Below are 72,089 nucleotides of genomic sequence, written 5' to 3'. Positions count from 1 at the left end.
TGTGTTATTCATGGCTATTGCAATTCCATCAGTTGAGAATCTGATTCAAGGGAAGTTTAACTTAACTTTCGTTTGTTCTAGAGATGGAAGAAACGAACAAAGATTTAGGGAGAAACTTAAAAAAATAAGCGATTTAAAATTTAGAAGCATGTATACACCTACCTGATACACTATTTTGAAAATAATCATTTACTCACTGAAACAGTCACATCACAATCTCTCTTTGGAATAAATTATAGATATTTTCTTATTCAGAGGTTTTACTCATTTAGAATGGGCTTTTTCCAAATTAGAGATATTTTTACCTCTACCTAAATTGAACAAAGTTAAGGTCCATTATAATGAGGAAAAACACACAGATATACAGTGAGACCTGTGAGAGCCAGAACTTGACGGGACTGCCTTGTTTTTTCCAGGTCTCTCAAGTTTTCCACCTCTGACAGGCTGTGGTCTTACTAGTTTTCTATTTCCTCTCTATTAGTGGAAAATAACTGAGTCTTCCTTTTCTGACAGGTTTCTACTTACACAGTTTCCAGATTTGCAGGTTTTATTGTATAAACATTGGCCACACTTTGAAAATGTGTTGTTGTTGTTAGGTGCCGTCGAGTTGGTTCTAACTCATAGCGACCCTAAGTACAACACAATGAAACACTGCCCAGTACTGCGCCATCCTCACAATCTCTGCCATGCAGCCACTGTGTCAGTGCATCTTGTTGAGGGTCTTCCTTTTTTGCTGATCCTCTACTTTACCAAGCATGATGTCCTTCTCCAGGACCTGTCTCCTGATAACATGTCCAAAGTACATGAGACCAAGTTTCACCATTCTCGATTCTAAGGAGCATTCTGCCTTTACTTCCAAGACAGATTTGTTCATTTTTCTGGCAGTACATTGTATATATTCAACATTCTTCACCCACAGCATAATTCAAAGGCGTCAATTCTTCTGTCTTCCTTATTCATTGTCCAGCATTTGCATGCATATGGGGCAATTGAAAATATCATGGCTTGGGTCAGGAGCACCTGGCTCCTCAAAATGACATCTTTCTTTTTAACATTTTTAAAGGTCTTTTGCTGCAGATTTGCCCAATGCAGTGAGTGGTTTGATTTCCTGACTGCTGCTTCCGTGGGTGTTGATCGTGGATTCAAGTGAAATGAAATCCTTGACAAATTCAATTTTTTCTCCATTTATCATGATGTTGTTTATTGGCTAGTTGTGAAGATTTTTGTTTATTTTATTTTGTGGTGTAATCCATACTCAAGGCTGTGGTCTTTCATCTTCATTAGTAAGTGCTTCAAGTCCTCTTCACTTTTAGCAAGTAAGGCTGTGTCATCTGCATATCAAGGGTTCTTAATGAATCTTCTTCCAATCATGATGCTGCGTTCTTCTTCGTATAGTCCAGTTTCTTGGATTATTTGCTCAGTATACGGACTGAATAGGTATTGTGCAAGGATACAACCGTGACACACGCCTTTCCTGACTTTAAACCATGCAGTATCAACTTGTTCAGTTCAACCACTGCCTCTTGGTCTAAGCACAGGGTCCGCTTAACCACAACTAAGTGTTCTGGAATTCTCATTCTTTGCATTGTTATCCATAATATCCAGGCACATATCTTTCTGGTATTCTCTGCTTTCAGCCAGGATCTATCTGACATCAGCAATGATATCCCTTGTTTCATATCCTCTTCTGAATCCAGCTTGAATTTCTGACAGATCCCTGTTGATATACTGCTGCAGCTGATTTTGAAAGATCTTCAGCAAAGTTTTACTTGCTTGTGATATTTGATATTGTTTGATAATTCTGCATTTGGTTGGATCACCTTTCTTGGGAATAGGCAGAAATATGGGTCTCTTCTAGTCAGTTGGCCAGGTAGCTGTCTTCCAAATTTTGTGGCATACACAAGTGAGCACTTCTAGCGCTGCATCTCTTTGTTGAAACATCTCAATTGGTATTCCGGCAATTCCCAGAGTCTTGTTTTTTGCCAATGCCTTCGGTGCAGTTTGGACTTCTTGCTTCAGTACCGTTGTTTTCTGATCATATGCTACCTCCTCAATTGGTTGAACGTCGACCAATTCTGTTTTTGTTATAGTGACAATGTGTTCCTCCCACCTTCTTTTAATGTTTCCTGCATTGTTTAATATTTTCCCTATAGAATTCTTCAATATTGCAACTTGAGGCTTGAATTTTTTCTTCAGTTCTTTCAGCCTGAGAAATGCCAAGTGTGTTCTTTTCTTTTAGTTTTCTCCCTCTAGGTCTTTGCACATGTCATTGTAATACTTTATTTTGCCTTCTCGAAGCACCCTTTGAAATCTATTCAGCTCTTTCACTTCACTGTTTCTTCCATTCACTTTAGCTGCTTGATATTCAAGAGCAAGTTTCAGAGTCTCTTCTGACATCCATTTTGGTCTTTTCTTTCTTTCCTGTCTTTTTAATGACCTCCTGCTATCTTCAAGTACGATGTCCTTGATGTCATTCTACAACTCGTCTAGTCTTTCTTCATTAGTGCTCAAAGCTTCAAAATCTATGTTTCATATGGTCTTAAATTCAGGTAGGATATGCTCAAGTTCATACTTTGGCTCTTGTGGACTTGTTCCAATTTTCCTCAGTTTCAACTTGAACTTGTGCATGAGCAGTTGGTGGTCTGGCCCCTGGCTTTGTTCTGACTGATGATACTGTGCTTACCACAGATGTAGTCGATTTGATTCCTGTGTGTTCTCTCTGGCAAGGTCCATTTGTATAGTCATCGTTTACGTTTGTGAAAAAAGGTATTTGCAATGAAGAAGTTGTTGGTCTTGCAAAATTCTGTCATGCGGTCTCTAGCACTGTTTCTTTCACCAAGGCTGTGTTTTCCAGCTACCAATCAGTCTTCTTTGTCTCCGACTTTTACATCCCAATCACCACTAATTACTGTTACATCCTGATTACATGTTTGGTCAATTTCAGACTGCAGAAATTGGTAAAAATCTTCAGTTTCTTCATCTTTGGCCTTAGTGGTTGGTGCATAGAGTATTAGCCATATTAAATGATCTTCCTTGTAGGTGTAGGGATATTATCCTATCACTGACAGCATGTCCTTCAGGATAGATCTTGAAATGTTCTTTCTGACAATCAATGCAACATCATTCCTCTTCAAGTTGTCATTCCTGGCACAGTAGACCATATGACTGTCTGTCATGGATTGAATTGTGTCCCCTCCCAAATATGTGTCAACTTGGTAAGGCCATAATTCTTAGTATTGTGTGTTTGTCCTCCATTTCATGATTGTAATTTTATGTTGAGAGGATTAGGCTGGGATTGTAACACCAGCCTTACTCAGGTCACCTCCCTGATCCAGGGTAAAGGGAGTTTCCCTGGGTTGTGGCCGGCACCACCTTTTATCTTTCAAGAGATAAAAGGAAAGGGAAGCAAGTAGAGATTTGGGGACCTCATACTACCAAGAAAGCAGCACCAGGAGCAGAGCACATCCTTTGGACATGGGGTCCCTGTGCCTGAGAAGCTCCTTGACCAGGGGAAGATTGAGGACAAAGACCTTCCTCCAGAGTCGACAGAGAGAGAAAGCCTTCCCCTGGAGCCGATGCCCTGAATTTGGACTTGTAACCTACCAGACTGTGAGAAAATAAATTTCTCTTTGTTAAAGCCATCCACTTGTGGTATTTCTGTTATGGCAGCACTAGATAACTATCTAATTCAAAATGGCCAATACCAGTCCATTTCAGCTCATAATGCCTAGGATATTGATGCTTATACATGCCATTTTATTTTTGATGGTTACCAATTTTCCTAGGTTCATACTTTGTACATTCCACTTTCTGATTAGTAATGGATGTTTGCAATTGTTGCTTGTCTTTTGAGACATGCCAAATCAGCAAATGAAGGTCCCAAACAGCTGACTCCAGCAATGTCATTAAGGTTGACTCTACTTTGAGGAGGCAGCTTTTCCCCAGTTGTATCTTGAGTTCCTTCCAACCTGAGGGACTCATTTCCCAGCACATATTAGACAGTGTTCTGCTGCTATTCCTAAGGTTTTTACTGGCTAATTCTTTTCAAAATTGACCGCCAGGGCCTCCTTCCTAGCCTGTCTTAGCCTGGAAGTTTAGCTGAAACCTCTCTGCCATGGCTGGCCCTGCTGGTATGTGAATACCGGTGGTATGGTTTCCAGCATCACAGCAACACGCAAGCCCCCAAGCTGATGTGTCGTTAAAGAGCCCTGGTGGTACAGTGGTTAAACACTCGGCAGCTAACTGAACGTTTGGTGGTTCGAACCAACCTCCCGCTCTGTGGGTGAAAGATGTGCCAGTGTACTTTTGTAAAGATTTCCTGCCCTGGAAACCCTATGGGGCAGTTCTACGCTGTGCTGTAGGTTTGCTATAAGTCAGAATCAACTCGACAGTAATGGGTTTGGTGTTGGGTTTTTTATACGTGTGGATAAAATCCCATTTGGGAATGGGTTTTCTTTGTTAATGAGGCAGTATTAGTGTAGGGTGTGTTTTATATCAATTCTTTTGGGATGTCTTATAGCAACCAACTCCAGGGCAGCGGGTTTGGTTTTTGTTTCGTTTACTTTTGAGATATAGAAGAGCAGATTAAGCAAGCAAGGAGGTGAGCACAAACGGAGGGGAAGATACATGCCATATGATTGCCAAACACCTGTTTGCAGAGTGGGCAGTGAGACAGAGCCTTCCCCTTGAGCCTGCACCCTGACTTCATCCTTCTAGCCTCTGAAATTGTGAAAATGAATTTCTGTTATTAAAGACACCCATGCAGTATTTTTGTTATAGCAGCACAAGATAACTACGACAGAGTGCCATGGGACTCAGTTCTTAGACTGCTTCTATTTTCTACCTACACTTGATCCGTGGGAGACCTCATCCAGTTTCTTCTTTTAAGTGATGTGGGGTTGCCATGAGTTGGAATCTACTCTATGACAACAGATTTGGTTTTGGGGTTTTATCATTGTAAGCGGCCATTGAGTAAGTCCCTGACTCATGGTGATCTCATGTGTTACAGAGTTGAACTGCTCCATAGGATTTTCTTGGCTGTAATATTTTTTCTCTATTTTTATTTTATTTTATCTTTTATTGTACTTTAGATGAAGGTTTACAGAACAAACTAGTTTCTCATTAAACAGTTAGTAAACACATTATTTTATGACACCGTTTAACAACCGTATGACATATTAACACTCTCCCTTCTCGACCTAGGGCTCTCTACTACCAGCTTTCCTGTTCCCTCCAGACTTCTAGGCCTTGCCCCTTTAGTCTTGAGGTTGGTGTGCCCCTTTAGTCTTGTTTGTCTTATAAGCCTGTCTAATCTTTGGCTGAAGGGTGAACCTCAGGAATGACTTCATTACTGAGCTAAAAGAGTGTCTGGTGGCATACTCTCAGGGTTTCTCCAGTCTCTGTCAGACCAGTAAGTCTGGTATTTTTTATGTGAGTTAGAATTTTGTTCTACATTTTCCTCCAGCTCTGTCTGGGACCCTGTATTGTGATCCCTGTCAGAGCAGTCGGTGGTGGTAGCCAGGCACCATCTAGTTTTACTGGACCCAGTCTGGTGGAGGCCATGGTAGATGTGGTCTATTAGTACTTTGGACTAATCTTTGCATTGTATCTTTAGTTTTCTTCATTCTCCCTTGCTCCTGAAAGGGTGAGACCAGTATTGTATCGTAGATGGCTGCTCATAGGCTTTTAAAACCCCAGATGCTATTCACCAAAGTGGAACGTAAAATGTTTTCATTATAAATTTTTATGCTAATTGAGCTAGATGTTCCCTTAGACCATGGTCCCCATAGCCCTCAGCCCAAAATTTAGTCCCTCAGGGAGTTTGGATTTCTCTATGGAGCTTCCTTGACCTTACCTTGCATAAGTTGTGCTGGCTTCCCCAGTATTGTGTACTGTCTCACCCTTCACCAGAGTTACCACTTATCTATTGTCTATTTTGTGTTTTTCCATCCCCACCCCTCACCTTCTTCACAACCATGAAAGATTGTTTCTTTTTGTGTTTAAACCTTTTCATGAGTTTTGACAGTAGTGGTCTCATACAAGATGTATCCTTTTGTGATTGACTGATTTTACTCAGAATAATAATTTTTACAAGCGCAATGACCAGGCCTTTCTTCCAAGGAGCCGCTGGATGGATTCGAACCTAAAATCTTTAGATTAGCAGCCGATTGCCAACTGCTTGTGCCATCCAGGTTCCTTGTTTTAAGTACCACCATGTAAACACAGAGGACTCCAAAATTTATATTCCAGATCAGACTTCTATTCTGAACTCCAGAATCATAGATTCAACTGAATATACATCTTCACTTATCTGTTAACACGCTTCTCACACTTAGCCCACCTGCTCTATTGTATAATCATCCCCATCTCAGTAAGTGGCAACTCAATTTTTCTGGTAATTCAGCCTGAAAAACTGAGAGTCATCTTCCACTCCTTTTATTCTTACACCCCACATCTTTCAGCAAATCTATTATCTCTAATTCTGCTTTCAAAATATATCCAGAACACAACCACTTCCTATCACATCCACTGCTGCTATCCTGGCCCAAGCTACACTGATGTCTCAGTTAGATTACTGCACTAGCTTCTCAGTTTGTTTCCCTGCTTCTGCCCTTGCTCCTTTTAGTTTATTCCATAGCCAAATCAATCCTAATAAAATTCACATCAGGTTATGTCAATCCTCTACCAAAAATATTCCAATGACTCCCATTTTAGTCAAGGAGAAAAATCTAAGCCTAAAAATGGACCTCAAGGCCTTAAAAGGTCTGAGTTCAACACCCTCACCCCTTACCTTTACGGCCTCGTATCCTACCCTCCTTACTTTGCCTTGGCCACACTGACTTCCTTGTTATTTCTCAAACATGGTAGGCACAGCCTAACCTCAGGCACTTCTTTGCAGTTACTACTTCCTTTGCCAAGAATTCTCTTTCCCCAGATGACCTTATACTTCCCCTCCCTCATGTCTTTGTTCAACAGTCACTTTTTCTGACCACTCTACCTGAAATTGTCATCTCCCTCCTATTTCAAATACTCCCTAGTCCCCTTTCTTGATTTATGCCTCTCCTTTTTAGCATTTCTACTACCACATTACACATTTTACTTAATTGTGTTGTTCATTGTCAATTCACCTCACCCTGTGCTCCCATTAGAATGTAGGCATAACGAGGACAGGGATTTTTTGGATTTTCTTGGTATGCTTTATCCAGTACTGCATCCCTAGCCCCCAGTAGGGAACAAATATTTGTTAAATAAATGAATGAATGCTAACTTCACAGTTACGAAAGAAAATATCAAACTGGAATTCTAAATGCAACAGAATACAATCAAAGCAAGAACAAAACCAAGACACATTTTTAGGCAAAAAAACAAAAAATATGGAAAGAATCACAGGTCCTCCATGAAAGAATTAATAAGAAACATATTTCTGGAAGAAAAACACTGAGCCCAAAAAGAAGAAGTACGACATGAGAAGTAAAGGTAAGCAAAGAAAAAAAAAAAAAGTGCTATGTAAATAGAAAAACAACAATAATAATACCTAATTTGAATGGTATAAAAACAAGGTGCTACTGAAGCATTAAACAAGAATGTATAAGACGGGAGGGAGTTATCACAATGCAAGCATTCTAAATGCCTTGCTTTTTAGAAGCAGGATGGAGATATTAATTTTTTCAAGTCCAGAATGCCTGTTAACAATTTAAAGATAACTTCTAAGAGAAGAGAATATATCATTTCCCTTCTAAGAAATGGGGAAAAGGGAGGATAAAAAAGCTCAATCAATCCAAACGGAAGACAGAAGGCAGGAAAAAAAAAAAAAAGAAACTAAAGAAAAGGTATTGTACGTAAAATGACAAACGAAAATAAGATAGTAGAACTAAACCTAATGCATCAGTAATCACAATAAATGTAAATGTACCAGACAATAAATATCAATGCACCAAACATGTCACTTAGATAAAGTTCTCAGGTTTGAATTTTAAAAGCTCAGTATACACCACTTATAAAACACACGCCTCAAACATAATGGCAGACGTGTTAAGCAAAACTAACCAGATTGGAAAACATATAGCATGCAAACACCAAAAAAGTGAAAGCTGACATTACTACTAATATCAGATAAAATAGATTTTAATGAGAAAAAACATTACTAGGGATAAAGTAGGTCACTTAATAATGATGAAAATGACAATTCGCTATAAAGAATCAAATTTGAACTAGAATGCAATAACATATACAGAAACTGACAAAGAGAAAGTGACAAATTTAGAATCAGAATTTTTACATACCTCTCTCACTAATGAATAGATCAAGCAGTCAAAAAGATAATAAAGATGTAGAAGACTTGGACAACACAATAAATAACATTACGGACACATAAATAACTTTGTACCAAACAATAGGGAGTACAATTTCTTTACAAGCACACAAAGATTTACCAAAATTGACCACAGACTAGGCTGCAAAGCAAGTCTCCACAATACCAAGAACTTCTCTTACAGAGAACACATTCTACGCCCACAGTCAGCATGGATTTTTCTCAGTCTAGTTATATACTACATACAGAGACACAGCTAAAACATAAAAACATATAAAGGTAGCAAAAACAGGGACAGAAAGCTAGGGTAGTCATACTGACATCAGAAAAATACAGACTTTAAGAAAAAGCCTTTTAAGGATGAAATTCGTCACTAAATACTGTAATGACAAAAAGTTCAATTAGAATCTAAGAATTCTAAACTTCAATGCATGCAATAAAATAGCTCCCAAAATAAACAAAGCAAATACTGACAAAACTACAAGATGAAATTAAACTTATCATCACAGACAGAAATGTCCATATACCTGTTTCAGGAGTCGATGAGTCATGCATATAAAAATATTAGCAAAATCACAGTAGATTTGAATAGCACAATTAATAAACTTGATTTAATGGTCATATTTAAGGGACACACCAATTAGAGAATACATATATTTCTCAAGGACAATGGAAATTTCAACAACTAAAAAAATTTAGTCTCATACTGTCCAATTTTCTCACTACATTGGAATAAAATAATAATAAAAAAATTATATATGGAAATTTAAAAACACTTTGAAATAATTAGTGGGTCAAAGAAGAACTCATAACACAAACTTTAAAACAGAAATGAATGATAATGAAAATATAACATATCAAAATTTCTGAGATGCAACTAAGATGTTACCTAAAGAGCAATTTATAGCCACAAATACTTATATTTAAAAATAAAAAAGGCTGAAAATCACTGGCTAAAGTACAACTTAAGACATTGGAAAAAGAACAGCAAAAAAAAAAAAAAAAACCTCAAAAGTAGACAATTATAAAAATAAAAAGAAATTTAAACAACAGAAAATAAGACACAAGAAAGAAATAAAAAAAGCTAAACATGGAAAAGAATAATAAAATTAGAAATTAGCAAATCTCTGGTCTCAAGTAGGCAACATAATTAATAATAAAAAAAAAAGGAGCAAGCCCCAAATACAGCAGAGATTTAAAAACTAACAAGAGAATATTATAAAAATATTTATGCCTACATATTTGCAAATTTATATAAAGTGGACATATTTCTAGAAAATTATCTTAGCAACACTGATTCAAGAGAAACAGAAGGCCTTAAGAGTCCTATAACCATAAGAAAACAGCACATCAGGCCCAGGTGGTTTTATAGACAAAGTTCTACAAAACTTTAAAGAAAAATTAATTCCATTCTTACATAAATTTCTCCAGAGGATAAAAAGTTAGGAACATTTTACAACTCATCTAATGAAGCCAGTGTAACCTCGATACCAAAACCAAAGAACAGTATGAGAAAGGAAAAGCAGAAGGCAATTTGCTACTGAATGTAAATGGTAAAATCCTAAACAATATGTGAGCCAAATCCAGCACTGTGAGAGAAATATAACACACCATAAACAAACTGGGTTTATTCCAGGAACTCCAGAATAGTTCATACCACGTAGCTGTCCACATCAACAAACATAGAAAACCTGTAAGATCATCTCAGTTGCAGAAAAGACATTTGATAAAAATCAAAAACCAATTATCATTTAAAGTAAAAATCAAAGCTTATTTTTCAAACCAGGAAGAATATAAAGATGACTACTGTATTGCTTTTATTCCTTACTGTTCTGGAGGTGCCACCAACAAAATAAAATGAGAAAAACAAAAGGTGTAAGAATTAGAAAGAAGGAATCACAATTGTTACTACTTCTAGATGATATGGTTCTCTTCATAGATAACACAAAGAATCTACAAATTATTAAACATTTTTGAGAGAGCCACAAGTTGTTAGAAAATGACTATACAAAAATCAATTGCCTTTCTATACTTTCCAACACAAGAAATTCCAATAAAAGATGCATCATTTAGAATCAAATAAATACAATGAAAGATGTGTAAGACTTTTGTGAAGAAAATTAGAAAATGTGATTGAAAAGTATTAAAGGAGACCTAAATAATAGAGACAGTATGTCACTAACAGGAAGACATCACCGTAAAGATGTAACTTCTCCCCAAGCAGATGTATAGATTCAATTCAATTCTATTCAAAATAGCAAAAGGGTACTGAGTGACCTTGTCAAAGCTAATTCTAAAACTTACGTGGAAGACAAAGAACATTAAGATATTCCGGAAGAGCAATTACATGACGCTGTGGGTTTTTATCTAGTGCAAACTGTAAAATTTCATGAATTAACATATGTCCCACACACGCTCACGTGCAAAAAGAACCACATGCGCTTGTTTCAGATTACCTGCTACTACGACTTAAAGGCACACTTAGTAACAGATCTCATTTGTAACCAGGGACTGTCTGTATTTAAAGAATTTCTATTATGTGTCAGGCACTGATTCAAATGCTGAAATTAAAGGACAAATGTCTGGCGAAAATTTTTGAAAAAAAGAAACTTCTGAGGAATAAAACTCAGGGAACTTGGCTTAGGGATAGACAAATAGACCAGTCAGCAGAACAGAGAGCTCAGAAACAGAGCTAAGCCTACCTAGAAACTTGATATACAACAGAGGTGGCACTGCAGGTCAGAGGGAAAAACGACTTGTCAACGACTGGTGCTGAGCTGGGACAGCTATTTTTCCGTACACAAATTAGATCCTTTGTAAACATTACCCAGAAAAGTCAATTACTGGTGTATCAAAGACAAATGTGAAAAGCAAAACGTTAAAAATTATAGAAAATAACCATAGTGATATAACTTTATGACCCTGGGGCCTTAAGGGAAAATATAAATTCAGAGGATGAAAGGAAAACATAAACACAAAAATATAAAACTTCTGTCCTTTATAGACAATGAAAGGATAGGTAGGGAGAAAATATATACAATATATATAATCTGACAAAAGATTGGTTTACAGAATAAATAAAGATGTCCTCCAAATCAATACTAAAAACACCAATAGAAAAATGGGCAAAGTCAACAACAGGCACTTCAAAAAAGAGACAAGATCCTGAAACTCATTAATACTTAATGCCACAATGAGATACCATTTTACACCCATCCAGATTGGAAAAAAAATTAAATAGTCAGACATTACTGAGTATTGACAAGGAACTTTCATCCCATGTTGGTGGCAGTGTAAATTTGTAGGCTACTTGGGGGAGGAGGGGGGACAGGAAAAAAGTTAAAGATGCATGGGCCCTGTAACCCAGCTGCCCTACTCCTAGACATATACCTTGAGAACCTCTTCCACACGTACAGGACACTCCTACAAGAATGTTCAAAACAGCACTGTATTCATGGCTTAAACCCACCCGCTGCCGTGGAGTCAATTCTGACTCAGCGACCCTACGGGACAGAGTAGAACTTAGAGTTTCCAAGGAGCGCCTGGCGGATTCGAACTGCTGACCTTTGGGTAGCAGCTGTAGCACTTAACCACTACGGTATTCACAGCTAAGCCCCTGAAATAAATAAATTGTTGCATGTTCATTTAAAAAAGGATGAATTAAAGCTAATACATGAATACAGATGAATCTCAAAACAAAAAATTGAGTAAACACAGCAACTCGCAGAAGAACATCTATGATAAGATTTATTTTTAAGTTCAAAACCATAAAACACTTATATTGCTTAAGGATATTTGCATTATACATGGGAGAGGAAATGAAACAAGAGAATTATAAATATATAATTTGGAAGAATGGTTACCTGTGTCCCAGAGGCTTCAAAGGTATTGAAAACTATTTCTTAAGCTGAATGGTGGTTTTTAAAAGAAAACACCACATATGTTCTTTGGTTTATATGAAATATTTTATAATAAAAATATAAACAACAACAAAAAAAGTGATCTATGACTCCCCCCCCCCCCACTAATCCATAACAAAATGATTATAAAATGCTTTTGACTCCTTCTGGATTTTACTGAAAGAATCTAGAATAGACTAAAACTGTTTTACGTTAGCCTTCCTCTATCTCAGGTATCCTTTATTTAATGTAATAAAGCTCATGATGATATTATCAACAATTACATAGTCTGAACTTATCATTCTTTCTTGTATATCCTGTTTTCTTTTGACTTTCTTTCATCTTCTACTTGTCTCAAGTATTTCCTTGGGTATTTTTTGTAGAAAGGTTACATGGGTAGTATATTTCCAGTTTTTCCGTATTTGAAAATATCTTTGTTGTGACATTATACAAACCAACTTCCCCAATAGTTTCACTGGGTATACAATTCTAATGCCACAATCATTTCCCTTCACAAGTCTGTAAATACTATTTCTTCTGTTCTAGCAGCTAGAAGTCTAGATAAGAAGACGGATGCCAGCTTGATTCTCTTTCCTTCGAATTCTTGAAATTTAGCCAGGTCTTGCCTAGATGTTAGTTTTTCATTATTTTTTCTGGGACTTGGTGAACTTATAGGATCTTTCTGCAGTTTAGCATCATTTTCTTTTAGTGTTTATTTTATATCTACTTCTGTCATTCCTGGCACTTCATGATTTTTTTTTCTTTTTGCTGGGAATTCTGGGACAATTACTTTAGCCTGACTTCTGATACATAAATATGGTTTTCAGCTATATTTAATCTGATCCTTAATGATTCAAGCTTTTTTATTTTGATTTTTTTGTTTTAATTCCCAAGAACTTTCTTGTTTGAGATTGTTTCTTTTGTAAAACATACTATTCTTGTTTAATTAATGGGTTATCTCCTTGGATTCCAGTGAGATTATGAAATAAAAATATTTAATGTTTTAATATTAACAATTTTGGCACTGACTTTCTTACTTTAAACCTGTTGTGTCTCTTCATAATGTCAGATCATGTTTCATTTTCAGCTTAAAATTACAAATGGTAGTCTGATAGAACTTCCTGTAATGATGAAAATGTTCTATTCTGCACTGTCCAGTGTGTTAGCCACCAGCCACATGTCGCTAGTAAGCACATGAAATGTGGTTAGCACAACTGAGGAACAAAATTTTTTATTTTATTTGATTAAATGACATGGCTACAGCACGGAACAGTGAAGGTCTAGATTATTCAGTATTCCTGGCTGGTATGGGCTCTGCCACAAATATATCAATCGCTATTAATTTCTTCAACAAGATATATACCCCCATGCTTCCATCTAGTGAGTTCCGTGGGAGGTATAAAGGATGGTTGAAAGGGGCGGCAGATGTAACTGCCCTATGATGCAGTGGAGAAAGAGACCAGTAGGTGGACCTGCTCCTTTAGCAGTGCTTGGTGAGAAGGTCTTTCTCCCCAGTGTGGCAGAGAAGGGTGGCCAGCGGAAAGGACAATAGCCATGTTAAGCTACCCCCCATTAAGGGCTCACTGTTGCATCTCTGCAGAAACTCTTCCCAGCTTCAGATTCATGAGCAGAGGCCCTTCAGGTTTAGCATAGAGTTTTCTCTCTAACAGTGTTTGCACTGCTCCAACAGGAAGTGAAATAGAGATTCTTAGTCCTACACTCTATCAGCCACTTTTATAATGAGAAAAAATACTTGCACTTAAAAATACAAAATCTTTGTCTTTCTTATTAATGTGAATTAAAACCAATTTCCTAAGTTCTAAAGTGTCACAGTCTACAGTATATAATAATCTTCTAAATGTTTTACTAAACTATGAAATAATTCAGCACATAAACAAATATGGTGCTAGACCTGCAGGGAAATATTCAATACGCATGCCAAATAAAACCCTGAACCTGCAAATTGGATGCAAATGCAGAGAGAAAAAAAGAATGCGTATGTGAATAATTGGGTAAGAACAAGGACACTTGTTTCTTATGTTAAAAAGCAATAAAATGTTTACAATTATTTTAACCTAAAAAAATATGTACACACACACACATATGTTCTAAGTGCTCTATACCACTGGTAAACTATAATATTGTTTACATTCTTCTTAAGTGAAAAATCACTATTATTTTGCCCATATTCTTGAATTATCAAATATACTCTAGAATAAGAGATTAAATGACAGTTTTTTGATGCCGTGGATAAGAAATCCCATGGCATTCTTTTCTGACTGAGATTTTGGATTTGGGGGAAAAAAATGCACAAGAGGGAGGCCTGTGCAGGAAGACCACGGGCTCTCAGTGAGACATAGGAAGGTTCTGCAACATATTGGTAGGACTTTGGGCAAGGTGTTTCTGTCACTGAGCTCAGAGTTCTGATTTGTAAAATAAGGATACTATTACCTGTCTCACAATTAAAACACTCCTTACTGGCACACTGAATGGTCTCTACTATTTTATCCTTTTACACTTTTAAAAAATAAAAGTTTGTTTTACCCTATATGTCAAATAGACTTTTCCTGAAATAGTTAAGTATAAACGGTACTTCCTTTTTTTTAAATTTTTTTATACTTTTTATTGTGCTTTAAGTGAAAGTTTACAAATCAGTCCCACCCACAAAAACTTATATACACCTTGCTACACCTTGCTACACACTCCCAATTACTCTCCCCCTAATGAGACAGCCTGCTCTCTCCCTCCACTCTCTTTTCCTGTTCATTTCACCAGCTTCTAACCCCCTCTACCCTCTCATGTTCCCTCGGGGCAGGAGATGCCAGCATAGTCTCAAGTGTCCACCTGATCCAAGAAGCTCACTCCTCACCAGCATCCCTCTCCAACACATTGTCCAGTCGAATCCATGTGTGAAGAGTTGGCTTTGGGAATGGTTGCCGTCCTGGGCCAACAGAAGGTCTGGGGGCCATGACCACCGGGGTCCTTCCAGTCTCAGTCAGACCATTAAGTCTGGTCTTATGAGAATTTGGGGCCTGCATCCCATTGCTCTCCTGCGCCCTCAGGGGTTCTCTCTTGTGTTCCCTGTCACGGCACTCATCAGTTGTAGCCAGACACCTTCTAGCTCTTCTGGTCTCAGGATGATGTAATCTCTGGTTCATGTGGCCCTTTCTGTCTCTTGGGCTCATAATTACCTTGTGTCCTTGGTGTTCTTCATTCTCCTTTACTCCAGGTGAGTTGAGGCCAATTGATGCATCTTAGATGGGTACGTGCTAGTGTGTAAGACCCCAGACGCCGCTCTCCAAAGTGGGATGCAGACTGTTTTCTTAATAGATTTTATTATGCCAATTGACTTAGATGTCCCCTGAAACCAGGGTCCCCAAACCTGTTCCCCTGCTACGCTGGACTTCGAAGCATTCAGTTTATTCAGGAAACTTCTTCGCTTCTGGTTTAGTCCAGTTGTGCTGACCTCCCCTGTATTGTGTGTTGTCTTCCTTTCACCTGAAGTACTTCTTATCTACTGTCTAATTACTGAATACCCCTCTCCCACCCCCGCCCTCGTAACCAGAAAGAATGTTTTCTTCTCAGTTTAAACTGTTTCTCAAGCTCTTATAATAGTGGTCTTATACAATATTTGTCCTTTTGCAACTGACTAATTTCACTCAGCATAATGCCTTCCAGGTTTCTCCATATTATGAAATGTTTCCCAGATTCCTCACTGTTCTTTATCGATGCATAGGATTCCATTGTGTGAATATACCATAATTTATTTATCCATTCTTCCGTTGATGAGCACCTTGGTTGCTTCCATCTTTTTGCTATTGTAAACGGTGCTGCAATAAACATGGCTGTGCATATATCTGTTAGTGTAAAGGCTCTTATTTCCCTAGAATATATTCTGAGGAGTGGGATTGCTGGATCGCATGGTAGTTTTATTTCTAGCTTTTTAAGGAAGCGCCAAAACGATTTCCAAAGTGTTTATATCATTTTACATTCCCACCAGCAGTGTGTAAGTGTTCCAATCTCGCCACAGCCTCTCCAACATTTATTATTTTGTGTTTTTGGATTAATGCCAACCTTGTTGGAGTGAGATGGAATCTCATTGTAGTTTTGATTTGCATTTCTCTAATGGCTAATGATTGTGAACATTTCCTCATGTATCTGTTAGCTCCTTGAATGTCTTCTTTAGTGAAGTGTCTATTCATATCTTTTGTCCATTTTTTAATAGGGTTATTTGTCTTTTTGTAGTTGAGTTTTTGCAGTATCACGTAGATTTCAATCATCAGGCACTGATTGGAAATATCATAGCTAAAAACTTTTTCCCAGTCTGTAGGTAGTCTTCTTACTCAATGGGAATGCTTTAAGGCTCTCTCCATTTAGGGTGATGTTGGCTGTTGGCTTTATATAAATGCCCTTTATTATGTTGAGGGATTTTCCTTCTATTCCTATTTTGCTGAGAGTTTTTATCACGAGTGGGTGTTGAACTTTGTCAAATGCTTTTTCTGCATCAATTCATAAAATCATGTGGCTCTTGTCTTTTGTTTTATTTATGTGGTGGATTACATTAAGTGTTTTTCTAATGTTGAACCATCGCTGCATACCTGGTATGAATCCCACTTGGTCAGGGTGAATTATTTTTTTGATATGTTGTTGAATTCTATTAGCTAGAATTTTGTATCTACGTGCATGAAGGATATAGGTCTATAATTTTCTTTTCTTGTGGTGTCTTTACCTGGTTTTGGCATCAGGGATATGGTGGCTTCATAGAATGAGTTTGGTAGTATTCTGTCCTTTTCTATGCTCTGAAATACCTTCGGTAGTAGTGGTGTTAACTCTTCTCTGAAAGTTTGGTAGAACTCTCCAGTGAAGCCATCCAGACCAGGGATTTTTTTTTTTGTTGGGAGTTTTTTCATTACCTTTTCAATCTCTTCTTTTGTTATGGGTCGATTTAGTTGTTCTACTTCTATTTGTGTTAGTTTAGGTAGGTAGTGTATTTCTAGGAATTCATCCATTTCTTCTAGGTTTTCAAATTTGTTGGAGTACAATTTTTCATAATAATCTGATATGATTCTTTTTAATTTCAGTTGGGTCTGTTGTAATATCACCCATCTCATTTCTTATTCAGGTTATTTGCTTCCTCTCCTGTTTTTCTTTTGTCAGTTTGGCCAGTGGTTTATCAATTTTGTTGATTTTTTCAAAAAACCAGCTTTTGTTCTTGTTAATTTTTTTAATTGTTTTTCTTTTTTCTATTTCATTTAGTTTTGCTCTAATTTTTATTATTTGTTTTCTTCTGGTGCCTGTGGGTTTCTTTTGTTGCTCTCTTTCTGTTTGTTCAAGTTGTAAGGATAATTCTTTGATTTTGGCCCTTTCTTCTTTTTGTATGTGTGCATTTATTGATATAAATTGGCCTCTGAGCACTGCTTTTGCTGTGTCCCAAAGGTTCTGGTAGGCAGTGTTTTCATTCTCATTGGATTCTATGAATTTCTTTATTCTATCCTGAATGTCTTCTATAATCCAGTCTTTTTTGAGCAGGGTGTTGTTCTGTTTCCAAGTGTTTGATTTCTTTTCCCTGCTTTTCCTGTTATTGATGTCCACTTTTTGGCCTTATGGTCAGAGAAGATGCTTTGTAATATTTCAATGTTTTGGATTCTGCTGAGGCTTACGTTATGACCTTATGTGGTCTATTCTAGAGAATGTTCCATGTGCACTAGAAAAGAAAGTATACTTGGTTGCTGTTGGGTGGAGTGTTCTGTATATGTCTATGAGGTCAAGTTGGTTGATTGTGCCATTTAGGTCCTCCTTGTTTTTATTGAGCTTCTTTCTGGATATCCTGTCCTTCACCAAAAGTGGTGTGTTGAAGTCTCCTACTATTCTTGTGGAGTTGTCTATCTCACTTTTCAATGCTGATAGAGTTTGTTTTATATATCTTGGAGCCCTGTCATTGGGTGCATAAATATTTAATAAGGTTATATCCTCTTGGTGTATTGTTCCTGTAATCATTATATAGTGTCCTTTCTTATCCTTTATGATGGATTTAACTTTAAAGTCTATTTTGTCAGAAATTAATATTGCCACTCCTGCTCTTTTTAACTGTTGTTTGCTTGATATATTTTTTTCCATCCTTTGAGTTTTGGTTTGTTTGTGTCTCTAAGTCTAAAGTGTGTCTCTTGTAGGCAGCATATAGACAGATCTTGTTTTTTAATCCATTCTGCCACTGCCTGTCTCTTTATTGGCGTATTTATTCCTTTTACATTCAGGGTAATTATGGAGAGGTATGAATTTAGTGCTATCATTTTGATGTCTTTTTTTGTGTGTTGTTGTCAGTTTCTTTTTCCCACTTAATTTTATGTGCTGAGTAGATTATCTTTCTATATTGTCCTTTCCTCATATTTGTTTTTGTTGATTTTGTTTCTGCTGAGTCTCTAGTTTTTTCTTGTATTTTTTTGATGAGTAGGATAGTTTATCTTCTTTGTGGTTACCTTATTATTTACCCCTATTTTTCTAAATTTAAACCTAACTTTTATTTCTTTGTATCACAGTATCTTCCTCTCCGTATGGAAGGTGTATGATTACATTTCTTAGTCCCTCATTATTATTTTAACGTTGTCTTGTTTTATATAATTACATCATTATTACCCTGTTTTGAGTTTTTTTTATATAGTCTTGCTTTTTTTTTTTTTTGGATTTCCCTGTCTGGGTTGACTTCTGGTTGCTCTGCCCAGTGTTCTAGTCTTAGGCTGATACCTGCTATTATTGATTTTCTAACGAAAGAACTCCCTTTAGTATTTCTTGTAGTTTTGGTTTGGTTTTTACAAATTCCCTAAACTTCTGTTTATCTGGAAATTTCCTAATTTCACCTTCATATTTAAGAGACATTTTGCTGGATATAAGATTCTTGGCAGGGAATTTTTTTCCTTCAATTTTTTAAATATGTCATCCCATTGCCTTCTTGCCTACATGGTTTCTGTTGAGTAGTCCAAGATTATTCTCATTGGCTCTCCTTTGTAGGTGACTTTTTGTTTATCCCTAGCTGCTCTTATAATCCTCTCTTTATATTTGGTTTTGGCAAGTTTGATTATAATATGTCTTGGTGACTTTCTTTTAAGTTCTACCTCATATGGAGTTCGATGTGCATCTTGGATAGGTATCTTCTCATCTTTCACAATATCAGGGAAGTTTTCTGCCAACAAATCTTCAACAATTCTCTCTGTATTTTCTGTTCTCCCTCCCTGTTCTGGTACTCCAATCACTTGTAGGTTATTTCTCTTGATAGAGTCCCACATGATTCTTAAGGTTTCTTCATTTTTTTAAATTATTTTATCTGATTTTTCTTCAAATATATTAGTGCCAAGGATTTATCTTCGAGTTCAGAAATTCTAGCTTCTACTTGCTCAATTCCTCTCCTCTGACTTTCTATTGTGTTGTCTACTTCTGTAATTTTCTTGTTAACGTTCTGAATTTCTGATTGCTGTCTCTCTATGGATTTTTCCAGCTTATTAAACTTTTCATTATGTTCCTGAATAACCTTTCTGATTTCATCAATTGCTTTATCTGTGTGTTCCTTGGCTTGTTCTGCATATTGCCTCATTTCCTTCCTGATGTCTGGAAGGGTTCTGTATATTAAACTCTTGTATTTTGGCTCCAGTAATTCCAGGAATGCACTTTCATCTAGAAGATCCCTGGATTCTTTGTTTTGAGGGCCTGTTGAGGGGATCATGGTCTGTTTCTTTATGTGACTTGATATTGACTGTTGTTTCTGAGACATCTATAAGTTATTGGATCAGTTTATGCTTGCTTACTGTGTCCTAGCTTCTTGCTTTGTTTTGTTTTGGTATACCGCTATGGGTTGCTTGAGTGAGCTAGCTTGATTGTTTTCACTTTTGGACTTTTGATGTCCTGTCCCCAGATGGCTAGAGCTGTTATCAGGTATATCAGTCTAGGAGTCCACTCAGTTTTTTTGTATGACTTCAGCTCAGGTTTCCATGTAGCTGATTATCAAGTGTGTGGTCCAGGCGCTGTCCTACGGTCTTAGAGGGGCAGGGGTGATTGGCGTATATACCGGTATCTGATTGCAGCAGGGGATCACAGTCTTAACAAGGCAGGGGGCTGAGAACTGACCCCTGAGTGTCTCTGAGGAAAGCGTGTCCCTGTTCCCTAGAGTGTGCAGGTGGGTGGGTTCTGCAGACGGACCATGGGCACCCAAAGTTTTTGGCTGTAAGGACTGGGAGGTTCCAGTTATCTTTGTACCCCTCTTGCAGGTGGCTCAGTGATCTGAGTGGAGCTACCAGTTCTTAGGGCCCTGACATGGGCAGGTGAGGACCTTGTTTAATAGGCAAAGCAATGTCAAACATCAAACACCGAACAGTACTTCCTAAAACAGAAAAACAGAAGCATTTTGGCTCATCATGCAAAAGAAAAAAACTGTCATATATGCTGCTATGGCTGAATTGTATCAGGGAGGTTCGTATACTGACCTTGTTTGGCAAGGATTTTCCATGCATATAATTTAATAATGTGTTAGTTAGGGATCCTATTTACAAGTGACCAAAACTCAGCTCAAGCAAGCTTTAAAAAGGTTTTTGTGTGTTGGTGGAGGTGGGGTTGGGAAGTGTGGGAATCCTCATTTCCAAGAAAGAGAAGAACCGCTAGACTAGGACCAACAGAGATGAAGACAGTCCTATGAAATCACTGAAGTCAGGGACTCACCATCTGGTTTCTCATCTGTTTCTTCCTGTGTATTAACTCTATTCTTTTCTCTATCAGAAGGTAATCTTTATCCACAGGGTTCAAACATGCCAGTAGCTCCCAAGTGTTATGTTTTACAGAGCTTGTCACTAAAGAGAGACTGATTCCACTCTCTGGATCCCCAAGTCCAAAAAGCCCAGAGAAAGACTTTGGGCTGCCTGAATTGGGTCACTATCCACTCCTGAACTACCGGAAGTCGGGATGTTATTCCACTGCAGCCCTGTGGCAAGTCCCAGAGTGCAGAGTAATGGAGACAATTTATATATGGAAAAGTTCCAGTTTCCTTCCTCAATAAAAGAGTAGTTCCACTTTTCTTATTAACCCCAAATTCAGACTAAAATGTTAAGATAAAGTGAGCAACTGACAGTAGAGAAGTAAATTTAAAGGCAGGTACAAATGTGATGTGGAGGGTAAAAACCAGTCCTAGGAGCCAAAATCATTGATTAGTGAGACGCACTTTATCATACCGTTACAGCAAGAAATGAAAAAAGAAGTGAAACAAATGTAGACAAAAACCATGGAACCCTGAACATCAAAAAGGAAAGATAAAAAATGGAATCAAACACTGATTGGTTGAACAAACAAAAACTGAAGAACACAGCAAGGGAAGAGTATCATGAAACAGATGGTCTCTACCAAACACCCTGGCTCCACATGGCCCTGATCTTGAGGGTGAGTGGTGCCCACGAAGCAGGGGAGATGTGAAGTGGCAGAGGGAGGTCTCCCAACTAAATAGACCCCGGATGTCACCACCCCACACTTGGTCAGGAGCAGGTCCCAACTGCTGGCTGAAGTGGATGATAAGGGCCTGGGCACTACATCCACTAACCAGAGGAACCTGCTGTACCTACCGCCACTCTTCTGATTGGAAGCAGCAGGGGACCCTATACTTAGGACACGTCATTTGACCAGGAAGCATAACACGAGCCCCACCACTCTCCCTCACCCAGCACTATCACCCTCCCTTGACCTACCTGATGAACTGCGGTAGGCATCCTCCCATGCATGATCCATCACTTGTACCCCCTATACCCCCCGGGCCTCACAGAGTGACAGAGAATGCATGCACCTATGTACGTGCCCATCCTACACTAGCACGAGGCCAGGCACGATGACAGGTGGAAGAAACATGATTGCTTAGGTCCACCTGCCACTCCCTCCACCACCTTCTCTCCATCCAGCAAGAGTTGCTGGCAGGATGGCCATATGTGGGTCTGTCTTTTGGGCCCCCTCACCTCCCCTCACCAGTGAGAGGCGCTGGCGTCTTGGCCATGCATGTCCCCCCCGCCACTCCCTCCCCCTCCATCCACCTGTCAAGAAGCCCTGGTGGCACGTCCATTGCCTGCCTGCCAGTCCTGCACCCCTTCCCCCTGCCCTGCAAGAGGTGTAGGTGGTGCAACTTCAGGTATATCCCCCTGCCGTTCCTTCCTCCCTCCCCTTGCCTGGTGCATAGTGCTGGTAGTACCAGAGCAAACATACCTGCTCATCATTCCAACCACCTCCCTTCACCTGGCAAGAGGCACTGGCAGCGTGACTGCACATACGTCCACCCACTGCTTCCACCTGAGATTAAGTGGAGCCAGCAAAACCATGTAAGCTTGCCCGCCCACCATCAATGCCCCTCACCACCCACTGCCCCTCAACCAGCAAGCTGCAACAATAATGACGCCACTCGCAGAACACACCCACCACAACGGCCACCCTGCCCACTTGGTGAGGACCACTCCCTGCTCCTGCACCACTGGACGATAACAGATGATGGCCAACCACTGCCCACGCCATCATCAGCTGCCCAGTAAGACCAGCAAACAGAGACCTGTGACCACACATCTAGCCACTGCTATACCCACCTGGAGACAGGGGATGAGCACTCAAGTGTGGCCAGACTACTACCAGAGTACCATGTCAGCACCCCTGCCTAGATACATCAATACCAAACAAAACAAAAAACAAGGACACAGCAAATATACCATAAATACATATAATAACAATGTGATACATTTGAGACAATAGACAATATCATTTCACCTAAAGATGCAGGACAAGATGGCTTCAGCAAATGTCCAAAACAAAGAACCAGAAAATCTCCCTGAGGAAGAAGAGGTCATCGGACTACAGGAAAAAGAATTCAGAAGACATATATACAGAACCCTACAAGAGTTCAAGGTAGAAATCAAGGAAAACACAAACAAAACCAAGGAAAACATAGATGAAATCAAGGAACATACAGACAAAACACTAGGTGAGTTCAGGAAAACAATATCAGAACAAAATGGCAAAATAAATAGACAATTAGAAACCACACAGAAAGATCAATCAGAAATCCAGAAGATTAACAATAAAATCTCAGAAATAGACAACTCAATGGAAGGACTTAAAAGCAGAACTGAAGGCAGAATCACCAAATTAAAGGACAAATCCCTTGACATAAATTTGTTTAAAGAACTATCAGAATGTTTGCTTGCATCGAATGTAAGCAAACATTCTGGCAAGGCTTGGGGGCTTTTTGCTCTGCTGGATCCTGCAGCTGGCTCCTGTTCATCCAACCTCCAGTTCTTGGGACTGGAGCTACCAGTTTACCTGCAGTCTTGCCTGCCAATCTTGGGATGCATTGATCTTTGCAGCCTGTGAGCAAGATCTCTGCACTCTGACCTGCTGATCTTAGGTTTGCCAGCTCCTGTGGCTACATGATTCAGAAGCCTCTATCCTGACCCACGGACCTGGGACATTTCAGCCTGTACAACCGGGTAAGCCATTTCCTTGATAGAAATCTCTCTCTAGATATATTTATATGCTTTACCGGTTTTGCTTCTCTAGAGAACCCAGCCTAAGACATTGTGTTGCTTAGATACTGTGTGCTTTAATCATGGACAGTCTGACCTAGTTGGATCCTCTTTTTGACCCATCCCTGCTTGTCTGATTTTCTTACCTTAGTTGATATTTTTTTAGTATTTGACTTCAACTCTCCACCTTCTGGTATCTCTCTGCCTTCAACTTGGGTTTCTCTGATGTTCTGTGTGATCCTCCTAACTTATGGTGTCTACCCAGCTACTCCTGTGGGCCCAAATTTGGATGTTGCCTTGTGCTGTGGTAGCGACAGCTACATTCTGCCATTGCAAATCCTTGATGTTACCGTAGAATTGGAGGATTTATACACTGGTTTTAATTTAATTTTTTTAAGTTTTTCATAAATGGAGAAATTCTCTTGGTCAATTTAATTTTAAGTAGCTTTCTCCACATAGGCTTAAAAAAAAAACTTTAAAAAGTACATTGAGAAGGCATGGAAAACCTCTCCCTCTTTTGTATATGTTTATTTAGTGGCATGGGGAAAAAAGAGGAGTGCTCTTTGGAGGAAATATTCTGAACAAATTTTGAACCCCCTGTTGCGAACTGTAATTTTTTAGAGACATAAGTTCTTAAAACTATTCTTGCTCAGTTAACATGTGTTGCTCAAATACATGAAAAAATATTGAGGAAGTTATGAATTTAATCATATGTCCTGTAATTTGTTACATGTTTTTTTAAGGGCTGATAAAGAAGGCCAGGGACTAAGTTGCTAGAAGGGAAGTCCTGGCTACCTGGGGCACTCCCAGCCTCCTGTCTCTGAGCCAATCCCATAAGACATTCATTGTTGTGAGGATTTGAGAGTGTTTTATAGCCTCACGTTCCTAAACATTTTCTTCAGTGGTTTTATTTTCTTTCTTTCTTTTTTTTTTTTTTTTTACAAATAGCCAGGAGTAAAGAGAATGAAATGCAAGTTCACTCTTCCCCCTTCTCTAGCTTCCTCATCCCCTAGAAGCAACCACTGTTATCAGTTTTGGGAGTATAATCCTACAGACCTTTTCTCTATAAATACCAAAATGTGCCCAAGGTTATTTATGAAAAATTTATCCTTGGGGGGTGCAAATGGCTTGTGATTGACTACAAACCTAAATGTTGGTGGCTCAAACCCACGCAGCAGCACCTCAGAAGAAAGGCCTGGAGATCTACTTCTGTAAAGATTACAGCTAGGAAAACCCTATGGGACAATTTTACTTTATGACTCATGGGGTTTTCACTGGCTAATGCTTTGCAGAAGTAGACTGTCGAGTCCTTCTTCCTAGTCTGTCTTAGTCTGGAAGCTCAGCTGAAACCTGTCTTCCATGGGTTACCCGGCTGGTATTGGAATACCGGTGGCATAGCTTCCAGCATCACAGCAACACACAAGCCCCCACAGTAAGACAAACTGACAGACACGTGGGACAGACAGGGAACTGCCAGAAATTCAGGCCGGTTTCAGAAGAGGATGTGGAACCAGGGATATCATTGCTGATGTCAGATGGATCCTGGCTGAAAGCAGAGAATACCAGAAGGATGTTTACATGTGTTTTATTGATTATGCAAAGGCATTTGACTGTGTGGATCATAACAAACTATGGATAACACTGCAAAGATTGGGAATTCCAGAACACTTAATTGTGCTCATGAGGAATCTTTGCATAGATCGAGAGGCAGTTGTTCGGACAGAACAAGGTGGTACTGATTGGTTTAAGGTCAGGAAAGGTGTGCATCAGGGTTGTATTCTTTCACCATACCTATTTAATCTGTATGCTGAACAAATAATACGAGAAGCTGGACTATATGAAGAAGAACGGGGCATCAAGATTGGTGGAAAACTCATTAACAACCTGCGTTATACAGATGACAGAACCTTGCTTGCTGAAAGTAAAGAGGACTTGAAGCAGTTACTAATGAAGATCAAAGACTACAGCCTTCAGTATGGATTACACTTCAACATAAAGAATACAAAAATCCTCACAACTGGACCAACGAGCAACATCATGATAAATGGAGAAAAGATTGAAGTTGTCAAGGATTTCATTTTACTTGGATCCACAATCAACAGCCATGGAAGCAGCAGTCAAGAAATCAAAAGACACATTGCACTGGGCAAATCTGGTGCAAAGGACCTCTTCAAAGTGTTGGAGAGCAAAGATGTCACCCTGAAGACTAAGGTGCGCCTGACCCAAGCCATGGTATTTTCAATCGCATCATATGCATGTGAAAGCTGGACAATGCATAAGGAAGACTGAAGAAGAGTTGACGCCTTTGAATTGTGGTGTTGGTGAAGAAAATTGACTATACCATGGACTGCCAAAAGAATGAACAAATCTGTCTTAGAAGAAGTACAACCAGAATGCTCCTTAGAAGCAAGGATGGCGAGGCTGCGTCTTACTACTTTGTACATGTTTTCAGAAGGGATCAGTCCCTGGAGAAGGACATCATGCTTGGCAGAGTACAGGGTCAGCGGAAAAGAGGAAAACCCTCAACGAGGTGGCTGCAACAATGAGCTCAAGCATAACAATGATTGTAAGGATGGTGCAAAACCGGGCAGTGTTTCGTTGTGTTGTGCATAGGGTCGCTATGAGTTGGAACCGACTCGACGGCACCTAACAACAACAACAACAACAACTCATGGGGTATCCATGAGTGGGAATTGAGTCCACAGCAGTGGATTTGGAAGGCATGGAAAACTTCCCTTCTTTTTAGTGTGTGATGGGCATTTTTCCGTATTACCTTATGTTTTCAGTTGCCTGTGTAGCATCTGATACTGCAGCTGTTTCCATATATTTTACCATTTTCCTCTCACTGGACCTTTAAGTTGCTTCTAATAATACATCCTTTCATGCTTGTGTGAATTTGTTTTGGGGATGAAAGATCAAATCATTGGTATACTACTCGTTTTATAATTCAGTTAACATGTTATTGTTCATAGTTGCCCTTGAGCCGATTCCAACTCATGGTGACCCTATGTGTGCAGAGTAGAACTGGTCCTTTGGGTTTTCAAGGCTGTGACCTTTCAGAAGCATATCGCCAGGCCTGTCTTCTGAGGCATCTCCAGGTGGGTAAAATAACCAAGAAACCCAACCCGTTGCAGTCTAGTCGATTCCAGTTCATAGCAAGCATGGGACAGAGTAGAAGTGCCCCATAGGGTTTCCAAGAGCAGACAGCTTTACAGGGGCAGACTGCTACATCTTTCTCCTGAGGAGTGGCTTGTGAGTTTGAACTATTGACCTCTCAGTTAACAGCCGAGCTCTTAACCACTGTGCTGCCAGGGCTCCTTCCCTTCTTGTTAGGCATTATAATAACAAATCCCAAATAAAGAAATAAAGATAAAACAGACATTTTTAAATAAGATAAACAAGTTGGCATGAAATAGAATAATTATAGTTTCTTTTTTCTTAAGTTAAAAGTTAGAACATGGAAAAGTTCTAATAAACTTAACTCGGAAAATAAGAATAAAAGTTTGTTAAAATGCCAATTAAAAAATATTCTATAGTGGGAGGGAGAACTGATCAAGTGCTGTGGGCAGCCCTGAGGAGAACGTATGTTTTAAAAGAGCAGGAATTCTCAGCGAGAGGTTAAGGAGTTGAGGCAACCCCACCTCTGCCGTGTCAGCATCAGGTAGGGACTATATCAAGAAACCTACTTTTCCCCACCGACTGTAGAAAGGGAGACTCTACAAAACCTTGTTGACTGGTAGGAACAAGCAGAATATATAGTGCAGGAGTACTCTGTGTATGTGTGTGTTGAGATATGAAAATTTGAAAAACAGAAGTTCTCTGTGTGTGTTAAGAAAATTTGAAAAACAAGTTACTTAGAAGGCATTTAATATAGGGTGTAAGAAGAGAGGACCATGATACATAAGGGAAACATGGATTAAAGATATTTGTAGCAGTATGAATTAACTGGCAATTATCTTTGTTTTGTTAGCAGTTGGGGCCATAGGCTACCCTATAGCCCTTGAGTGTGGATACGTTTTCACTGGGAGTGGCTGGCCTTCACAGAGTCTAGTTTGGAGAACAGGGTTTAAGCCCAACAGTTATGCACTTGGCAGCTAACCAAAAATTGGTGATATGAACCCATCTAGCAGCTCCATAAGAAAAGACCTGGCAATCTGCTCCTGTAAGATTATAGTTTAGAAAACCCTCTGGGGCAGTTCTGCTCTGTCACACGGGTTCACTATGAGTTGAAATCGACTTGATGGCACCTAACAAGAACAACAATCTCCTGTGAGTCTAATTATTACATTGCATAGCATAGTATTTTGGGGAAAATAAAGGCCAGTTAGAAATGTATGAATACTTAACCTTAAATATTTTATTCTTTGTTATAATAATTTTACAAATTTATAAGCCATAATTAAAAAAAAATGTTTTGGGACTGGGAGGGTTGTCAAACCCAGGGTCTGTAGCAGGCAGAACTGAATAGTTTCTCTTTAAATTGAATCCTGTTATTTGCTCTTGGAGGAGAAAGGAATGGGAAGTGGAGAATCAAAATGTGGAGAAAGGCTACCTTTACTCAGAGTTTAGTATTTTACCTGGCAGGGAGGAACCATGGAGAAATCTCTTGTACAGCCACGGGGAATTCCTCGTTCAAACTTAAGTAGCATCATAGAAAAGGAGTAAAACGTAACCAGCCTTTCCCTGGTTCAGTTTCATTTTCTTTCCATTCCGTGTCAAAGCAGTACCATGAATACTAAAGGATTTATAGTCGTTCTGACTGTTTTCAGCAGCTGGCTTCATACAGACTTTCACACTAATGCTAATGGTTGTGAACTTGGTGTTCCAAAAAGAAAGAGAAATGGAATATTTTTGTGCATAATTCCAACTTTTTTAAAAATAAGGCTCAGTGCAGAATTTAAAAAAACAAAACCTCCCAGCAGTTAGCCAAATGCTTTGCATGTATTAGATGCTTAACAGTTTTTACAGGAATGAAAAGTCAAAAGTGGGTAGTGTGATAGTTATTTTTCACCAAGGGATTTTAATATTTCTAGGTCAGTTATTGATATTTCATGAGCATTTAGACAGATAACTGCACTGTGCCACCCATATGAAACCGCAAACAAAAAACAGAACATGTGTGGGCTATGTATGTCTGTTTTCGATTGGGCCTTTTTTGTTTGGCTAGTTGTTGGGTAAATAACTCATTTCTAACAGGCATGTTTTCATTTACAAATGACTTAGTTTTCAAGTGGAAACTTTTTAATCCTAGAATGTTAGGGCTACTGATGATGGTAGATAAAGCAGTAACTATGTACTTCTGGATTTGAAAAGACTAGGAAAATATGGTACAGATGATCGTTATATGCACTCATGAAACTTTTTAGCACACTGTGTATTGTAAGAAATTTGGAATAGAGAGATGAAATATCATACCCAATATTGTTGTTAGTTGCCATGGAATCAATTTCGACTCATGGTAACCCCATGTGTTACAGAGTAGAGCTGCCTATAGGGTGTTCTGGGCTGTAATATTAACAGAAGCAGATTGCTAGGCCTTTACTTCCATGGTACCACTGGGTAGATGTGAACCACCAAGATTTAGGGTAGTAGTAGAGCACCAACCCTTTGCCCCACCCCAGGACCTATACCCGATATTAGTTCATTTATAATATTGGTACTCTTTGGACGTATTTGGAGGTGGGAGTCCTTTTGAAGTTAATTATTGTATTTACATGCTGTAATAGTGGGATTGACAGTTTAGAAAATCTTTTCCCAGTACTACAGATTACGCTGGTAAAATGAGGCACCTGTTGCAGGTGAGATATTAGCAGAATGGAAAGTGCATACAAGAGTATGAATGTGCATTAATTTGTTGTTGGTTGTTATTTTATTTAACAGACATTTATTCAGGACCTACTGTATGGTAGGAACTGGGATCAATGGTGAGGGGAAAGCAGGCAATGGTTCCCCCCTGTATGGGGCTCACATTCCACTGGGAGAAGGGATTAAAAAAAAAAAAAAAAAATATATATATATATATATATATATATATAATATATATAAATTGCACGTATAATGGAGAGTCACAAGTTACCATGAGGTCATATAATGGCAAGAAAGGATTGACCTGTTGAAGGAGCTCAGAGAAGGCTTCCCTGAGGAAGTGAGGATTGATCACTGAGCTGAAGGATGCATGGGAGTTAACATGGGAGTGGAGAGGCAGGGCAAGAGTGAGATTTATGTGTGTATATATGCAGAGACCTTGTGGAGAGGGAACACAACACAGCTAAGGAACAGAAAGAAGGTCACATTAGCTGGAGTGCAGCAAGCGAAGGCAAGTACCAGTTAAGGCTGGAGAAGGTGGGGTCCTCTCCTATGAGCACTGGGAAACCATGAAGGGTTTTTAAGTTGGGGACAAGTAAGGAGGTGACATGACTGGGGACAGCTTTTAGAAAAGATCCTGCTTGGAGCCCTCCAGTCTGATTTTACACTGAAAAGTCCAGTTTGGAGGCTACATTACAGCAATCCAGAAAAGTGATGATAATAGCTTGAGAAAAGGGGATCCTTTAGTGAGCTATATAGGAGGTGTTAGAGATTGAATTGTGTTCTCGAAAAATAAGTGTTGGGATCCTAACTCCTATACCTGTAATCCCACTTGGCAATAGAGTTTTCTTTGTTATGTTAATGAGGCCATAGCAGTATAGGGTATATATTAAGTCAATCACTTTTGAGATATAAAAAAGCAGATTAGGCAGTGGAAGGAGCATAGATGGGAGAAGATATATGCCACACCACATGAAGATCACCAAGGAACCTAGGAACAGAAGTTGAAAGAGACAAGGTTCTTCCCCCAGAGTCTACACAGAGAAAGATTGAGAGGGAGAGAGAGAGAAAGAGAGAGCCAGAGAGCCTTCCCCTGTAGCTGTTGCAATGAATTTGGACTTATACCCTCTTAAACGATGAGAAAATAGGCATTCTGTTCTTTAAAGCCACCTGCTTGTGGTATTTTTGTTACAGCAGCACCAGGAAACAAAGAAGTAGAATCCATAGAACTTGGTGGTGGACTGCATATGGCATCGGAGTAGGAAGCTGGAGAAAGTAAGTTATCGAGGGTGACCCCCTAGGGTTCTGGCTGTCCAACTTGGATGCACAGTCACCATCCACTGAAATGAAGAACCTAGAACAGGACCAAGTTTAGCAGGCAGGTCATGAGTTTGGTTTGGGTTTGTTGAGTTTGACGTGTCTTTGAGATGTCCTGTGGTAATGACAAGTAGTCAGAAGCTCAGAGGAGAGATCTGGGATGGATATTTAAACTGGAGATTTTCCTGCACGTAAGTGGTAATTGAAGCTGCAAGTGGAGATGGAATCACATAAGAAGTGAGTAGAGAGGAGAAGGTTTAGGATTGAACCTCAAGGAATTGTGTTATTTAATGGCGGGTAGATGAAGAAGAGCCTGCAGAGGTGTCAAAGGAGTGGCCAGGGAGGTGGGAGGAAAATAGAAGTGTGGTGTTATAGGAGCACAGGGAAGAACGTGTTTCAAGGAGAAAATGATCGGTAGTGTCTGCTGTTGCTGAGAGGTCAGATGACATGAAGGCTGCACATAGAAGTCACTGGTGTTGACCTTAGCATTGGCAATGGCTGTTTCAGTAGTGTGATAAGGGTGGGAACAAGAATGGAATGTGTGAAGTGTGAAGACTGAAAGGGACAAACCTTTTTAGAAATTTGGTTGCAAAGGGATAGAGAGAATGGGAGAGGAGGGAGAAATATTTATATGTGTGTGTATATATATATATATATATATATATGAAAAGAGAAATAGGATTGGAGAAGAGGCTGTAGACCTGCTGAATTTTGTTTTTGTCAGGAACTTGAGAATGTTTAAAACTCAGTAGAAGGAGACAATTGAAGAGGAGAAAATAAGGGATGATGAGGAGTGAAAGTTTCCTTAAGAACGCCGGAAAGGATGGATCTAAAGTGCACGCGTGGAGAGGCTGGCCTTAGATAGGAGGGTAACACCTCTATTGTATAGGTGGGAAGGAGGGCAGATGGGTGAAGATGTAGGTAGTTTTTATGGTTGGTAGCAGGATATTGAGAGTTTTCATATGTTGGCTTCTATTTATGTATGTGTGAAGTAGGGTGAGGATTATCTGCTGAGTATGAGGGTGGAGGGTTGGAGATTGGTGGCATAGCTTGAGGACATCAGTTAACCAGGGTCTTTGAGTCTTTGGATGGGAGAAAGTGATTGGAAGGCTGAAATATGATACCACTGAGGATGGGGAGAGGGTGGTATAACTGGATGGAGGGACCAAAAAGCATATGGGTGTTCACAAAGGGTTGGGGCAAAGACTTGAAGGGGGCCAGGAGAAGCAAACATGCTAGGACTGCTACCTGACCCCAAAGTGTGAGAGCCTAGAAAGCCACTACCTGAGAGGGCTGCAGAAGAATCTTCAGGGCACTGAGAGGAGAGGCCCAGGATGTAGCTGTTTTCTAGGTGACCTGCACTTTAGCAAGCAGGATATCCTTCTCCAGGGACAGATCCCTCCTGATAACATGTCCAAAGTACGTAAGACATAGTCTTGCCATCCTTGCTTCTAAGGAGCATTGTGATTGTACTTCTTCCAGGACAGACTTGGTCCTTTTGGTAGTCCATGGTATATTCAGCATTCTTTGCCAACACCGCAATTTGAAGGCATCAGTTCTTCTTCAGTGTTCCTTATTCATTGTCCTGCTTTCACAAGCATATGATGCAATTGAAAATACCATGGCTTGGGTCAGGTACACCTTAGTCTTCAAGGTGACATCTTTGCTTTTTAACACTTCAAAGCGGTCTTTTGCAGCAGATTTGCCCAATGCAAAGCATGTTTTGATTTCTTGACTGCTGCTTCCATGGGTGTTGAATGTGGATTCAAGTAAAATGAAATCCTTGACAACTTCAATCTTTTCTCCATTTATCATGATGTTGTTTTTTGGTCCAGGTGTGAGGATTTTTTTCTTTATGTTGAGGTGTAATCCGTACTCAAGGCTGTGGTCTTTAAAGCACTTCATCATTAAGTGCTTCAAGTCCTCTTCACTTTCAGCAAGTAAGGTTGTGTCATCTACATAGCGCAGGTTGTTAATGAGTCTTCCTCCAATCCTGATGCCATGTTCTTCTTCATACAGTCCAGCTTCTTCGATTATTTGTTCATTATACAGATTGAATAGGTATGGTGTAAGAATACCACCCTGATGCACACCTTTCCTTACTTTAAACCATGCAATATCCCCTTGTTCTTTTCAAACAACTGCCTCTTGATCTATGTACAGGTTCCTCATTAGCACAATTAAGTGTTCTGGAATTCCCGTTCTTTGCAATGTTATCCATAATTTGTTATGATCCACACAGTCAAATGCCTTATCATAGTCAATAAAACACTGGTAAACATCTTTCTGGTATTCTCTGCTTTAAGCCAGGATCTGTCTGACATCAGCACTGATATCCCTGGTTCCACATTCTCTTCTGAATCTGGCCTGAATGTCTGGCAGTTCCCAGTAGATACACTGCTGCAGTCGCTTTTGAATGATCTTCAGCAAATTTTACTTGTGTGTGATATTAATGACATTGGTAATTTCCACATTCGGTTTGATCACCTTTCTTGGAACTAGGCATAAGTATAGATCTCTTCCAGTCAGCTGGCTAGGTAGTTGTCTTCCAAATTCCTTGGCATATACAAGTGAGCACTTCCAGCAATGTATTCATTTATTGAAGCATCACAATTGACATTCGGTCAATTCCTGGAGCCGTGTTTTTCTGCCAATTCCTTCAGTGCAGCTTGGACTTCTTCCTCCAATACCGTCGGTTCCTGATCATATGCTACCTTGAACTGGTTTAACGTCGACCAATTCTTTTTGGTATAATGACTCTGTGTATTCCTTTCAACTTCTTTTGATGCTTTCTGTGTCAATTACTATTTCCACATGGAATCCTTCACTATTGCAATTCGAGTCTTGAATTTTTTCTTCAGTTCTTTTAGCTTGAGAAATGCTGATCTTGTTCTTCCCTGTTGGTTTTCTATCTCCGGCTCTTTGCACATGCCATTACAATACTTTACTTTGTCTTCTCGAGAGGCCCTTTGAAATCTTCTGTTCAGTTCTTTTACTTCATCGTTTCTTCCTTTCGCTTTAGCTTCTCGATGTTCAAGAGCAAGTTTCAGAGTCTCTTCTGACATCCATTTTTGTCTTTTTTTTCCCTTTTGTCTTTTTAATGACCTCTTGCTGTCTTCATGGATGATGTCCTTGATGTCATTCTGCAACTCATCTGGTCTTCAATCATCAGTGTTCAATACGCCAAATCTATTCTTGCGATGGTCTCTAAATTCAGGTGGGATATACTTAAGGTCATACTTTGGCTCTCATCGACTTGTTCTAATTTTCTTCAGTTTCAACTTGAACTTCCATATGAGCAATTGATGGTATGTTCCACAGTGGGCCCTGGCCTTGTTCTGGCTGATGATATTGGGCTTTTCCATCGTCTCTTTCTACAGACGTAGTCGATTTGATTCCTATGTATTCCATCTCGTGAGATCCACGTGTATAGTCGCCATTTGTGTTAGTACAAAAGGGTATTTGCAATGAAGAAGTCTTCGGTCCTACAAAATTCTGTTATGTGATCTCCAACATCATTTCTATTACCAAGGCCATATTTTCCAGCTACTGATCCTTCTTTGTTTCCAACTCTTGTATTTCAATCACCGGTAATTATCAATGCATCCTGGTTGCGTGTTCGATCAATTTCAGACTGCAGAACCTGATAAAAGTCTTCTATTTCATCTGTGGTCTTAGTGGTTGGTGGGTAAATACGGATAGTAGTCATATTAACTGGCCTTCTTTGTAAAAAAAAAAAATAGGTGTATGGATATTATCCTATCACTGGCAGCATTGTTCTTCAGGGGAGATCTTGAAATGTTCTTTTTGATGATGAATGCAATGCTATTTCTCTTCAAGTTTTCATTCCTGGCATGTTAGACCATATGATTGTCTGATTCAAAATGGCCAATACCAGTCCATTTCAGCTCACCTGTGCCTAGGATATCAATGTTTATGAATTCCATTTCATTTTCGACCCTTCCCAATTTTCCTAAATTCATACTTCATACATTCCATGTTCAGATTATTAATGAATGTTTGCAGCTGTTTCTTCTAATTTTGAATCACGTCACATCAGCAGATGAACGCCCAGAAAGCTTGACTCCATCCGTGTCATTACAGTTGACTCTACTTTGAGGAGGCAGCTCTTGCCCAGTCGTCTTTTGTGTGCCTTCCAACCTGAGGGACTCATCTTCCCACACCATATCAGACAATGTTTCATTGCTATTCATAAGGTTTTCATTGGCTAATTCTTTTCAGAATTAGACTGTTGCTGGGTCCTCCTTCCTAGTCTGTCTTAGTCTGGAAGTTCAGCTGAAATCTATCTGCCATGGGTGACTCTGTTAGTATCTGAATACCAATGGCATAGCTTCCAGCATCATGGCGACACCCAAGCCCCCACAGTACGACAAACTGACAGACATGTGGAGGATGGCAAGGATAGATTTCTGCAGTGGCAGTACCGGCTAACTTCATTTTGAGCACTGAGTGAAGAAAACAGGGATGAGTTTAGTGTCTAGAGGACAGTGTTGTTTACCTTGGCTGGAGTGACAGCAGACCACTAATTTCCATAGCCTGCATGCTGCTTGAGATGGATGATAGTGGAAGCAGAAGCAGAGACTTACCAATAGCAAAAATGCCATATACTGTTTTAGGTGCTTGATGAATATCATATCATGTATACAAAGTGACTGCTGTGTAAAAGGTGTTGCCTTTTATTCCTGTTGCATTACATCTTTCTGATTGGGATTCATTATTTCAGTTTATGTAGATAATTTTGAAACCTGATTCTGTTACCCATGATATTAGCTGTCTTTCCCAGCTCTGTGTCATATGCAGAGTAAGTAAACATGTCTTTGTAAAAATAGTCACTGAAAGGGCACCCAGAAGAGAAAACCCGATAGAATAAAGCTGGAGATATTTCTCAAGTCTACTTCAGACCATGATCTACACTCTGCTTCTAGTTATTCAGTTGGCTCTGGATTTACCTACTTTTGCTATCCAGCCCATACTTCTTTTTATTAATCACAAAATTATCACGAGAAACTTTCAGAACCACTCCAGAATCAAGTTATGCTTCATTCGGCATTCTTCTATATACCAGGATGTAGCACTCAATTAATTGTGTAAGTGAGGAATAGGAAGGAGTCAGGGCTGACTGGTTGTGTTAGATTGGAAGATGGGGAAGTGTTTGGATCAGAGCGTCATTCACTAATATACGGAATGGGAGGAAGGGCTGGTTTGGGGTAAAGTTTAGTTTGGGCCATATAGCACCTGACTCAAGCCATGGCCTTTTCGATCGCCTCGTATGCATGTGAAAGCTGGACAATGAAAAAGAAAGATAGGATAAGAATTGATGCATTCAAATTGTGGTGTTAGAGAAGAATATTGGATTTACGTGGATTGCCAGAGGAATGAATAAATCAGTCTTGGAAGAAATAGAATCAGAACGCTCCTTAAAAGTGAGGATGGCAAAACTTCGACTCACTTTACTTTGGGAACATCATTAGGAAAGACCAAACTCTAGAAAAACACATCATGTTTGGTAAAGCAAAGGGTCAGTGAAAATGAGGGAAACCCTTAAAAGGTGGATTGGCACACTATCCACAACAATGGGCCCAAACATACCAAAGATCATGATGATGTCATAGGACAGGGCATCACTTTGTTCTAGTATACATAACGTGGCCATGAGTCAGAGCCCACTCAACAACAGCAGAAGCCTGCAGGGCCTTCAGGACACCCAGATGGAGTCATCTAGTGGGCAGGTGACCTTCCAGGACTGGTGCACTGGGGGATGGCAGGGTCTGGGAGCACACAATAAGCAGTGTAGAAATTGTGCTGAGAAGAAGTCCTGGAGGGAGGGAGGTAAGCATTGACAAGTGGAGGGAGTTCATGCCAGATAGCCTCTATTTTCTTGGCGAAATGGGAAGAAACCTCATCTGTTACAGAGAAGGAGAGCTGGAGATATGAGGGCGGTGGACGTTTGGAATCAATGTACAAATAGGAAAGGGAAGTTACTGGGGATGGGAAAAAGAATGCTAAGTATGATCGAGGCATTCTTCCCAGCTTCGCCTTACTTGCTGCCCCTAAAGACTAACGTGCAAGACCTTTCTCCCTCTTTTTAAGAGTATTTATTGCTAAACCCTACAGCAGTGGTTCTCTCCTGGAAGTAGCATCACACAGTGAAGGAGTGTGGTTGTTTACATTAGGGTATTTGCACCAGTGATTCTGACCTTCTCCCTAAGGAACGCCTATACTATTAGGGAACAAGAAACATGGGGAAATGCAAGTAATTGTTACTGTGTTCCCAGGTTGGTGGTTCTGGACTTACCTGCTGGTCATCTCTGCTGGGTATTTATCCAGTGGAAAGCAGGGCATGCTCCCTCAGTATCCTGAACTACAGCTTTCTGTGGTGATGGTCGGTATGCCTGCTTCCTTGTTGGGCGGTTCGCAGGTTCCTGGTCTGTGTTGGGCACCAGCACAGTGTCTGGCACACGGTAGGCACATGACAAGTGTTGGATGAACTGAAGCTGAAGTGAAGACTGAGTCAGCCCTGTCCCTGGCAGTCCTCCTGCCAGGAAGAGACTGGCTTTCAAAAGCTCATGGCTGAGAGGTGTACAGCAAGCCTTTTCATGTTCTTCCCTACTGAGAAACCAGCTCACATTCAAGTTTATATAAATTGGATGGGCGGTGGGGGGTGGGGGGGGGTGGTAAAAGCACAAACATCATGGCTTTCAGCACGTCCCTAGAAGGGTTTCTTTGGTGTTCATGATTCCTGTGACTCAGGATGGGCTAATGTTGTGAAGTTCGTGTTTAGAAACTCCCCGTGTAAAAGTGCCACGGAAATATTTCCCATATTTGTTTCAGCTGTCCTTTCTATGGCACTTCGTATCCCAGCCTTCTGCCAGCTACTAGCCACGTGTAGAGGTGTGTGAACTAGGTCCCGTGCTCTTCCACTTTTACTGGGTATTCCTGTGTTCAGCAATTGCCCAGCTTTCAAAGGCCCTTCATCTACTTTAGTAGTGAGCATCTTTTTTTTTTTCTTTGTATTTTACCATTTTCCTTGCCTGACACAGTGTCCTAAAGTGAATGAACAGGGGCAATTTCTTTGTGCCAGAAACACTGGTTTCCTGGGGAGATGTGTAAAAAATCCCCAGATTAGTCTCAGATTTGGCATGCCTGATTAAGCAAGCAGCTCCTTAATAAGAAGCAAAACAATTTTATTTGCTTCTGTCTGTGTGGAGCCTTTTATGGAAACCGCAACTTGAGTGTATGGAGCCCTTTATGTAGTTTTCAATGAAACATGTTTGCAAGGGAGACTCTTGACATACACCCCAAAGACTTAACTGAAAGTAAGTCAATTGAAAGTATAACGAAGACTGGGTTTTTCTGGGTGTGATGAATATCTTAATGGTAAATTGAGTGCCTTTTACTGGATTAGTTAAATTAACAGTTCATAAAATGGACGCTACATGATACCTATATAACTGTTTTATAGTATAACTTTTAACAAACATTTATGAAATAAATGCTCACGGTATACATTAAATTTTAACAAAAATATATGAGCTGACTGTGCTCAGCCCCCCTCTAGTACCAGCAGCGAGCAGACAAAATCCCTCAGAGAAACCATCCCTCTAGTTAGGAACAGATTCTCCACTCTACTCTGAGGACTGACTTCATTTTCTGCATTTATCTGCCCCCCGCTGGCCTTCAAACCCCTATTTGCTTTAGTTAGAAAGAACATTTCCCCTTTATACCTCACTTAGTAGATTTTAATAAAATTTGTGTACAAAACCTTTATGTATTATTTGGTTACTATTAAACTTAGGCTAAAAGACTTCAAACTAAAAATTTTATTACCCAATCCACATGTGTTGAATTTTTTAAAAAAGTAAATGAGCAATATAGTTAATGGAGTCACAATGAGAAGAACTGTACTATCTGTATTTTTACTGAGCACAGAAAACAGAATGAGGAAAGAATTCGTTATAGACACATGAGGTCTGTTGGAAGGGGCCTGTGGGAGACCGATCCTTATCATGACATCCTGGTTGGAAGGGAATGAAGTAGGGTTATTGCTGGTCCAGTCAGTGACTTGATTTTTCTCTAGCGAATTGGCTTCAGTAGGTGGCTTTACTTCTTCACATTAGGCAGCTGGAAATGTGTACTGATTCACTTCATTTGAGGGTCAGCTCCTTCAAAGATGGAGCCATAGAAATGCTCTGTTTGCTGGACATGAGCAAATGCATTACCATATTTTTTTGGTCTGAATGTTACTAAGGCTCTTCGGAACCAAATAAAAACCATGGAGGATTTTTGGTCCAAACATACATGTGACTGCGGAATATTTTTTAGAAGTTAAATACAAATTTAAATAGTAAGTAGTATGGTTCTTTTCTAAGACTGTGCTATTCTTACAACTTTAATTTTGTTCTGATATTGTTTGTGCTTCTATAAATTAGTTTTTATTTGGTAATTATTGTTTGTTTTGATTTTACAAATAATGTTATTAATCTTACGACTTTTAGCTTAAATTATACCTGAGAAATTATTTAACCAACTCTTTCATTTTATAGTTGAGGAAACTGAGGTGTAGAGAATTCAGTTGATGTTTCCTAAGTTTAATAAAAAATAATATTACTAAAAGGATATCTTCAGTTATAGTACTTCAGATTTCCTATTAATGTTAAACTTTAAGACTTAGATGATTTCTGAATCTCATGATGTTAAAGTTGTCTTCTAAAATTTATAACACTCAGATTTTTAAGATAACAGATTTTTCCCCCTCTTTTATTTTAAATACAAATGTAAGACACATGACAAATAGCTGGTAAAGGCGAAGAAACACAAAAAACTTAAAATTCCTACAGTTTCTTTGTATTTAAAAAAAATACTAAAACTATATACTCTTTAAAATGCAAGCAATTTTCAGTGTTGATTTATCATGAGATAGCAATTTATATCTATCATTTCTTTTAACAGATTGAAGAAATATGGATACCATCATTAACCTAGGTACTATTTTTGCCAGCTTTGTCATCTATCAGCTTATTTTCCATTTTGTAAGTTCTTGGTTTTCAGCAAAAGTTTCTCAATGTTTTAAGGATCTCAGCTTGGAAGAGAAGATTAAATGGAACTTAAGGTAAAGCAAATAAAAATGTAACTGATTAACTTAAAAAAAAACAACTACTTTTGTGACATAAAGTAGCTATCTCAAATATCTCAAAAGAGTATTTTTCATTGAGGATGTAACAAATTTTAAGGTCAGGTGTTGTTATTTGACCTTAGGAGTAAAAGTAAAGAAGTAGGTAGATGTCATACCAGACATTTAAAAAAATTTTTACATCAAAAAGTGTTAAGATGAAATTATTTAACTTTCTGGGGAAGCATCGGACGGTTCAAGTTAGACACCAGCTGTCTAAGACTACTGTTTTGTCTTCTTTTCTGGAATGTTCAAGATAAACACATGTTCTTTGGAAGTGATAACAGAAGAAGACATGCCTTGGCATTGTGAGCAGCCTGTACATAGTACTTGGCTTAGGGCAGTTAAATAGTACACACCAGAGAATACAGGGCATGATCAGTGCATCCGAATCTTTCTTCTAATATATTTTCATTACCTTTCAGAGCCATTCAGAATGTATTTTTTGCTATGTAATTTTAAAGTTAAGAATTGCTTTTTAGATTTTCCTTAATGAAAAAAAAATGGGTAAAGAACAAGATAGCTAAGGATGCAGAAGTCTGCTGGAGTTTTTTGATAAATTGGCTAAACATTTTCTTTTTTTCTGCAACTCATTAATCTCTCACAAGGTTTCAAACACCAAATGACTCTGATGACTGCTTGACCTCCTTTAAAGCATTTCATGTGCTCAGACATGGCTGTGCATTTGCAAACGTCAGTGTGTGACAGCCACTGTGGGAATTTTTTTTGTTGTTATTTAGTTGAAGTTAATGTTAACTGTAAAATGAATTCAGCAAGTCTTTAAGATTGCTGTAATTGATTTTCTTTGACTTTTCCTTTTAGAATTACAGAACTTCTGCCACATGCCTAAGTATTTCAGAAAGATCATATTTGACCTGAAATTCCCTATCTTTGAGTCAATTTTTTTTGTAGGCATACACTTTTTTTTGTGTGTGTGTGGTAAATGAAACATGCATTTTCATCAGTTTTTTTTCACATGTACAGTTCAATGACACTAAATGTGTTCATCACGTTGTTCAAGCATCACATCATCATTCACCGTTCCTGAATTTTTCATCATCCTTAAAAGATGCTCAGTGTCCCCTAAGCATTATGTCTTCCTTTCCTGCACCATCCTGCCTGCCTGTGGTAACCACTAGGAAACCTTGAGCTCTATATACTTGCCTGTTCTAGATATTTCATATAAGTGAGATCATACAATATTTGTCGCTTCTGACTTAATCCACTTAGCGTAATGTTTTCAAGGCTTGTCCATGTCGTGGTATCAAGACTTCATTTCTTTTTATGGCTGAGTGATACTCTATTTGTGTACGTACCACATTTTGCTTATCCATTCATTTGCTGACAAACATTTAGCCAGTTTCCAACTTTCAGACATCCACTTTTACAACTCATAATGTGAATAAGACTTTATTTATTTTCTTGTGAACATTGTAATGATTTGTCTGGTTCATACATGCTATAGTTCTTGTCCAACAACCAAAAATCATTTCTCCACATGTGTTTGAAAAATGAAAGGTAAGTTTTTTTTGTCTTAAATATAGCACAGGAGGTGGGGCCAAGATGGCTGACTAGGTAGAAGCTACCTCGGATCCTTCTTGCAACAAAGACTTGGAAAAACAAGTGAATCGATCACATACATGACAATCTACAAACCCTGACCGTCAAACACAGATCTAAAGAGTTGACCTGAGTGAAAGAGACTGAGAACGAACAACCATGGGGAAGCAGCGACTGTTTTTGGAGCCTGGAGCCAGCGTCCCAGTCAGGAAACCTTGGCGCTGGGCTTTGGACTGGGTGCAGGGGAGCTGAGCTCGGCAGCCTGAGATGGCGCAAACATGGGGCGCAGCCCTAGTCCCCAGAAGTGACCTCGGGGGAAGCCCAGCCAGTGCACGCAGGCAGCGCAGTGACGCGGCTGATAGAAGGAGAAATCACCGGGAGGCAGCAACTGGTTTTGGAGCCTGGAGAGTGGCGTGTCAGCCGGGGAACCTTGGCGCTGGGCTTTGGACTGGGAGCAGAGGAACTAACCACGGCTTCCGAGACAGCACAAGCACAGGACGTGGGCCTGACCCTCGGGGGCAACCTCAACCCAGCCAATGCACACAGGCTACACAGAATCTCAGATAAAACAGTCATCCCAAGCAAGATAAGTAACTTTGTCTATATTCCGGGGTGCTACTCTCTCCTATTTATCTGAACCCTCCCCTCCCCTTCCTAGGCGGCTTCATTAACATTGGAATTTCCTGAGCCAGAGAGTGAAGTGTGCTGTGTTTTTTCTTTCTCTCTCCCTCTCCTTTTTTTTTTTTGGTCTTTCCCTATCCCATTCTCCTGGCCTGAGAGAAGCAGCTACAAAAAACCCTGGGACCAAAAATCCTTCCCTAACTGGACTAAAAACACAGAACCAGCTCCAGCCAAGCATCTGTGATCCACAGTCTTGGGCTTTCATCCCTACAGGGAACAAGGTGGCTATTATAATGCAAAGCCATTCCTGATAGGGATCTGACTGTAATTGTTTTAGCGGATTACTGGAAAGACAAGTTTCCCAGGTCTGATATCTCTGCGTATTCAACAGAGTCCTCACTGACCCACAACAGGGAACTGAGGGCTGAAGCTCCCCCCAGACCACCTAGTCTCCTGCCTTAGGGGTCTAAGGAGGGTGACATCTACCAATCTGTAGAGGTACTTTCATTGGGGGCCTAAGGTACAGCTGCAGAGCCCACCCACCAAAGTACTTTAGGAATAGAGACACACCTACCTCTCTGGCACTTGGGGGAAGCCTGTCAGCATCCTGCCCCCCCTGGAGTGTGACCGCCTGCTGCTACTAGAATCTGGTGCACACAACTATCACCACCACTCCTCTAGGTGGATAGGTGACAGTCTGCACCACACACTTGATGACCCAAAATCAGATTCTACTCAAGAATAGTGAATGGACTCTTAGGCTTATATATCTGGTAACAGCCCAAACCACCTGGTAATAGGACGTAAGTGATTCAAGGGCTACAACAATCAAGACAGCGCAATCCAGTAGCCAATTTAAGTATATTGAAAGAAAACAAAACAAGATAAGACAGTGAGCAAATATAGAATAAATCACTACAATATCTTTTAGATGGTTTGGAGACAGCAGTCGATATCAAACCACATAAAGAAGCAGGCCATGATTGCTTCTACAACTCCCCAAACTAAAGGATCAAAATCTTTCCCAAAATGAAGATACAATCCTGGAATTGCCAGATGCAGAATATAAAAAACTAATTTACAGAATGCTTCAAGACATCCGGGATGACCTCAGAAATGAAATAAGTTAATCTACAGAAAAAGCCAAGGAACACACTGACAAAGCAATTGAAGAAATCAAAAAGATTATTCAAGAACATAGTGGAAAAATTAATGAGCGGCAAGAATCCATAGAGAGACAGCATTAAGAAATCCAAAGGATTAACAGTAAAATTACAGAATTAGACAACTCAATACGAAGTCAAAAGAGCAGACTCGAGCAATTGGAATGCAGGGTGGGGGATCTGGAGGACAAGGGAATGGACACCAGTATAGCTAAAAAAAATCAGATAAAAGAATTTAAAAAATGAAGAAACCCTAAGAATCATGTGGGACTCTATCAAGAAGAATAACTTGTGTGTGATTGGAGTCCCAGAACAGGGAGGGATAACAGAAAATACAGAGAGAATAGTTGAAGATCTGTTGGCAGAAAACTTCCCTGACATCATGAAAGACGAAAGGATATCTATCCAAGGTGCTCATAACCCCATATAAGATTGATCCAAAAAGAAAATCAGCAAGACATATTATCATCAAACTTGCCGAAACCAAAGATAAAGAGAAAATTTTAAAAGCAGCCAGGGATAAAAGAAAGGTGTCCTACAAAGGAGAATCAATAAGAGTAAGTTCAGACTACCCAGCAGAAACCATGCAGTCAAGAAGGCACTGGGATGACATATATAGAGCACTGAAGGAGAAAACTGCCAGCCAAGGATCATATATCCAGCAAAACTCTCTCTGAAATATGAAGGCAAAATTAAGACATTTACAGATAAACACAAGCTGAGAGAATTTGCAAAAACTGAACCAAAGCTACAAGAAATACTAAAGGAAATTGGTCAGAAAACCAACAATATCAGATACCAGCACAGCACAAGGTCACAGAACAGAACATCCTGATACCAACTCAAATAGGAAAATCACAAAAAAAAATTAAGATTAATTTTAAAAAGAAAAAAACTTTCAAAACAGGGAATCATTGAAGTCAATATGTAAAAGATCACAATAATCAAAAAGAGGGACTAAATACAGGTGGCATAGAACTGCCATATGGAGAGGGATACAAGGCGATATAGGATAATACAAGTTGGGTTTTAACTTGGAAAAATAGGGGTAAATATTAAGGTAACCACAAAGAGGGATAACAACTCCATAACTCAAAATAAAAACCAAGAAAAACATAACAACTCAGCAAACATAAAGTCAAATACTATGAAAATGAGGAACACACAATTTACAAAGAAAAACCTCTCAACACAAAAAAGTAAGTGAAAAAATGAAATTGTCAACAACACACACAAAAAGCATCAAAATGACAACAGTATACTTATCTATAATTACGCTGAATGTAAATGGACTAAATGCACCAATAAAGGGACAGAGAGTCTCAGACTGGATAAAGAAACATGAACTGTCTATATGCTGCCTACAAGAGGCACACCTTAGTCATAGAGACACAAACAAACTAAAACTCAAATGGAAAAAAAACATATCAAGCAAACAACAAGCAAAAAAGAGCAGGAGTAGCAATATTAATTTCTGACAAAATAGACTTTAAACTTAAATCCACCACAAAGGATAAAGAAGGACACTACATAGTGATTAAAGGGACAATTGACCAGGAAGATATAACCATATTAAATATTTATGCACCCAATGACAGTGCTGCAAGATACATAAAACAAACTTTAACAGAACTGAAAAGTGAGATAGACACCTCCACAATTATAGTAGGAGACTTCAACACACCACTTTCAGAGAAGGACAGGACATCCAGTAAGAAGCTCAATAGAGACATGGAAGACCTAATTGCTACAATCAACCAACTTGACCTCATAGACTTATACAGAACACTCCACCCACCTGCTGCAAAGTATACTTTTTTTTCTAGTGCACATGGAACATTCTCTAGAATAGAGCACATATTAGGTCATAAAACAAACCTTTGCAGAATCCAAACCATCGAAATATTACAAAGCATCTTCTCAGACCACAAGGCCATAAAAGTGGAAATCAATAACAGAAAAATTAGGGAAAAGAAATCAAATACTTGGAAACTGAACAATACCCTGCTCAAAAAAGACTGGGTTATAGAAGACATTAAGGAGGGAATAAAGAAATTCACAGAATGCAAAGAGAATGAAAACACTTCCTATCAAAACCTCTGGGACAGCAAAAGCAGTGCTCAGAGGTCAATTTATATTGATAAATGCACACATACAAAAAGAAGAAAGAGCCAAAATCAGAGAACTGTCCCTACAACTTGAACAAATAGAAAGTGAGCAACAAAAGAATCCATCAGGCACCAGAAGAAAACAACTAATCAAAATTAGAGCTGAGCTAAATGAATTAGAGAACAGAAAAACAATTGAAAGAATTAACAAAGCCAAAAGCTGGTTCTTTGAAAAAATTAACAAAATTGATAAACCATTGGCCAGACTGACTAAAGAAATACAGGAAAGGAAACAAATAACCCGAATAAGAAACGAGATGGGCCATATCACAACAGACCCAACTGAAATTAAAAGAATCATATCAGATTATTACGAAAAATTATACTCTAACAAATTTGCAAACCTAGAAGAAAGGGATGAATTCCTAGAAAAACACTACCTACCTAAACTAACACAATCAGAAGTAGAACAACTAAATGGACCCATAACAAAAAGAGAGATTGAAAAGGTAATCAAAAAACTCCCAACAAAGAAAAAAAAGCCCTGGCCTGGATAGCTTCGGTGCAGAGTTCTACTAAACTTTCAGAGAAGAATTAACACCACTACTACTAAAGGTATTTCAAAGCATAGAAAATGATGGAATAGTACCTAACTCATTCTATGAAGCCAGCATATCCCTGACACCAAAACTAGGTAAAGACACCACAAAAAAGAAAATTACAGACCTATATCCCTCATGAACATAGATGCAAAAATCCTCAACAAAATTCTTGCCAATAGAATACAACAACATATCAAAAAAATAATCCACGACAACCAAGTGGAGTTTATACCAGGTATGCAAGGTTGGTTTAATATTAGAAAAACCATTAATGTAATCCACAATATAAATAAAAGACAAAAACCACATGATCTTATCAATTGATGCAGAAAAGGCATTTGACAAAGTCTAACACCCATTCATGATAAAACTCTCAGCAAAATAGGAATTGAAGGAAAATTCCTCAGCATAATAAAGGGCATCTATACAAAGTCAACAGCCAACATCACTGTAAATGGAGAGAGCCTGAAAGCATTTCCCTTGAGAACGGGAACCAGACAAGGATGCCCTTTATCACTGCTCTTATCCAACATTGTGCTAAAGGTCCTAGCCAGAGCAATTAGGCTAGACAAAGAAATAAAAGGCATCCGGATTGGCAAGGAAGAAGTAAAATTATCTCTATTTGCAGATGACATGATCTTATACACAGAAAACCCCAAGGAATCCTCCAGAAAACTAATGAAACTAATAGAAGAGTTTGGCAAAGTCGCAGTTTATAAGATAAACATAAAAAATCACTAGGATTCCTCTACATCAAGAAAAAGAACATTGAAGAGGAAATCACCAAATCAATACCATTCACAGTAGCCCCCAAGAAGATAAAATACTTAGGAATAAATCTTACCAAAGATGTAAAAGACCTATACAAAGAAAACTACAAAGTACTATTGCAAGAAACTAAAAAGGACCTACATTAAGTGGAAAAACATACCTTGCTCATGGATAGGAAGATTTTACATAGTAAAAATGTCTATTCTACTAAAAGCCATCTATACATACAATGTACTTCTGATCCAAATTCCAATGACATTTTTTAATGTGATGGAGAAACAAATCACCAACTTCATATGGAAGAGAAAGAAGCCCCGGATAAGTAAAGCATTACTGAAAAAGAAGAAGAAAGTGGGAGGCCTCACTCTACCTGATTCTAGAACATATTATACAGCCACAGTAGTCAAAACAGCCTGGTACTGGTACAACAACAGGCACATAGACCAATGGAACAGAATTGAGAATCCAGACATAAATCCATCCACATGTGAGCAGCTGATATTTGAGAAAGGCCCAGTGTCAGTTAATTGGGGAAAAGATAATCTTTTTAACAAATGATGCTGGCATAACTGGATATCCATTTGCAAAAAAATGAAACAGGACCCATACCTCACACCATGCACAAAAACTAACTCCAAGTTGATCAAAGACCTAAACATAAAGACTAAAACGATAAAGATCATGGGAGAAAAAATAGGGACAACATTAGGAGCCTTAATACAAGGCATAAACAGAATACGAAAGATTACTAAAAATGACGAAGAGAAACCAAATAACTGGGAGCTCCTAAAAATCAAACACCTATGCTCATCTAAAGACTTCACCAAAAGAGTAAAAAGACCACCTACAGACTGGGAAAAAATTTTCAGCTGTGACGTCTCCGACCAGCGCCTGATCTCTAAAATCTATATGATTCTGTTAAAACTCAACCACAAAAAGACAAACAACCCAATCAAGAAGTGGGCAAAGGATATGAACACGCACTTCACTGAAGAAGATATTCAGGCAGCTAACAGATACATGAGAAAATGCTCTCGATCATTAACCATTAGAGAAATGCAAATTAAAACTACGATGAGATTCCATCTCACTCCAACAAGGCTGGCATTAATCCAAAAAATACAAAATAATAAATGTTGGAGAGGCTGCGGAGAGATTGGAACTCTTATACAGACTGCTGGTGGGAATGTAAAATGGTACAACCACTTTGGAAATCTATCTGGCGTTTTCTTAAAAAGTTAGAAAGAGAACTACCATACAACCCAGAAATCCCACTCCTCGGAATATACCCTAGAGATATAAGAGCCTTCACACAAACAGATATATGCACACCCATGTTTATTGCAGCTCTGTTTACAATAGCAAAAAGCTGGAAGCAACCAAGGTGTCCATCAACGGATGAATGGTTCAATAAATTGTGGTGTATTCACACAATGGAATACTACGCATCGATAAAGAACGGTGACGAATCTGTGAAACATTTCAGTACATGGAGGAACCTGGAAAGCATTATGCTGAGTGAAATTAGTCAGAGGCAAAAGGACAAATATTGTGTAAGACCACTATTATAAGATCTTGAGAAATAGTATAAACTGAGAAGAACACATACTTTTGTGGTTACGAGGAGGGAGGGAGGGAGGGCGGGAGAGGGTTATTTACTGATTAGTTTGTAGATAAGAACTACTTTAGGTGAAGGGAAGGACAGTACTCAATACATGGACTGTCAGCTCAACTGGACAGGACCAAAAGCAAAGAAGTTTCCGGGATAAACTGAATGCTTCGAATGTCAGCGGAGCAAGGGCGGGGGTTTGGGGACTATGGCTTAAGGGGACTTCTAAGTCAATTGGCAAAATAATTCTATTATGAAAACATTCTGCATCCCACTTTGAAATATGGCGTCTGGGGTCTTAAATGCTAACAAGCAGCCATCTAAGATGCATCAATTGGTCTCAACCCACCTGGATCAAAGGAGAATGAAGAACACCGAGGTCACACGATAACTATGAGCCCAAGAGACAGAAAGGGCCACAGGAACCAGAGACTTACATCATCCTGAGACCAGAAGAACTAGATGGTGCCTGGCCACAACCGATGACTGCCCTGACAGGGAGCACAACAGAGAACCCCTGAGGGAACAGGAGAACAGTGGGATGCAGACCCCAAATTCTCATAAAAAGACCAGACTTAATGGTCTGACTGAGACTAGAGGAATCCCAGTGGTCATGGTCCCCAAACCTTCTGTTGGCCCAGGACAGGAACCATTCCCGAAGACAACTCATCAGACATGGAAGGGACTGGACAATGGGTTGGAGAGAGATGCTGATGAAGAGTGAGCTACTTGTATCGGGTGGACACTTGAGACTGTGTTGGCATCTCCTGTCTGGAGTGGAGATAGGAGGGTAGAGAGGGTTAGAAACTGGCAAAATTGTCACAAAAGGAGAGACTGGAATGAGGGAGCGGGCTGACTCATTAGGGAGAGAGTAAGTGGGAGTATGGAGTAAGGTGTACATAAGCTTATATGTGACAGACTGACTTGATTTGTAAATTTTCACTTTAAGCACAATAAAAATTATTAAAAAAATATAGCACGGATTGTATTGTTGAAATGTACTGTACTAAATAAAGGTAGTGACTATTATTTGTTTTAAACTCTTTCGTACATGCAAAGATAGATGGAATGCTGGAAAATAGAAGAAAGAGTGGAAACTAGGGGCGTGCAGTCTCTGCTACCAATTTAAGCTCTCCATTTCTTTTTCACTGTCCTTAGGGTAGGCGAAACGGTTTTGAATCTTGTTGTTGTTAGGTGCTGCCAAGTTGGTTCTGACTCATAGCGACCCTATGTACATGAGAACGTAACACTGCCTGGTCCCGCACCATCCTCAAGACTGTTATGCTTGATCCCATTCTTGTAGCCACTGTGTCAGTATATCTCTTTGAGGGTCCTCTTCTCTTTCATTGGTCTCCTGCGTTACCAAGCATGATACCCTTCTCCAGGGACTAAGTCCTCCTGATAACATGTCCAATGTATGTCAGAAGAAGTCTCACCATCCTTGCTTCTAAGGAGCTTTCTGACTGTACTTCTTTCAAGACAGATTTATTTGTTCTTTTAGCAGTCAATGGTATATTCACTATTCTTTGACAAGACCATTAAGTCAAAGGTGTCAACTCTTCTTCCGCCTTCCTGATTCATTGCCCAGCTTTCACCTGGGTAGCTTCATGTCAAAGAAATAGGGAGGGTATAGAGAGGTAGATGCACACTAAAATGCAACAAAACAACGAAATTTAAAATGCTTTACATATTTAGCCTTATCACTGCCATTCTATGCTGCAGGAAATTACCATTTGGGAAACTGGATTCTTATTTGAAAAAAGGAGCATGGGATTATGTAAAATTCGTTTAGCTATTTAAATGGTGTGTTCTCTCTGTCTCTGTCTTTCTCATACTTTAGAGTTACTTCTGCTTCCCACTCCAACTGTGAGGGAGAGAATGAAAAAAGGGAAAAAATTGGCTACGATTTGAGTAAAGTACACATTCATGTCTTGAAACCCAGCCTCCAATCTTGAAACAGGTGGATCAATACAGCACACATAGTTCTTCCCAGTAATCAGGAAAAAGTCTCTGAACAATGGGTGGTCTAAGCCATCTAACAGAAAAAAGATAGGAGGAAAAACCTCACCAGAAAATGTACACTTGAGGGCTTATAGTTTTATTATCAATGAGAAGTTGTTGTGTTTAATTGTTACATACTTGTAGATTACACATAAAAATATAATCTTAAATTTTTAATATTTTCTTATTTTTATCCAGTTGCTGTCATATGGATTAGAAAGTTCCATCGTGTAGAAATAATCCTAATTTTACATTTACTGCTTTAAAATTTAACTCTCCTGTTTATTTAAGCTATATCATTTCTATTGGTAATAGACTATTTGTGAACGATTAAATCAGTAAGTTTAAATAACTGTTGTAAGAAGGATCACTGATTATTTCCTAGGAAACCAGTGTCTTTTCGTAAGCATAAGCATTTCTTTTTCATTTTCTTTGAAGAAAAATTGAAATATATTAATCTTGGGCAGCATTTTGGTATTTCTTTTTAGACACTAATGAATTTACATTTTTCTTTGTCAGGAATCTAATTTTAAAGAATAAGACACGAAATTTTTACTAAGAGAGAAGTGTCAAAGTATAGACTTTTAATATAGAATAGTATGTTAGCACAGGGTGTCTGCTTCTCCTCTTCCTTAAAATGGGAGCTGTTTGGTCCACGTTACATTTATCTGTCCTCTAACGAATTATAGGAGCCCTGTTGGTGTGGTGGATAAGAGCTTGTCTGCTAACCAAAAGGTCTGCAGTTTGAATCTACCAGCTGCTCCTTGGAAACCCCATTGGGCAGTTCTACTGTATCCCATAGGATTGCTGGGTTGTAATCGACTGAACGGCAACAGGTTTTTTTGTTTTAATGAATTATATGCGATTTCCATCAGCTGAGGGCTTATAATCCGTTCCATTTACCATATAGTATCTCAACAGAAAAGAGAATTTGATGCGTGAGTATCAGGAACAAAGAAAATTCTTCTGAAAGAAAACCTTTGGACTTAAGGTTATTGAACACTAAAACTGGTTAGTAAGAGAGGCTATGCTTTTTTTTTTTTTTTCTCATACAATTTTTGAATGGCAACAGAAAGCTGACTATAGGGTGACTTAGATGGAGTGTTTCATTTAATCATCAAAGAGTTTATGTTTTTCTCTTGCTATACCAAATGGAACACAGGTATGCTTGGCATGAAAATTCCAGACTTGTAAGTCAGGTAAATTGGCCTAAGTACTCACACTTCACAATGATCCCTTGGTATTGCAAAGAAGGGGTGCCTTTAAATTAGATTTTTTGAGACTTAAAATAATATTTGATTTAATATGATTACACTCATCTATTTAGAAACATGTCATCTATTAGATAAAATATGTTGGCTTTTCATGTTAAGAGATTTTCTAACATCAAGCTTTATCTTGGTTGACACATTTCAGTTATACTTAAAGATCTGGGGTCGTATTTTAGAGAGATATTTATTGCACACCTGTAATTTATAGAGAAAAAGCTTTGCTATTCCTTTCATCTTGTATTCTAATGAAGAGAAAAGACAACTTCATTACTTGCAAACTCAATCAAGATGTGAGAAGCCCTAAATTGTTGGATAAAAAACTTCCCTGTGTGGATAACTACATAGTAACCTACATGTAGATCTTTCAGTGGCACATCATAGAGTTTGGGTATCGTTTGAGTCATTAAATTATTAATTAGCAGGATATGTTCATAGGAACTGATGTTTCTCATTTAAACCTTATTCCTTCTATAAAAGAAAACTGGACCTGGTTCTTGTGAACAATTTGCTTTCACCTGAGTGCTTGTTTTAAAACTAGGCCTCAATTTCTCTACTCATAAGTGCTTTTGTAATATTGTAAAATAAGGACTAATAATAGCTGCCCTAGCTTTCTCATGTCTTTGTTACAAAAATCAAGTAAATTAATGCCTATGGGTGTACCTTTAAAACTGAGATCTCCCAGGTAATACATCTTCATTTCATGATCCATCTGAATTCTCTTTTAACTATAGCAAAAACAAACAAACAAACAAAAACAAAAAAATCAACCCTGTTGCCTTTCAGTAAATTCCAACTCATAGCGACCCAATATGACAGGGTAGAACTGTCCCATAGGGTTTCCAAGGAGCAGCTGCTGCATGTGAGCTGCTGAACTGCTGACCTTTTGGTTAGTAGCTGATCTCTTAGCCAGTGTGCCACCACGGCTTCGTTCAAGGATAAGGAAGTGGTTAGGGCCAGTACATTAGGAAGCATTCCCAACTGATTTCCTAAAGAGCAGAGAACTCAGCCTGCAGTGATGCTGTTGGAGATGGAGGTGGGAGCTGGGTGCTGGGTAGTGGGCTTACCAGTTGCCACCTCTCTGTACAAAACTCCATCAACTGCTTTATCACATATGCTTCTGGTTTAGAGCTCTTCACCAAGCAGTGATTCCTCGGTCTCCTAGCAGGGGACTGCAGTCACGGGCATTCTTTTTGTCATTAATTCCAAAGTAAAGTGTGGCCCTTGGATTTCAAAATGGCAATTTGCTATTGTGCTCCCAGGTATATTCCACTGTGATATTTAAATGCTTCTAGATATAACTTTTTAAGAAGGCTAAATGTCTTGCCAGAATGAGTTAAAGTTTGGTGCAAAGGATCTGAAATCTTTGTATGTATTTTGTTTCATTTCAGGGTGGTATCCACATGTCAAGGTTTAGTGGTTGGAGTTTTTAGCCTGTGTATTATTTTATTTCGTGAGGCTGCTAAGGCTGATCCACTTTGGTAAGCTGTTTATTCCTAAGATAGTCAATTTGATTTTCATTTTTATATTAGTAATACTAACATTTCTTACTTTAAAGCATAAAGCATAGATATGGTATATATTTTATGAAAATGCATGTGTTCAAGATTCATTTCAGCAATGTGCCCTAAAATGATTCATTTTACATTTGAATACGTACAATGAGGGTTATTTTGTCTTATTATTGTAATTATTATCAAAAATAGGGAGGTTATGGTGATGATATGAACATTTTCACTGTTAGTAAATTAAACGAAGTTACTGTAAATACTGTTCTGAGCAAAAATGAGTTATTATTGAGACACATTGATCAACTTGGATAACAGCTACTTAAGACTTAGTTTTCTAATCCATAGTTTGTAGCCATCAATTGATATCAAAGAGATGAAAAATGAGAATTATTGATGGCTACATGAGAAGAATTTATTACCACATTAGAGTATTTGATGTATCGGTAATAACTGTGCTCCCTGGAGAATTCTACCAAATATTTAGAGAAGCACTTACACCAATACTACTCAGATTATTTTTTTGGAACACAGAAATGGAAATGATACTTCCGAATTCATTCTATGAAGCCAGCTTAACCCTGATACCAAAACCAGGCAAAACCACCACAAAAAAAGAAAATCACAGATCAATATCTCTCATGAATATACATGCAAAAATTCTGAACAAAATTCTAGCCAATAGAATTCAGCATCATATCAAAAATATAATACAGAAGTATCGGGCAGGGCCAAGATGGTAGAGTAGTCAGATGCTTCCAGTGGTCCCTCTTACAACAAAGACCTGAAAAACAAGTGAATCCATTATATATATGACAAGCTAGGAACTCTGAACACCAAAGGCAAACTTAACAGATCGGACTGAGTGGCAGGAGGAGGGAGAGATGGAGCAGAAGCACTGAGGGGTTGCTGGACCTGACTCGGCAGGAACGGGTACCCCTCAGCCCCAGTCCCCTGGGACAACTGCGGTGGAGCTGGCCGTAGCGTTTGGGGTGCAGTTACTTCAGCAAAAGAAGGCGAGTGAAGCGGCACAGCTGCAATTCTCTGGCGTGACTGCGGCAAGGCCAGAGGTAGCATTCAGGATGCAGTCTTAAGAGCCACAGAGGGACAGCAGCACAGAATCTACACATGCCTCTGAAGTTAGCAAAAAACAGTGCTCTCAGCACAAGATAAGTGATTTTGTCTAATTTACTGTGCAGACCTAATAGCCCCCCTTTTGAAAGAACTCTCTCCCATCTATCTGATCCCTCCTCCCTCTTCTCCGAGTTGGCTTCTGTGACAGTCAATTTCCATGGGCCTGAGATAGGTTCTGCTGTGCACTCTGAGCCCTTCTCCCAGCCTTAGAGAAGGGACAAATTAACGAACGGAGAAAAATAATCTGCCAGCTTCCCTAAGCTTGGAACCTAGGGCAGAAGCAGCTCCTGTCCAAGCCCAAGTGGTCCACAGAGTTTAAATGATATTCACCTCTGCATGGACCCTGGCTCCTGTTGTTATATTGCAAGGGTGTGTGTGCCTGTGGTCTGACTTTAACTGTTTAAGCTGTGAAGTAGAGAGGTGGGTTTTTGACATTTGATACCACTCTGCTTGTTAAACAGGGTCCTCATCTACCCGTATCAGGGGGCTAAGGACTAGCAGCTTCACCCATGCCATCTATCCACCCATGATCAGGGTCCAAGGATAGATGGTGCTTACCAGTCCTTACAGTTAAAAGCATTGGGTAACTATGGTACAGTTGCAGAGCTCACCCACCTGTGCACTCTAGAGAACAGGGAGGAGCCTTCCTCACAGACACTCAGGGGAAAATTGTCAGCCCTCTGCCTTGCTCAGATTGTCATCCCCTGCTGAAAGCAGAAACCTGTGAATACACCAATTACCACTACTCCTCTAAGATCATAGGTGAGAGCCTGCACCACATACATGGTGACCGACTACCTGGACACCTGATCTAAATCCATACAAGAATAGTGAATGGATTCCTAGGCTCATCTACCTGGTAACAGCTCTAGCTATCTGGTGACAGGACATTAGAGCTTCAAAGGCTCCAACAATCAAGTTAGCTCACTCGAGTAGCCTGTTTGGGTATATCAAAACAAAACAAAGCCAGAAGCTAGGACACAGTAAGCAAACATAAAATAAGTTAATACAAAACTTATAGATGGCTTGGAGACAATATCAAATCACATAAAGAAGCAGAAAATGATTGCTTCAGTAAACTCCCAAAACAAAGAATCATGGAAGATTTTGGATGAAGAGGTATTCCTGGAATTACCAGATGTAGAATACAAAAGATTAATATACACAACTCTTCAAGAGATCAGGCAAAACAGAAGAAATCAAGAAACACGCAGATAAAGCAGCCAAGGAAATTAAGAAGGTTATTCAAGAGTATAATGAAGAATTCAGTAGGCTGCAAGTATCTATGGAGAGACAGCAATCAGGAGTTCCGAAGATTGACAATAAAATTTGTGAATTAGACAATTCAATAGAAAGTCGAGGAGCAGAATTGAGGAAATGGAAGGCAGAATTAACGAGACTGAAGATAAAGCAATTGGCATAATAAAATCTATTAAGAAAACAATCTGCATCCCACTTTGCAGTGTGGCTTATGGAGTCTTAAACACTAGCAAGCAGCCATCTAAGATGCATCAATTGGTCTCAACCCACCTGGAGCGAAGGAGAATGAAGAACATCAAAGACACAAGGTAATTATGGCCCCAAGGGACAGAAAGGACCACAGAAACCAGAAACTACATCAGCATGAGACCAGAAGAACTAGATGGTGTGTGGCTACAACTGTTGACTGCCCTGACAGGGAACACAGCAGAGAACCCCCAAGGGAGGAGGAGAGAAGTGGGATGCAGGCACCAAATTCTCATAAAAAGACCTGACTTAATGGTCTGACTGGGACTAGAAGGACCCTGAAGGTCATGGTCCCCAGAACTTCTCTTAGCTCAAGATAAGAACCATGCCGAAAGCCAACTCTTCAGACAGGGATTGGACTGGACTGCGGCATAGAAAATGATACTGGTGAAGAATGAGCTTCTCGGATCAAGTAGACACACGAGACTGTGTTGGCATCTCCTTTCTGGAGGGGAGATGACAGAGCAGAGGGGATCAGAGGCTGGCGAAATGGACACAAAAATAGAGAGTGGAGGGAAGGAGTGTGCTGTCTGATTAGGGGGAGAGCGATTAGGAGTATATAGCAAGGTGTATCTAAGTTTGTGTATGAGGGACTGACTTAATTTGTAAACTTTCACTTAAAGCACAATAAAAATAAAAAAAAAGAAATGAAAAGACGCATTGTCTTGGGCAAATCTGCTACAAAAGACCTCTTTAAACTGTTGAGGAGCAAAGTTGTCACCTTGAAGACTAAGGTGCGCCTGACCCAAGCCATGGTATTTTCAATTGCATCATATGCATGCGAAAGCTGGACAACAAATAAGGAAGACTGAAGAAGAATTGACACCTTTGAATTGTGGTGCTGGCGAAGAATATTGAATATACCATGGACTGCCAAAACAATGGACAAATCTGTCTTGGAACAAATACAACCAGAATGCTCCTTAGAAGTAAGGATGGCGAGACTACTTCTTACATACATTGGACATGTTGCCAGGAGCGATCAATCCCTGGAGAAGGGCATCATGCTTGGTAAAGTACAGGGTCAATGGAAAAGAGGAAGACCTTCAACAAGGTGGATTGACACAGTGGCTGCAACAATGGACTCAAGCATAACAACTGTAAGGATGGTGAGGACTGGGCAGTGTTTCGTTCTGTTGTGCATAGGGTCGCTATGAGTCAGAACAGACTTGACGACACCTAACAACAACAACAATCTAATTAGTGAATACCCTCTCCCTCCTTTCCCACCCTCATAACCATCAAAGAATATTTACTTCTATGTTTAAACTTTTCTTAGAGTTCTTATAATACTGGTCTCATACAATATCTCTCCTTTTACAACTGACAAATTTCACTCAGCATAATGCCTTCCAGATTCCTGTGTATTATGAAATGTTTCACAGATTCATCGGTGTTCTTAATTGTTGTGTAGTATTCCATTATGTGAATATACATCTTTTATTTATCCATTTATCCGTTGATGGGCACCTTGGTTGCTTCCATGTTTTTGCTATCGTAAAGTGTGCTGCAATGAACGTGGGTATGCATGTATCTGTTCCTGTGAAGGCTCTTATTTCTCTAGGATATATTCCAAGGAGTGGAATTGCTAGATCCTATGGTAGTTCTATTTCTAGCTTTTTAAGGAAGCGCCAAATCGATTTCCAAAGTGGTTGATCCATTTCACGTTCCCACCAGCAGTGTATAAGTGTTCCAGTCTCTCCACAACCTCTCCAACATTTATTATTTTGTGTTTTTTGGATTAATGCCAGCCTTGTTGGGGTGAGATGGTATCTAATTGTAGTTTCAATTTGCATTTCTCTGATGGCTAACGATCATGAGCATTTCTTCAAGTATCTGTCAGCTGCCTGAATGTCGTCTTTGGTGAAGTGTCTGTTCATATCCTTCGCCCATTTTTAATTGATTTGTTGTTGTTGTTAGGTGCCATTGAGTCAGTTCCAACTTATAGCGACCCTATGCACAACAGAACAAAACACTGCCTGGTCCTGAGCAATCATTACAATTGTTATGCTTGAGCTCATTCTTGCAGCCACTGTGTCAATCCACGTCGTTGACGGTCTTCCTCTTTTCCACTGACCCTGTACTTTACCAAGCATGATGTCCTTCTCCAGGGACTGATCCCTCCTGGCAACATGTCCAAAGCATGTAAGACGCAGTCTCGCCATCCTTGCTTCTGAGGAGCATTCTGGTTGTACTACTTCTAAGACAGATTTGTTCATTGTTTTGGCAGTCCATGTTATATTCAATATGTTTCACCAACACCACAATTCAAAGGTGTCAATTCTTCTTCGGTCTTTCTTATTCATTGTCCAGCTTTCACATGCATATGATACAATTGAAAATACCATGGCTTGGGTCAGGCGCACCTTAGTCTTCAAGGTGACAACTTTGCTCTTCAACAGTTTAAAGAGGTCTTTTGCAGTAGATTTACCCAATACAATGTGTCTTTTGATTTCTTGACTGCTGCTTCCACGGCTGTTGTTTGTAGATCCAAGAAAAATGAAATCCTTGACAAATTCAATCTTTTCTCTGTTTATCATGATGTTGCTAATTGATCCAGTTGTGAGGATTTTTGTTTTCTTTATGTTGAGGTGCAATCCATACAGAAGGCTGTTGGTCTTTGATCTTAATTAGTAAGTGCTTCAAGTCCTCTTCACTTTCAGCAAGCAAGGTTGTGTCATCTGCATATCGTAGGTTGTTGACGAGCCTTCCTCCAATCCTGATGGCCACATTCTTCCTGGTATAGTCCAGCTTCTCGTATTATTTGCTCAGCATACAGATTGAATAGGTATGGTGAAAGAATACAACCCTGACGTACACCTTTCCTGACTTTAAACCACTCAGTATCCCCTTGTTCTGTGTGACCAACTGCCTCTTGATCTATATGCAGGTTCCTCATGAACACAATTAAGTGTTCTGGAATTCCCATTCTTCGAAGTGTTATCCATAGTTTGGTATGATCCACACAGTCAAATGCCTTTGCATAGCCAATAAAACACAGGTAAACATCCTTCTGGTATTCTCTGCTTTCAGCCAGGATCCATCTGACATCAGCAATGATATCCCTGGTTCCATGTCCTCTTCTGAAACCAGCCTGAATTTCTGGCAGTTCCCTGTTGATATACTGCTGCAGCTGTTTTTGAATGATCTTCAGCAGAATTTTGCTTGCGTGTGATATTAATGATATTGTTCTATAATTTCCACATTCGGTTGGATCACCTTTCTTGGGAATAGGCATAAATATGGATCTCTTCCAGTCAGTTGGCCAGGAAGCTGTCTTCCATATTTCTCAACATAGATGAGTGAGCACCTCCAGCACTACATCTGTTCATTGAAACATCTCAATTGATATTCCATCAGTTCCTGGAGCCTTGTTTTTCAGCAATGCCTTCAGAGCAGCTTGGACTTCTTCCTTCAGTACCATTGGTTCCCAATCATATGCTACCTCTTGAAATGGTTGTACATAGACTAATTCTTTTTGGTATAATGACTCTGTGTATTCCTTCCATCTTCTTTTGATGCTTCCTGTGTCATTTAATATTTTCCCCATAGAATCCTTCACTATTGCAACTTGAGGCTTGAATTTTTTCTTCAGTTCTTTCAGCTTGAGAAATGCCGAGCATGTTCTTCCCTTTCGGTTTTCCATCTCCAGCTCTTTGCACATGTCATTATAATACTTTACTATCTCTTCTCGAGCCGCCCTTTTGAAATCTTCTGTTCAGTTCTTTAACTTCATCAATTCTTCCTTTTGCTTTAGCTGCTCGACGTTCAAGAGCAAGTTTCAGAGTCTTCTCTGCATCCATCTTGGTCTTTTCTTTCTTTCCTGTCTTTTCAATGACCTTTTGCTTTCTTCATGTATGATGTCCTTGATGTCATTACACCACTCGTCTGGTCTTCGGTCACCAGTGTTCAACGCGTCAAATCTATTCTTCAGATGGTCTCTAAATTCAGGTGGGATATACTCAAGGTCATATTTTGGCTCTCGTGGACTTGCTCTGATTTTCTTCAGTTTCAGCTTGAACTTGCACATGAGCAATTGATGATCTGTTCCACAGTCGGCCCCTGGCCTTGTTCTGACTGATGATTTTGAGCTTTTCCATTGTCTTTTTCCACAGATGTAGTCAACTTGATTTCTGTGTGTTCCATCCTGCAAGGTCCGTGTGTATAGTCGCCGTTTACGTTGGTGAAAGAAGGTATTTGCAATGAAGAAGTTGTTGGTTTTGCAAAATTCTATCATTCTATCTCCGGCATTGTTTCTATCACCAAGGCCATATTTTCTAACTACTGATCCTTCTTCTTTGTTTCCAACTTTTGCATTCCAATCGCCAGTAATTTTCAATGCATCTTGATTGCATGTTCGACCAATTTCAGACTGCAGCAGCTGATAAAAATCTTCTATTTCTTCATCTTTGGCCCTAGTGGTTGGTATGTAAACTTGAATAATAGTCGTATTAACTGGTCTTCCTTGTAGGGTTATGGATATAATGCTATCATTGACAGCGTTGTACTTCAGGATAGATCTTGAAACGTTCTTTTTGGCAATGAATGCAACACCATTCCTCTTCAAATTGTCATTCCCAACGTAGTTGACTATATGATTGTCCTATTCAAAATGGCCAATACCAGTGCATTTCAGGTCACTAATGCCTAGCATATTGATGTTATGCATTCCATTTCATTTCTGACGATTTCCAATTTTCCTAGATTCATACTTTGTACATTCCAGGTTCCAATTATTAATGGGTGTTTGCAGCTGTTTGTTCTCATTTTGAGTCGCGCCACATCAGCAAACGAAGGTCCTGAAAGCTTTACTCCATGCACGTCATTAAGGTTGACTCTACTTTGAGGAGGCAGCTCTTCCCCAGTCATCTTTTGAGTGTCTTCCAACCTGGGGGGCTCATCTTCCAGCACTATGTCAGACAATGTTCCACTGCTATTCATAAGGTTTTCACTGGCTAATGCTTTTCAGAAGTAGACTGCTGAGTCCTTCTTCCTTGTCTGTCTTATTCTGGAAGCTCAGCTGAAACCTGTCCTCCATGGGTGACCCTGCTGGTATCTGAATACCAGTGGCATAGCTTCCAGCATCACAGCAACACGCAAGTTCCCACAGTATGACAAACTGACAGACACGTGGGGTTATATTTCTTTTTGTGGTTGATTTTTTGCAGTATCATGTAGATTTTCGAGATCAGATGCTGATTGGGATTGTCATAGCTAAAAACTTTTTCCAAGTCTGTAGGTAATCTTTTTACTCTTTTGATAAAGTATTTGGATGAGCATAGGTGTTTGATTTTTAGGAGCTCGCAGTTATCTAGCTTCTCTTCTGGTGTTTGTGTATTGTTAATATTGTTTTGTGTAGTGTTTATGCTGTGTATTAGGGCTCCTAGCATCGTCCCTATTTTTTCTTCCATGATTGTCTCAGTCATCTAGTGCTGCTATTATGAAAATACCACAAGTAGATGGCTTTAACAAAGGGAAGTTTAGTCTTTCATAATCCAGTAGGCTAGAAGCCAAAATTCAGGGTGCCAGCTCCAGGGGAAGGATTTCTCTCTCTCTGTCAGCTCTGGAGGAAGGTCCTTGCTATCAGCCTTCCCTTGGTCTGGGAGCATCTCAGTGCAGGAACCTCATGTCCAAAGGATGCACTTTGCTCCTGGTGCTGCTTTTTTGCTGGTGTGAGGTTCCCCCTCTCTGCTAGCTTCTCTTTCCTTTTATCTCTTGAGAGATAGAAGGTGGTGCAGGCCACACCCCAGGGACAGTCCCTTTATATTGGATCAAGGACGTGACCTAGTACAGGTGTTACAATCCTACCCTAATCCTCTTTAGCAGAAAATTACAATCTTAAAATGGAGGACAACCACAGAGTACTCACATCATGGCCTAACCAAGCAGATATGCACATTTTTGGGGAGACATGACTCAATCCATGACAATGACCTTTATTGTTTTAGATTTTATATTTTGGTCTTTGCTCCATTTTGAGTTAGTTTTTGTGCATGGTGTGAGGTATGGGTCTTGTTTAATTTTTGTGCAGATCCAGTTATGCCAGCACTATTTGTTAAAGAGGCTGTCTTTTCCCATTTTAACTTTGGGCCTTTGTCAAATATCAGCTGCTCATACAGCAAACAACAACCCATTGCCGTCGAGTCAATTAGGACTCTGAGTGACGCTACAGGACAGCTGGTCATAGGTACATGAATTTATGTCTGGTTTCTCAATTGAGTTCCATTGGTTTATGTGTCTGTTTTTGTACCAGTACCAGGATGTTTTGACTACTGTCATGGTGTAATATATTCTAAAATCAGGTAGTGGGAGGCCTCCCACTTTGTTCTTCTTATTCAGTAATGCTTTAGTTATCCAGGGCCTCTTTCTCTTCTGTATGAAGTTGGTGATTTGTTTCTCCATCTCATTAAGAAATGTCATTAGTATTTGGGTCGGGGTTGCATTGTATCTTTAGATTGCTTTGGGTAGAATAGACATTTTTACAATGCTGAGTCTTCCTATCATGACCAAGGTATGTTTTTCCACTTATGTAGGTCTCTTTTGGTTTCTTGCAGTAGTGTCTTGGAATTTTCTTTGGATAGGTCTTTTACATCTTTGTTTAGATTTATTCCCAAGTATTTTATCTTCTTGAGGGCTATTGTAAATAGTATCGATTTGGTGATTTCCTCTCCGACGTTCTCTTTGTTGGCATAGAGGAATCCACCTGATTTTTTTATGTTTATCTTTTATCCTAATACTCCGCTAAACTGTTCTATTAATTTCAGTAGTTTTCTTGAGGATTCTTTAGGTTTTTCTGGGTATAAGGTCATGTCATCTGCAGATAGGGATACTTTTACCTCTTCTTTGCCAATTTGCATGCCCTTTATTTCTTTATCTAGCCTAAGTGCTCTGGCTAGGACCTCCAGCACAATATTGAAAAAGAGTGGTGATAAAGGGCATCCTTGGGTGGTTCCCTATCTCAAGGAGAATGCTTTCAGATTCTCTCCATTTCGGATATGTTGGCTGTTGGCTTTGTATAAATGCCCTTTAGTATGCTGAGGAATTTTTCCTTCTATTCCTATTTCACTGAGTGTTTTTATCATGAATTGGTGTTGGACTTTGTCAAATGCCTTTTCTGTATCAATTGATAAGATCATGTGGTTCTTGTCTTTTGTTTTATTTATATGGTGGATGACATTGATTGTTTTTCTAATGTTGAACCATCCCTGCATACCTGGTATGAATCCCACTTGGTCGTGGTGAATTACTTTTTTGATATGTTGTTGAATTGTATTGGCTAGAATTTTGTTGAGGATTTTTGTGTCTAAGTTCATGAGGGATATTGGTTGTAACTTTCTTTTTTTGTGGTGCCTTTACCTGGTTTTGGTATCAGGGTTATGCTGGCTTCGTAAAATGAGGTTGGGAGTATTCTATTCTTTTCTATGCTCTGAAATACCTTTAGTAGTAGTGGTGGTAACTCTTTTCTGAAAGTTTGGTAGAATTCTTGAGTGAAGCTGTAAGGGCCAGGGCTTTTTTTTGCTGGGAGCTTTTAAATTTCCTTTTCAATCTCCTCTTTTCTTATGGGTTTATTTAGTTGTTCTCCCTCTGTTTGTGTTAGTATAGGTAGGTAGTGTGTTTCTAGAAATTTTTCCATTTCCTCTAGGTTTTCAAATTTGTTGGAGTACAATTTTTCATAGTATTCTGTTACGATTCTTTTAGTTTCAGTTGAGTCTGTTGTGATATCGCCCATCTCATTTCTTATTCGGGTTATTTGCTTCTTCTCCTGTTTTTCTTTTGTCATTCTGGCCAAGGGTTTATTGATTTTGTTAATCTCCTCAAGGAATGAGTTTTTGGTCTTACTAACTCTTTCAATTTTTTTTCTGTTCTCTATTTCATTTAATTCTGCTCTAATTTTTATTATTTGCTTTCTTCTGGTGCCTGAGGGTTTCTTTTTTTGCTCTCTTTCTATTTGTTCAAGTTGTAGGGATAATTCTTTGGTTTTGGCCCTTTCTTCTTTTTTGATGTGTGCATTTATTGCTATAAGTTGACCTCTGAGCACTGCTTTTACTGTATCCCAAAGGTTCTGGTAGGGTGTGTTTTCATTCTCATTTGATTCTATGAATTTCTTTATTCCATCCTTAATTTCTTCTATAACCCAGCAGTGTTTGAGGAAGGTGTTGTTCAGTTTCCATATGTTTGATTTTTTCCCCCTTGTTTTTTCTGTTATAAATTTCTAGTTTTATGGCTTTAAGGTCAGAGAAGATGCTTTGTAACATTTCAATATTTTAGATTATCTTAGGGCTTGCTTTATGACCTAATATGTGGTCTCTTCTAGAGAATGTTCCATGTGTGCTGGAAAAGAAAGTGCATTTGTGTGCTGTATGACGGAGTGTTCCATATATGTCTATGAGGTCAAGTTTGTTGATTGTGGAAATTTGATATTCTGTCTCTTTATTAAGCATCTTTCTTGATGTTCTGTCCTTCACTGAAAGTGGTGTGTTGAAGTCTCGTAGTATTGTTATGGAGCTGTCTATCTCACTTTTCAGTGCTGTTAGAGTTTATGTATCTTGAAGCTCTGTGGTTGGGTGCATAAATATTTAATATGGCGATATCCTCCTGGTATATTGTCCGTTTAATCATTATAGTGTCCTTCCTTATCCTTTGTGCTGAATTTAACTTCAAAGTCTGTTATGTGAGAAATTAGCATCGCCACTCTAGCACTTTTTTGAATGTTGTTTACTTGATTTTTTTCCATCCCTTGAGTTTTAGTTTGTTTATCTCTTTAAGTCTAAGGTATCTCTTGTAGGCAGCATATAGACAAAATGTCTGTGTTTTTTTCTTTTTTTTTTAATCCATTCGGCAACTCTCTGTCTCTTTATTGGTGCATTTAGTCCATTTACATTCAGTGTGATTATGGATAGGTATGAGGTTAGTGCTATCATTTTGATGACTTTTTTTGTGTGTTGTTGACAGTTTCTTTTTTCTGCTTAATTTTTTTGTGCCAAGTAGTTTTTCTTTATAAATTGTGTCTTCCTCTTTTTCATTTTATCTGATTTTTCTTTGAGTATACTGGTAATCTTTTTATTCTTTTGGTGAAGTCTTTGAATGAGCATAGGTGTTTGATTTTTAGGAGTTCCCAGTTATCTAGTTTCTCTTCTGCATTTTAGTAATGTTTTGTATATGGTTTATGCCATGTATTAGGGCTCCTAGTGTTGTCCCTATTTTTTCTTCCATGAGCGTTTTCATTTTAGATTTTATATTTAGGCCTTTGATCCATTTTGTGTTAGTTTTTGTGCAGGGTGTGAGGTATGGGTATTGTTTCATTTTTTTTTGCAGATGGATATCCAGTTATGCCAACACCATTTGTTGAACAGACTATCTTTTCCACTTTTAACTGACTTTGGTCCTTTATCAAATATCAACTGCTCGTATGTGGATGGATTCATGTCTGGATTCTCAATCCTGTTCCATTGGTCTATGTATTTGTTGTTGTGCCAGTACCAGGCTGTTTTTGACAGTCACAGTATGATAGGTTCTAAACTCAGGTAGAGTGAGGCCTCCCACTTTTTTCTTCTTTTTCAGCAATGCTTTACTTATCCGGGGCCTTGTCTTTTGATTTCTTGACTGCTCTTTCCATGGCTGTTGATTGTGGATCCAAGTAAAATGAAATCATTGACAACTTCTCTCTTTTCTCCATTTATCATGATGTTGCTAATTGGTCTAGTTGTGAGGACTTTTGTTTTCTTTATGTTGAGGTGTAAGCCATACTGAAGGCTGTGGTCTTTGATCTTCATTAGTAAGTGCTTCAAGTCCTCTTCACTTTCAGCAAGCAAGGTTGTGTCATCTGCATAATGGAGGTTGTTAATGAGTCTTCCTCCAGTCCTGATGCTGTGTTCTTCTTCATATAGTCTAGCTTCTCAGATTATTTGTTCAGCGTACATACTGAATAAAAAAAAAAAGAATTTTTTTTTTTTTTTAATTCAGGTATGGTGAAATGATACAACCCTGACGCACACCTTTCCTGACTTTAAACTACTCAGTATCCCCTTGTTCTGTCTGAACAACTGCCTCTTGATCTTTGTACAGGTTCCTCATGAGCACAATTAATGTTCTGGAATTCTCATTCTTTGCAGTGTTATCCATAATTTATTATGATCCACACAGTCAAATGTCTTTGTATAGTCAATAAAACACAGGTAAACATCCTTCTGGTATTCTCTGCTTTCAGCCAGGATACATCTGACGTCAGTATTGATATCCCTGGTTCCATGTCCTCTTCTGAATCCGGCCTGAATTTCAGGCAGTTCCCTGTCGATATATTGCTGCAGCTGTTTTTGAATGCTCTTCAGCAAAATTTTGCTTGCATGTGATGTTACCGATATTATTGAATAATTTCCACATTTGGTTGGATCACCTTTCCTGAGAATAAGTGTAGGATATTGATGTTTATGCATTCCATTTCATTTTTGACAATTTCCTCTTTTCCTTGATTCATACTTCGTACATTCCAGGTTCCGATTATTAATGGATGATTCCAGCCCTTTCATCTCATTTTGAATTGTGCCACATCAGCAAATAAAGGTCATGAAAGCTTCACTCCATTCACGTCTTTAAGGCTTACTCTATTTGAGGAGGCATCCCTTCCCTAGTCTTCTTCTGAGTGCCTTCCAAACTGGGGGGCTCATCTTCTGGCACTATATCAGACAATGTTCTGCTGCTACACATAAGGTTTTCACTGGCTAATTATTTTCAGAAATAGACTGCTGTGTCCTTCCTATTCTGTCTTAGTCTGGAAGCTCAGCTGAAACCTGTCCTCCATGGGTGACCCTCCAGGGTGTCTTAATAACAGTTGCATAGCTTCCAGGGTCACAGCAATGTGCAAGCCCCCACAGTATGGCAAACTGACAGACAGGTGGGGGAATTAGTAGAATAGAACTATTTTTGGTGAAGGGAAAGACAACACACAATACAGAAGAGGTCAGCACAACTGGACTAAACCAAAAGCAAAGAAGTTTCCTGAATACAACTGAATGCTTCAAAGGCCAGAGTAGCAGGGATGGGGGTTGGGGATCATGGTTTTAGGGGACATCTAGGTCAATTGCCATAACAGAATGTATTAAGAAAATGTTCTTCATCCCACTTTGGTGAGAGGTGTCTGGGGTCTTAAAAACTAGCAAGCAGCCATCTAAGATTCATCAATTGGTCTCAACCCCTGGAGCAAAGGAGAATGAAGAACACAAAAGACATGGTAAAGATGAATCCAAAAGACAGAAAGGGCCACATACACCAGAGACTACATCAGCCTGAGACCAGAAGAACTAAACGGTGCCCGACTACCACCAATCACTGCCCTGACAGGGAACACAGAAGAGAATTCCTGTTAAAACTGGAGAACAGTGGGATGCAGATCTTATAAATTCTCATAAAACGGCCATGCTTAATGGTCTGACTGAGTCTAGGGGGACCATGGAGATCATGGACCTCGGACCCTTTGCTAGCCCAAGACTAGAAACATACTTGAAGCTGACTCTTCAGATGGGGATTGGACTGGACTATAAGATAGATAATGATACTGGTGAGGCATGAACTTCTTACTCAAGTAGATACTTGAGACTATGTGATCAACTCCTATGTATAGGCAAGATGAGAAGGAAGAGGGGGACAGGAGCTGGTCGAATGGACACAAGGAATACATGGAAGAGAGGAAGAATGTGCTGTCTCATTGGGGGAAAGCAGCTAAGGGTACATAGCAATGTATGCATAACTTTTTGTATGAAAGACTAACTTGATTTTTGTAAACTTTCACTTAAAGCACAATAAATTATTAATTAATTAAAAATAATACACTATAACCAAGTAGGATTAATAGCAGGTATGCAAGGATGGTTCAATATTAGAAAAATCAGTCAACGTAATCCACCACATAAATAAAAAGAAAGAAAAGAATTACATGATCCCCTCAATCAACACAGGAAATGCATCTGATAAAGTCCAGCATGCATTCCTGATAAAAACCCTTAATAAAATAGGTATAGAAGGGAAATTTCTCAACATAAGAAAGGGTATCAATGCAAAATCAATGGGCAACATCATTCTTAATGGAGAGAGGCTGAAAACTTGCCCTGTGAGAACAGGAACAAGACAAGAATGCCCTTTATCATCAGCCCTATTTAACATTATGCTGGAAGTCTTAGCTAGAGCAATAAGCCAAGAAACAGAAATAAAGGGTATCTATACTGGTTTTTTGTATACTGGTAATGAAGAAGTTAAACTGCCCCTATTTGGGGATGGTATGATACTACGCAAAGAAAACCCAAAGACTCCATGAGACAACTACTGGAACTAATAGAAAGATTCAACAGAATAGCAGGACAGAAGATAAACATACAAAGATCAGTGGGATTCCTATATACCAAGAAAGAGAACGATGAAAAGGAAATCAGGAAAACAATACCATGTATAAGATTTATTCCTAAGTTTTTTGTTTCTTTTAGAGGCTATTATACCACGTATCAACAAATGGTGCTGGCAAAACTGGACATCCATCTGCAGAAAAATGACACAGGACCCATACCTCACACCATACACCAAAACTGATTCAAATTTGATCAAAGACATAATATAAAGCCAAAAACTATAAAGTTCAGAGAAGAAAAAATAGGATCAATACTAGAGGCTCAAATACACAACATTAATAGCATAGAAACCATAAGCAACAAGACTGAAACTCCAGAAGATAAGCTGCATAGCTAGGATCTTCTAAAAATTAAACACTTATGCTCATCAAAAGACTTCACCAAAAGAGTAAAAAGAGAACCTACAGATTGGGAAAAAAATTTTGGCTGTTATAACTCAGAGAAAGGTCTAATCTCTAAAATCTACAAGACAATACAACACCTGTACAACAAAAAGACAATCCAATTTAAAAAGGGCAAAGCTGGAGTAACGCAAATCAAAACCACTATGAGATACCATCTCATCCTGGCCTTAGTGGCACGAATCAAAAAAACAGGAAATACAAATGTTGCAGAGGCTGAGGGGAGATCAGAACTCTTATACACTGCTGTCGAGAATGCAAAATGATACAACCATTTTGGAAAATGATATGGCGCTTCCTTAGAAAGCTAGAAATAGAAATAGCATATGATCCAGCAATCCCACTCCTAGGAATATATCCTAGAGAAATGAAGAGTCGTCAATATGAGTAGACATATGCACTCCCATGTTCACTGCAGCGTTATTCACAATAGCAAAAAGATGGAAACAACCTAGATGCCCAAAACAGATGAACTGATAAACAAAGTATTGTACATACATACAATGGAGTATACTCAATGATAAGGAACAATGATGAATCTTTGAAGAATCTCATAACATGGGTGAATCTGAAGGGCATTATGCTGAGTGAAATAAGTCAATCACAAAAGGACAAATATTGTATGAGACCACTAATAGAAAAATTCATGCAAAGCTTTACACACAATCTTTGATGGTTACGAGGGAAGGGAGGGGTGGCCATGGAAAAACACTAAATAGACAAGTAGTAAATTTAGTGAAGGGTAAGTCAGTACACAGTACTGGGGACGCCAGCACAACTTGCCCAGGGCAAGGTCGTGGAAACTCCACAAACAAATCCGAACTCCCCAAGGGACCGAATTGCTGGGCTGAAGGCTGTGGGGACTATGGTCTTGGGAAACATCTAGCTCAATTGGTATAAGATAGTTGATAAAAAAAAAAAAAAAATGTTCTACATTCTACTTTGGTGAGTAGTGTCTGGGGTCTTAAAAGCCTGTGAGTGGCCATCTAAGACACTCCACTGGTCTCACCCCTTCAGGAGCAAGGGAGAATAAAGAAAACTAAAGATACGAGGGAAAGATTAGCTCAGAGAACGAATGGACCGTATCTACCATGGCCTCCACCAGACTGAGTCCAGTAATCCTTGATGGTGCCTGGCTACCGCCACTGACTGCTCTGACAGGGATCACAATAGAGGGTCCTGGACAGAGCTGGAGGAAAATGTAGAACAAAATTCTAACTCACAAAAAAAAAAAAAACTGGACTTGTTGGCCTGACAGAGACTAGAGAAATCCTGAGAGTATGTTCCCTGGAAATGTTTTAGCTCAGTAATGAAGTCACTCCTGAGGTTCAGCCTTTAGCCAAAGATTATAGACAGGCCCATAAAACAAAATGAGACTAAAGAGGCACAACAGCCCAGGGGCAAGCACTAGAAGGCAGGAGGGGACAGGAAAGCTGGCAATAGGGAACCCAAGGTTGAGAAGGGAAAGTGTTGACATTTTGTGGGGTTGTTAACCAATGTCATAAAACAATATGTGTACTAACTGTTTAATGAGAAACTAGTTTGTTCTGTAAACGTTCATCTAAAGTACAATAAATAAGTAAATCAACCTTAAAAAGAAAAAAAGAAACTGCTTATCAATAACAGAATGATCTGTAAGATGGTTCCTTTTGAAAAGTTTAAATTCATTCCAATGGCAACAATTTTACAAAGTGTATTTCTTGTGCTATATGAAAGTTTTAGTTCAGCTTAGTTTGAGAGATGAGATGTGTTTTGAGGATGCGGCAGACGTGGGCTTTGGAGGCAATTTCACCAGGCATTTTGGCCACAACTGTTTACAAGGATGTTGTGTTTTATTCATCAATGTGGGATTATTCCCATCAGTATTGTACCAATATTGGTGAATTTTCATTGGGAAGCCATTTTTCAGAATGAATCAATTTAGTGAGTTTAGTTCCCTGACCAGGTTTCTACATAGTCTATGTAAATAATTTCTAGCTTTATTTTTATTTTTCTTAGATGATTTCCAGAAGAACCAGTTATTTTGCGAAGTAAATTTTACAACAAAGATGACTCTGATCAATTTTTTTCTTAACAAATTTCTACTTATTATTTTTTATATTTTTACATTTTATGCTATAATTTATTTCTATTTTCATGGGTTGTAGTGTTCAGATCCAAGTTTGTAAAGAAGACATGATTTGTGTTGTTTTCAGTTGTAGTTCTAACTGTTGACAGTCTTACTTTGTTATAAATGACATGTACTTTTTTTTTCATTGAGATTTAAATAGTTCAGCATTAGTTCACATTATAAATCAGATAAAGGACTGATAATTTATATTGGTTTCTTAGAGCAAAGGGCATTAGTAGGTCAAAAGTGTAGGATGCTGATATATGTAGAGGTTGAAACAGCAGGGTTAAGCTGTTCTACTCTGATTATTTCCTAATTGTATGATAATAGCTTAGTCCCTCTAGTCCTCAGTAAAATGATGATGATAATAACCTACTGCTTCAAAATAAGAGGCGGGATTAGATGATTGCTCGAGGTATTTGTGTCTGTGATTCAGAATAAGGAGTCAAAAAAAAATGAGCATCTACAATTTCATTTGGATCCTCTTGCAAACAAATCATTTGAGAACACATTTATAAAAAGTTATCTTTTCGCTAAATTATCTTAGTAAAACTTTTAGCTAATATATATGAGAAATTGTGGTTACTTTTGCAGTTGAAAGTATTATCATAGCTAATACAGTATTTTGTGCATTGCAAGGCATAGAATGGGATCCAGAATTCCTAACGAGACATTCCTTAGGTGATTTAATACAGTGGAGTGTCAATTGTAACAGGCACTTAGATATCCTCCAAACTCCATCATGAATTCTACTGGCGGAGTGAAGGATGCCTTCCAAATTCTTGGAAAAAAAAGCAAAAAAACAAAAGCCCTTATTTTACATCCCTGTGTTTGGGAAGTCTGGGAATAGTTCTGAAAACTTGGATTTAGTACAAAAGGCACTGGGGACTTTCAGCTACCCTGAGGAGGTTTGAGGTCTTCTACTTCGGAGACTTCAGTACGGATTGGCTTTAAGTACTTTAGACAATCTGAGCCCACTCTGACTTCGGAGAGTTGAGGATTTATTCTCAAGGAAATTTTGGAGACTGGGTTGGGCCTAGAGTAAATTTCAGGGAAATTATGGACTACAGAAGATCTCTTTTATTTATTTATTTATTGTGCTTTAAGTGAAACTTTACAAATCACGTCAGTCTCTCATAGAAAATGTTATGCACACCTTGCTATGTACTCCTAGCTACTCTCCATCTAATGAGGCAGCACATTCCTCCTCCCCACCCTGTATTCCCCATGTCCATTCAACCAGCTCTTGTCCCCCTCTTCCTTCTCATCTCACCTCCAGACAGGA

General features: G+C 39.1%; 1 long non-coding RNA gene across 1 annotated transcript; it reads left to right on the top strand.

The window, feature by feature from the left end:
- Positions 1-27,960: 27,960 nt before the first annotated feature.
- On the top strand, positions 27,961-53,752 carry LOC111752890 (uncharacterized). Its single transcript, XR_002787786.2, has 3 exons — positions 27,961-28,004; positions 39,828-39,987; positions 53,142-53,752. It is a non-coding gene; the product is annotated as an uncharacterized LOC111752890 (long non-coding RNA).
- Positions 53,753-72,089: the final 18,337 nt, after the last annotated feature.

This window comes from Loxodonta africana, chromosome 3 (assembly GCF_030014295.1).
Source record: "Loxodonta africana isolate mLoxAfr1 chromosome 3, mLoxAfr1.hap2, whole genome shotgun sequence".
NCBI lineage: Eukaryota > Metazoa > Chordata > Mammalia > Proboscidea > Elephantidae > Loxodonta > Loxodonta africana.
Note: the sequence above shows the minus strand (reverse complement) of the source record. Positions and strands in the feature narration are given on the sequence as shown.